General features: G+C 45.2%; 1 protein-coding gene across 3 annotated transcripts; it reads right to left on the reverse strand.

The window, feature by feature from the left end:
* Positions 1-6171: 6171 nt before the first annotated feature.
* On the reverse strand, positions 6172-40619 carry TICAM2 (TIR domain containing adaptor molecule 2). Of its 3 annotated transcripts, none has more exons than XM_077290628.1 (3): positions 40465-40593; positions 38501-38650; positions 6172-8815 (listed from the first exon to the last, which is right to left on the reverse strand). In XM_077290628.1, the coding sequence occupies exon 3, from the start codon at positions 8787-8789 to the stop codon at positions 8154-8156; it is 636 nt and encodes a 211-aa protein (XP_077146743.1). In that variant the 5' UTR covers positions 8790-8815; positions 38501-38650; positions 40465-40593; the 3' UTR covers positions 6172-8153. The 3 variants fall into 3 exon arrangements, with proteins under 3 accessions (XP_077146743.1, XP_077146735.1, XP_077146725.1); XM_077290620.1 differs by lacking the exon at positions 38501-38650 and adding an exon at positions 8939-9065 and having other exon boundaries at positions 40465-40580; XM_077290610.1 differs by lacking the exon at positions 38501-38650 and having other exon boundaries at positions 6539-8815; positions 40465-40619.
* Between the last annotated feature and the right edge of the window lie 31470 nt (positions 40620-72089).

Raw genomic sequence — 72089 nt, forward strand, 5'->3', positions numbered from 1 at the left:
TGCCGGGAGGCTGGGGGAGCAAACAGAGAGGCCGGACAACACCGGATTTTTCGCCGGATCTTGGTCCCAGGCTGTCGGCGTGCGTTCCAGATGACGCATGCGCAATACAGCTGGGGACCTGTAATCACCATGGACGCCAGCAGCTGAGATCGGAAGGAGGACGAATCAGATGTCATGAAGCCGGGTAAGACTGACTACTTAAATGACGGACAACTGACAGCACACTTGACTCAGATAAAATGGAAGGTGCTAGTCGTCCAGACGTCCAATCCTTAGAGCCGCCCACGGACCATGTGAGTAATACGTGGTATGGGAAACATTACAGTGCCTTAGATCCGTAGCTACAGGGGTCTTCCTTACGTTTACAGGACAAGGACACCTCTGAAAGGCCGACTGTTAAGAAAAGGTCCACCAGATGTCCGTTATGCACCGTCAAGCTTCCCGATGGCTATAAAAAGAAGTTATGCGAAAAATGTATCGCTAAACTTCTAAAGGATGAACAGGCTTCGTTATTGGATAATATTAAAACCATGATTCGAGACGAAGTCCAAGCTACGGTGTCTACAATGGTGCCACCCCAGTCTCCACGACCCAAAAGGCCCAGATGGGATATGGACCTAAGTTCCGAGGAAGGAGAGGTCTCGGAGTATTCCGATCCAGGCTCAGAGGAACAGGGTCCATCCGCGGTATCACCAGAAGAACGGAAGAGATACCGATTTTCATCTGAAAATACGGACATACTGCTCAAAGCAGTTAGAAGCACCATGAAGATAGAGGACTCGTCTGAACCACTATCGGTTCAAGACGAGATGTTTGGGGGCCTAAGAACTCGCAGAAATAGAGTTTTTCCGGTCAATAACCACATTACAGCAATGATAATGGAAGAGTGGGAAGACGTGGGAAAAAAACTAGTAGTCCCGAGAGACTTCAAGTACCGTCTTCCCTTCGATCCAGAAGAAACTAAAATCTGGGAATCAGTTCCAAAAATTGATATTCCTGTGGCTAAGGTCACAAGGAAAACGGCTATCTCCTTTGAGGACTCATCAGGATTAAAGGATCCGATGGATAAGAGGTCGGAAGATCTTCTCAAAAAAGCCTGGGAGTCATCGGCCGCCATTATGAAAACGAATATAGCGGCTACCTCTGTAGCAAGATCCATGAGTCTTTGGGTAGACGAGTTGGAGAGTCATATTACAGACAGAACCCCAAGTGAAGAGATCCTAAAATCTCTTTCAGTGCTGAAAATGGCGACTGATTTTATGGCGGACGCTTCCGCGGAATCGGTACGTTTTGCTGCCAGGAACAATGCACTGTCAAACGCAGCAAGAAGAGCCTTATGGCTGAGATCATGGTCGGGAGATACCCAATCCAAAAACAAGCTGTGTTCGATTCCATTTTCAGGATCTCACGTGTTCGGTCCAGTCCTTGACGAGCTACTCGAGAAGGCGTCCGATAAGAAAAAAGGCTTCCCTGAAGAGAAGCCAAAGAAGACACAATTTTTTCGTAGAACTCGCTCTCACCCAAGACAGGACTACAGAGGAAAAGGGAAGTCCGGCAGATGGAGCTACCCTAAAGGGGGCAGAGGAAGAGGTTCCTTTCGAGACCAGTCATCAGGACCCAGCAAACAATGATGCCAACAATATAGGAGGAAGACTACAATACTTCCTGGAGGGATGGCAGAACATTACTCAGAATCAGTGGATTCTGCAGACAGTGGCACAGGGGTACAAGATAGAGTTTACTCATCTACCCCCCAAGAGATTCTGTTTGACACAGACGGAGTCATCAGCAGTACATCAAAGACTGCTAACGGACATACAGGAACTCTTAGAGTTACACGTCATAATACCGGTACCCCATCATCAGCACTTCCAGGGGCATTACTCCAGTCTGTTCTCCATAAGGAAACCGAGCGGAGAATACCGCACAATAATAAACCTAAAACCATTAAACAAATGGGTGGCGTACAAACGCTTCAAGATGGAATCTCTCAAGTCAATCGTACCGTTAATAAAAAATAATTCGGTAATGTGCACGCTAGACCTCAAACATGCGTACTATCACGTTCCCATCCACCCATCACATCAAAAATTCCTCAGATTTGCAATAAGAAGTCGCAAGGGGATTCTGCATTTCCAGTTTCAATGTCTACCTTTCGGTCTCTCCTCTGCCCCAAGAATATTCACAAAGCTCATGACAGAGATCATGGCCCACTTGAGGGAAAAAGAAATTCTCATTACACCCTACCTGGACGATCTGTTGCTGGTAGCAAATTCATCCCAACAGATGGAAGAATCCTTAAGAGTTACCATGTCACTCCTGAAACATCTGGGGTGGGTAATAAATTTAAAAAAGTCGAGTCTCGAACCAGAGACACAAAAAATATTCCTGGGTGTACTTCTAAATTCCGAGCTGGAATACTCCTTCCTACCAGACCAAAAACAACGGTCAATCAAAAAAGAATTTCAGACAATAAAAAAACGGAAATACATTTCCATCAGGAAAGCCATGAGGATCCTAGGACTGATGACCTCGTGCATTCCCAGCGTACAGTGGAGTCAGTTTCGCTCCAGGATGCTCCAAAAGGAAATTCTTTCGGTATGGAATGGAAAGGAAGACTCCTTAGACAACAGGATGCGGTTATCCAGCGAAGTAAAACAGTCCCTCTCATGGTGGATCGATATAAAAAACCTCAAAAGAGGAAAACCATGGAATATATCTCCATGCGTCAACATAACGACCGATGCAAGCTCAAAGGGCTGGGGAGCCCACATAGAAGGACGATACCTTCAGGGGATATGGCCACCATCGATACGCAACAGTTCCTCCAATTACAGGGAACTCAGAGCGGTCTGGGAAACACTAAAGAGGTGCCAACACGAAGTGCAGGGACACCATATCCAAGTCTTCTCAGACAACTCGACCACGGTAGGACCGAGGCACCGTCCACTTCAAGCGCTAGCAGAGACAATATTCTCCTGGGCAGAGGATACTGTGAAGTCCATCACAGCATTTCATCTAAGAGGCTCACAAAACCAAATAGCGGATTTTCTCAGCAGAGAGAAATTGCAACCGACAGAGTGGTCTCTAAACGGAGAAGTCTTTGCTCAGCTAATCCAACAATGGGGCACTCCGCAGGTAGATTTATTTGCCACAAAGGACAATACAAAAACAAAAGAATTTTTCTCATTAAATCCAGGAGACAATCCAACTGGCATAGATGCCTTGGCTCAACATTGGGACATGGAACTTGCATACGCGTTTCCTCCCCTAGCTCTAATTTCCAGAGTTCTGAGGAAAATTCAGGAAAGTCCAGCGGTAGTGATCCTAATAGTGCCATATTGGCCCAAGAGGAGCTGGTTTCCTCTGCTGAAGTGGATGGCGATAGAAGACCCAGTGCTACTACCGCTGAGGCGGGATCTTCTGATGCAGGGACCGCTGGTCCATCAAAATCTAAAGATGCTACAACTCTCAGCATGGATCTTGAGAGGGAAATCTTGAGATCAAAAGGACTGTCGGACTCGGTTATCTCAACCATGAAGAAAAGCAGAAAGCCGGTAACCTCGGCTATATACCAAAAAATTTGGAAGAAATTTTGTACTCAAACCAATACTCCAATATCCGTTCTACGAGAACCAGATATCTCTCAAATCTTAAATTTCCTCCAAACAGGTTTTGATATGGGCTTGAGGCCTAGTACGCTAAAAGTACAAATCTCAGCGTTAAGTGCCTTTTATGATTATCCATTAGCAAACCATCCCTGGATAATGAGATACATCAAAGCTACGCAACGTATCAGACCAACAATAAGAAGTTCAGTACCCTCATGGAACCTCACATTGGTACTTAATGAATTACGGAAGGCTCCTTACGAGCCGCTTGATCAGTCAGACCTAAAATCCGTAACATTCAAGACTGTCTTTCTGGTCGCAATAACGACAGCAAGGCGAATAGGCGAAATTCAAGCCTTGTCCATAACAGATCCATATTTAAAGATACAGGAAGACTGCATCATTCTAAGGTTGGATCCTTCGTTTCTTCCAAAAGTTGTGACGGACTTTCACAGAAGCCAGGAAATAATTTTGCTTACGTTCTGTCAGAACTTTAACAACGAAAAAGAACGTTCTCTCCATTCCCTGGATGTTAAGAGAACAGTTTTGCAGTATTTGAAACTTACAGACGGCTGGAGAATTGATCCAAATCTCTTTATACAGATGTCGGGGAAAAATAGAGGCAAAAAAGCCTCAAAAGCGACTCTAGCTAGATGGATTAAATCTACGATTTGCGCTGCGTATACTTCAGCCGGTGAATCCCCTCCAGAACACCTAAAAGCCCACTCTCTGAGAGCAATATCTGCTTCATGGGCAGAGAGTGCGGGTGCATCCATGGACCAAATTTGCCGGGCGGCAACTTGGTCTAGTTCAAATACCTTTTGTAGACATTACAAACTAGACGTTCTGTCAAAACAACAGACCGGCTTTGGGAGGAAGGTCCTCCAAGCTGTAATCCCGCCCTAAGTAGGAGTTATTTGGTATTTCTCCTTGTGGTGCTGTCATAAGGGACGACCTGGAAACTAGGAGTTAGACATACCGGTAATGGTATTTCCAGGAGTCCATTATGACAGCACCCATTATTTACCCTCCCTTGAACTCCTGTCTGATGTGTGATATTATTATTATTATTATTCTTTTTTATAGCGCCATTTATTCCATGGCGCTTTACATGTGAAATACGGGGCAAATATAGACAAATACATTAAACATGAGCAAAAACAAGGCACACGGGTACATAAGGAGGGAGGACCCTGCCCGCGAGGGCTCACAGTCTGCAGGGGATGGGTGATGATACACTAGGAGAGGGCAGAGCTGGTTGTGCGGCGGTTCAGTAGGTTCAGGATCAATGCAGGCTGTAGGCTTGTCGGAAGAGGTGAGTCTTCAGGTTCTTTTTGAAAGTTTCAATGGTAGGCGAGAGTCTGATGTGCTGGGGTAGAGAGTTCCAGAGTATGGGGGAAGCACGGGAGAAGTCTTGGATGCGGTTGTGGGAAGAAGAGATGAGAGGGGAGTAGAGAAGGAGGTCTTGAGAGGATCGGAGGTTGCGTGTTGGTAGGTACCGGGAGATCATGTCACAGATGTATGGAGGAGATAGGTTGTGGATGGCTTTGTAGGTCATTGTGAGGGTTTTGAACTGGAGTCTCTGGGCGATAGGAAGCCAGTGAAGGGCTTGGCATAGGGGAGAGGCTGGGGAATAGCGGGGAGACAGGTAGATTAGTCGAGCAGCAGAGTGTAGGATGGATTGGAGTGGTGCCAGAGTGCTAGAGGGGAGTCCAGAGAGTAGGAGGTTGCAGTAGTCGAGGTGGGAGATGATAAGGGCATGCACTAGTGTTTTTGTGGTTTCACGGTCAAGGAATGCGCGGATCCGGGAAATGTTTTTGAGTTTGAGGCGGCAGGAGGAGGCAAGGGCTTGGATATGTGGCTTGAAAGAGAGGGCAGAGTCGAGGATCACCCCGAGGCACCAGGCGTGTGGGACTGGGGAATGTGAGCAGCCATTGACATTGATGGATAGGTCTGGTGGAGGGGTAGAGTGAGATGGGGGAAAGATGATGAATTCTGTTTTGTCCATGTTCAGTTGTAGAAAGCGAGCAGAAAAGAAGGCTGAAATAGCAGACAGACAGTGCAGGATTTTGGTAAGTAAGGAGGTGAGGTCAAGTCCGGATAGGTAGATCTGCGTGTCATCAGCATAAAGATGGTACTGCATACCGTGGGATTCTATGAGCTGTCCCAGACCGAAGGTGTAGATGGAGAAGAGTAGGGGTCCTAGAACAGAGCCTTGAGGAACACCGACTGACAAGGGGCGAGGTGAGGAGGTGGTGCGGTGGAGGGAGACACTGAATGTCCGATCTGTCAGATATGATGAGATCCAGGAAAGGGCCAAGTCTGTGATGCCAAGAGATGAGAGGATTTGTAGCAGAAGGGAGTGGTCCACAGTGTCAAAGGCAGAAGACAGGTCCAGGAGAAGGAGGACAGAGTAGTGTCGCTTGTTCCTGGCAGTTAGTAGGTCATTGGTGACTTTAGTTAGGGCAGTTTCAGTTGAGTGATGGGAACGGAAGCCAGATTGTAATCGATCAAAGAGGGAGCAGGAGGAGAGGTGAGAGGACAGTTCAAGATGGATGTGTTGCTCCAGCAATTTGGAGGCATAAGGAAGAAGAGATATCGGGCGATAGCTAGACACAGAGGATGGGTCGAGGGAGGGCTTTTTGAGGATGGGTGTGATCTTGGCATGTTTGAAGGATGAGGGGAAGACACCTGTTGTGAGTGAGAGGTTGAAGAGGTGCGTTAGGGTTGGGATGAAGACCGTGGAAAGGTTAGGGATGAGGTGGGATGGGAGCGGGTCGAGCGTGATATAAACATGTATAGAGAGGAAGTTCAATAAAATTGCGTTGTATCCATCCTGGTGTGGTACTTTGTAAAATCACTGAAGGGTGGAGGTGGGGAGGGGCTATTTAACCTCTTCTGTGTTCCTGTCCCTATCAAGGATATGAAGAGCAACCTCCTTGTGGTGCTGTCATAATGGACTCCTGGAAATACCGTTACCGGTATGTCTAACTCCTAGTTTATCTGTTAGGACAACCCCGTATTACAAGACTGCTTTAAGTGGCAAGTCTCTAAACAAAAGTTTGGTTTAGTTTCAAAGGGTTGTCCAACTTTTGTTCACTATTTTCTTTTTTACTTAAATGCATGTATTGTGGGCATAAAATATTTTTTTGCAGTTGGGTTTCGTTAAAAAGTGTTTTAGCTTTTCTTCTTTCTTATTTGTGTGGCACTGTCTATTGCTGCAGAATTAAAGTAGAATGTGCAGGAAACAAAGAACCTTGAAATGCTAAACAGTGCAACATTTGTAATGAATCCCAAATGCAAAAATGATTTTTAACTCCAAATGCAACAATCTAAATGAAACAAAAATGTCCTCAAAGGTGGACAATCCCTTTTAATTCCTGATTTTGCTTTTCATATATGACAAAATTATTAATTACTTTTTCCACATGAGGGAAGGAGCACCTCTTCTACGGGGTTAACCACCTATTGAATTTTAGATGTTCATAGAAACAGAGGATGTGCAGTTGTCCAATCCCGGAAATAGTTGTTGTTTTTTTTAAATAGGTGATCTGTCTTCTATCGGATCCATTAACTTATCAATGGATTTGTCAAGTTTCCATTTTTTACTGGATATAATAGTGCACAAAGCCACAAAAACCTGACAAAAGTATGAACAGAACCTGATTACATCTTGTTGATCCAAATACTCAGTTTCTTGACACTGAGGTTCATTCAGATGTAATTTTTTCATGTTCCAGTTCTATCCGTGTTTTTCACAGATAGAATGCGTACCTATAGGCTGTGTTTCCATGGTCAGTAAACGCTGGTTGGATGCAGCGGCCAGATGTTACAGCATAGTGGAGAGGATTTCATGAAATCCAATCTCCACTATGCGTGCAGGGATGCCTCCTGTTTCCCAGCGTAACCGGACATGCGGCACGTCTTTTCAGACTGCAGCATGTCAATTTATCTTGTGGAAACTCTCCATCTCCCCAAGATAAAGTCACCCATACAATGTATTGGATGCGGTGATTCCGCACGGTTCAATGAACACATGCGGAATCATCTGGGCGTACAAAAGCTGGCTTTGGATAGAGCGGAGATGTGCTACGTCCAAAGCGCTGCCAATACTGACCGTGGAAACATACCCTTAGAGTCCATCGCGCTGTCCACATGTTTTATATTTTTGCTGACTAAGTGGTCCGCACAAAATCATTGAGAATGGTCTGATTTGGATCTGGGCCTCTTATCTATCTCACTGGTGCAAGTCTATGTGGCCAGTGAAAAAAATTGGACTGCATTTGGATGCCATATGTTGCGCTATCCATTTTTCTTGCTCTGTTTGTTATGAAATTTCCATCGGTTTTTTATTTAATAAAAATTGATGAACCAAATTCTGATGGTAAAAACTGACACTGACCAAACTCTGATGACACTTTAAAAATATGTCCACTGATGAACCAATGCAAGACAATCACTTGGGTCTCCAGGAGCACTTAGACTAACTTGTAGAAGACCGTTGTAATATTCCCATCATATTGAACCATTGAGTCCCACTGATTATAGGCTTGGATGTTCCATGTCTTCCTTCTCAGCCTTCCATATGTCATACTGTTTCTTGTACAGGCAATCCCGGAAGGTTTTCTCTACTTGCTTTGGGAATTCAGGGTTCCCTTCTTCTAATGCATTAATGAGTTTCAGTGCAAATGGTGTCTTCTCTCTTGGAAGGTAATTGTCTCTCGGCCTCACAGGAATCACAGAGTTATATTTATGGTGCATGTGAATAGAATTGATTAACGTTGCATGAGACTGAAATTCACACCAGGTTTCTCTCAGAAAGTTTACAGTTAGTAATAAAATAGTCCAAGCGGATCCGTTCACTGCATTGTCAAGGTTTGTGAGGATTTGTTGTCCTGCAGGCATTTCTGCAAAGATGATTCCCGGTCTGATGTTATATTTGTCTTGTAGGATGTTCTTTAGTCTCATTGCCTCTAATTCATCAGTCTCTGCATGTAAGATGACAAACTTGTAAAATGTATCCCCATCTCTCGCGTTGGTGGAAGCTGACTTCTCCTTTGGACGGCTCTTACTATGTGAATGTGAGGGATGATATTCTTCTGGGATGATTTGCTTTTCCTCATTCTCAGTATCTGATCTCTGATTGCTGCAGTTACTTTTTCCTGCTGTGGCATTCATTTTTGGTGTCAATATCTAGTGGAATTCTGAATGAAAAACAGAATAATTTACATTATTGGCAAATGGGTTTAGTGTTAGATAGCGACAACTTTTTATATAATGGTGCTGATTTTGAAAATGTACAGTACAGACCAAAAGTTTGGACACACCTTCTCATTTAAAGATTTCATTGTGAAGTGAAAACCATTCCCGGAGACTACCTCTTGAAGCTCATCAAGAGAATGCCAAGAGTGTGCAAAGCAGTCATCAAAGCAAAAGGTGGCTACTTTGAAGAACCTAGAATATATATATTAGAGTCCCTCTTGTTTTTTCTGGACTTCCTTATTCTCTCCTGGCCAGGCATTTCCTTCACCATGGGACATGACCAACAACGGGTCAACTTCCTAGACACCTTGGTCATTAAAGATTCCGATGGCACCCTTACCACGGATCTCTATATCAAACAGACTGACCGTAATAGTCTTCTTCACTTCCAGAGTTTACATCCTCCTGCCACAAAAAAAATCTATCCCCAAGTCACAATTTCATCGAGTACAGCGCATTGTATCTGACCCTGCCACTCGGGACCTACGCCTAGTGGAAATGACAGACACATTTCTTACAAGGGGTTATCCTTCCACCCTGTTGAATGAGGCTAGGGTGCCCTCTAATACAGCCCAACGCAATAACTCCAAGTGTATACCGTTTGTACATACATTCCATCCTTTCGCGTACATCATCCACAAGGCTATCCGTAAAAATTGGTCTCTTTTGTCTACTGCTCATCCGGACGTCCCGGAGTTCGGACAACCCTTCCTCCCATGTTTCAAGCGACCACGCAATATTAAAGACAACCTTGTAAAGGCCGACATTGGCCCTAAACTTCCCCGTGAGAAACAGAGTTTTCTACACAGACCCAAAGTAGTTACCTTCCCGTGCTTACACTGTGCCCAGTGGTAACAATGTTCTCAAAGGGGAGAAATTTATACATCCCCTATCGGGCAAAGAGTTCAAAGTACAAGGTTTCTTTACTTGCGACTCGTCTTTTGTCGTCTATCTTATCAAGTGCCCATGTGGCCTGCTGTACGTGGGGGAGACGTCTCAACCCATTAGAGACAGATTTTCCAAACATAAAAGTACCATCAGATGTAAGAATCTTCTTCTCCCTATCCCGCATCACTTTATCACCAAGGGACATAATATCTCCCAGCTGAGATACCAAATTATTGAACACGTGCCACCCCCATGCAGGGGTGGTAACAGGATTCTTACTTTAAAAAAACGTGAGGCCTTCTGGATTCACACTCTTGACACCATGAGTCCAAGGGGCCTGAATAGGGAATACGAAATATCAGCATTTATTTAACGTGCTCTCTCCTTTGTTGTCATTTTGGTTATTTGTCATATTGATTAGGTAGGTGCTCTCTTTATATGCTTAATGCTTGTTGTGTTTGCATACTAATATATTGTTCTGTTCTCTACTAGAGCCGCTTATATTAATATGATTGGAAGTCACCAGCACGAATTTCCTCCTGCACGTCTACAGCATTGGGCACAGCTACTCCTCTCAACACCTGGATATTAGTTTGCACCTAGTTTCACCTCAGCAGACTATGGGCACTTCTTTTGCTATACATGGTTCACATTTCTCCATAGAAGTGTATGCTCTGCCCACCCTCTTGCCCACAGCTGCTCCCTGCAACACCCCTCTCACTTTGTCCCCACCATACATCTCATGTCACCTGTTCCCCTAGCTACTTTCATATTCCTGTCTATTCGCGGTTGCCAGCCTCCAGCCAGGTTTTATTTTAGTTCGCTCCCCATCTACAACATTGCTGTATCCATTTTTTTTTCCCTCTCAGTAGCGATATGTCACTCCCGGCCAGGGCTCCTCACTCATTGGTTGCCGGCTAAGGTGTCCCGCCCCTTCCCTTCTTAAACTCCATTCGGAGTCTACATCCCCAGACTAGCGGTGGACTCCGCGTCTGGCGGCATGCACGCCTACACCTTGCTCTCCTAAAGGTAACTTAACCCCTCCTCGCACGGTTAACGCTTTTACCTCCATTTCACCAACTTACTACCATTATTTTAATATCCTACAGCACTTCTCTCTGCATACCTCGGCTTTGGTGTAAGTAGCATATCCATCTATATTTCTCCCTCAGTAGTCCTTTGTTTAACTCTCTGGTTACCCCATTACTTTCCACAGCCCCCAGCATAGAATTTGTGTGGCCCACTGACTTCCGGCCCCATTCATCACATGTAATCCGTATACGGTATGTTCTCTAGATACCTTGTAACACACAGACACGTATCTAACGTTTGCCCTGCACTTCCTCTATTCCTTACACCTATATTTGATTGTGCTCGGATTTTGGCTTATAATCTCTGCCAGATTCACTTCCGCTGAGTATCATGTATGATTACATTGTATTTGACCGATTGTTTCTCCTTTTTGCACATACTTTGGTTATTTTGTTTCTTTGTATTTATTTGCACTTTTTACATTTTGTAGTAACTGAAGAAGGTTCATGTTGAACCGAAAGTAGTATACTGCAAAATAAATTCTTCTGTTCCAGCATCCTAAGTTGACTGATCCCTCACTGACCTGCCCCCTAGTTTACATACTGAATATTATATGTACATACTCAGAAAAAAAAGCGAAACCTTCTGCAAGCAGGCACCAGCAATGGCACCTGCGCTGCAGCATAATCGCATGCATGCTGTGCATATAATTAATGTAGTTGAGGTTATCCTGATATTTAAAAAAAATCCATTTGAAAATAGCGCTCGCCGCGCCTGTGCAGTAGCAGCTGTCGGTGTATATAGAGGTGATCCGATAGCTGCTATTCCGCAGGCGCCGGCAGTGCCATCTTGGAGAACTTTTTTTTTTATTCTCCAGCAAGATGGCGCTGCCGGCGCCTGCGGAATAGCAGCTCAACTCAACCACATTAATTATATACACAGTACACATGCGATTATGCTGCAGTGCAGGTGCCATGGCTGGTGCCTGCCTGCAGAAGTGATTTTTTTTTCAGTGTGTACATATAATATTCATTATGTAAACTAGGGGGCAGGTCAGTGAGGGATCAGTGACCTGTCAGAAGCCATACTAGTGAATACCTAATCAGAGCACCTGGTAGCTTAGCTACCGGGGGAAGAGGGTTCGGTGGCCCCGATGCTCAGAGGGGGCGCCGAGACAGTTACATTTTGCGCTAGAGCAGGGAGAATAGATCTCCCTGCTCTGCCGCTATGGGGCCCCTGAGCAGGCGGGGGGGCCCGGTGCAAGCAGTGGGCCCCCACCCGTCATCACAAGGTCAGCCGTTTTGGCATTTAGCCGATACAGCTGACCGCATTGATGAAGGAAGGAGCGCTACACTCCTCCCATCCGCCCTCTGTCAGCATCTGACATCACCAACGCCGACACTGACAGCAGGCGTGATGATGTCACTACCCGGCGCTCGCGGTCCGGAGATAAGTGGGAGCTTACAGCACCGCGGGAAGAGAGGTGAGTATTTGCTATTTTTGTTTAATGGGGGCTGCCTTATACTACAGGGTCTGCCTATGTGGTGCTGCCTTACACTACAGAGTCTGCCTATGGGGGTTCTGCATTATACTAGAGTGTCTGCCTATGGGGGTGCTGCTTTATACTACAGGGTCTGCCTATGGGGGTGCTGCTTTATACTACAGGGTCTGCATATGGGGTGCTGCCTTATACTACAGGGTCTGCCTATGGGGATGCTGCCTTATACTACAGGGTCTGCCTATGGGGGTGCTGCCTTACACTACAGTCTGCCTATGGGGGTTCTGCATTATACTACAGGGTCTGCCTATGGCAGTGCTGCTTTATACTACAGGGTCTGCCTATGGGGTGCTGCCTTATACTACAGGGTCTGCCTATGGGGTGCTGCCTTATTACTACAGGGTCTGCCTATGGGGTGCTGCCTTATACTACAAGGTCTGCCTATGGGATGCTGCCTTATACTGCAGGGTCTGCCTATGGGGGTGCTGCCTTATACAACAGGGTCTACCTATGGGGGTGCTGCCTTATACTACAGGGTTGCCTAAGCTTACGAGCAGGGACCTCACCCCTATTGTCACTGTTTAAATTGTCTTAACTTGTATTGAATTTATTGTTTGTACATGTCCCCGCTTAATTGTAAAGTGCTGCGGAATATGTTGGCGCTATATAAATAAAAATTATTATTATTATCATTGCCTATGGGGTGCTGCCTTATACTACATGGTCTGCCTATGGGGTGCTGCCTTGTGCTATAGAGTCTGCCTATTGGTGCTGCCTTGTGCTATAGAGTCTGCCTATGGGTGCTGCCTTGTGCTATAGAGTCTGCCTATGGGGGTGCATTATACAATATAGAGTCTGCCTATGGGGAGTGCATTATACTATATTTAGGACGATATAGTGCATTATACTATATGGAGGCTATCTAGGGGGCCATCATACAGTGTGGGGATTACATTGAAGGGGCCATCATACAGTGTTGGAGCCATCAAATAGTTTGGGGGCTACTAAGGGGTCATTATACTGTGTGGGTGGTACTATACAGTGAGGAGGCATTATACTGTGTTATAAGAGAGCATCATACTGTGTATAGAGGGGAGACTCGGGACATTATTAAATGTAAAGTGAGCACTTATTGTTATAGGGGAACTCAGGTTACTGTGACTGTCAAAGGGGCACACAGGGCATTATTACTTTCTAGGCGGCAAAATGTGGTCACTGTTTTCTAGGGCACTTGCGCCAAGCATTACTATATTATAGAGGGTTGCTTTAGAATTTAGAAGGCACAGAGAACCACACAGTAGGTGCAGTCATAGGGTCACATATGGCAGCCGCGGCTCAGTATTGGGGTATCAGAGGCAGTAATAGGGACACATACGGCTGCAGCGGCTCAGTATTGAGATATCAGCAGGATGAGCAGTTTGTGCAGGCTGGGAATAGATGGTGATGGGCTGGAATATGAGATGCGAAATGTGTCTTTGTTGTTTTTTCTGCAGCCGAGTTGTGGCTGGAAGAAGTTGTTATGTCGGTCTGGGCCAGATGGAAAAAATGGGAAAAGTGAACGATTCCATCAGAAAGAACATCAGCGGTAAGACATTATCTGTAACTGTGCTGTGATCTCTTATATGTTCTGTAGGGCTGGTATCTACCACTGACCATATTGCGGTAATATCTATGTTGGTCTTTATATAGAGATTATCTTCAGTAATAGCGCGGTCATCTGCTGAGGTTCTCCTCCACTATTAGGGTGTGTCACCCAGTTGTAATCTAGATTACCTGGTTAGGGGCCCACTCAGAAGCTTCACCCCCCTGAACCAAAACTGTAGCTACGCCTCTGAGAGCACCACATGAAGACCCCCCCACAGGCCGCCCCGGGGCACGAGCATATCATTATCTGAAAACTAAAAATAAAGATAAAACAACCACAAGACGGATTTCATCAACCAAAGTATCATTTTAATCAGTATAACGGCACCGACGTGACCCTGTCTGTTGGTTACTGTGCTCAATCCTGCTGACAGGTTCCCTTTAACATGGTTTCCAGTTTCAGAAAACTCCTGCCTCTAGGTGCAGTTTGTGCCTATGTTACTCTACCCAGTAACTGTTTCCACTGTCTCATATGGTCTGCTGGGCTGTTGTTGCGTCATCTGTGCTGCAGACAATCACTGAAGTAAGGCCCTTTTCACACATCAGGTTTTTGCTATCAGTCGCAATCCGTCGAATTTTGAAAAAACGGATCCCCTAGTCAGATCCGTTGAAAAAACGGATCCGTCACATCAGTTTTTTTACAATCTGTGACAGATCCGTCGAGCCAACGGATTGCGACTGATGGCAAAAAACTGATGTGTGAAAGGGGCCTAAGCTTTTCTTATTTTATTTGCAGGAACTGCGACATTTAAAATGGGGTTGTCAAAGTAGTGGACAACCGCTTTAAGATACCAATGATCAAGAACTTTGGGCTCTTAAGACTTGATAGATTTCCCCCAAAACAGAAATAGAGATTTACATGGCAGAATCAAAGCAAGGGGGTTAAATATAGTGAGCATTTTTTCTTTTCTTATTTTAGAACATTGCAGATAAAAAATAATAAATAAAAGGGGTTTGCAGGATCAGAAAAATGAATGTTTTTTTTTTTCAGAAACTTTACTATTATCTGTCCATGAGCTATTAATGTTACTTAAAGGGAACCTGCCGCCATTTTTTTACGTTGTTACCTACAGCCACCGCCCTTCAGTCTCATGTGATGGCATTTTATTATGCTGGGCATACAGGTCCTTCTCAAAAAATTAGCATATAGTGTTAAATTTCATTATTTACCATAATGTAATGATTACAATTAAACTTTCATATACTATAGATTCATTATCCACCAACTGAAATTTGTCAGGTCTTTTATTGTTTTAATACTGATGATTTTGGCATACAACTCCTGATAGCCCAAAAAACCTGTCTCAATAAATTAGCATATTTCACCCGACCAATCAAATAAAAGTGTTTTTTAATACCAAACAAAAAAACCATCAAATAATAATGTTCAGTTATGCACTCAATACTTGGTCGGGAATCCTTTGGCAGAAATGACTGCTTCAATGCGGCGTGGCATGGAGGCAATCAGCCTGTGACACTGCTGAGATGTAATGGAGGCCCAGGATGCTTCAATAGCGGCCTTAAGCTCATCCAGAGTGTTGGGTCTTGCGTCTCTCAACTTTCTCTTCACAATATCCCACAGATTCTCTATGGGGTTCAGGTCAGGAGAGTTGGCAGGCCAATTGAGCACAGTAATACCATGGTCAGTAAACCATTTACCAGTGGTTTTGGCACTGTGAGCAGGTGCCAGGTCGTGCTGAAAAATGAAATCTTCATCTCCATAAAGCATTTCAGCCGATGGAAGCATGAAGTGCTCCAAAATCTCCTGATAGCTAGCTGCATTGACCCTGCCCTTGATGAAACACAGTGGACCAACACCAGCAGCTGACATGGCACCCCACACCATCACTGACTGTGGGTACTTGACACTGGACTTCAGGCATTTTGGCATTTCCTTCTCCCCAGTCTTCCTCCAGACTCTGGCACCTTGATTTCCGAATGACATGCAAAATTTGCTTTCATCAGAAAAAAGTACTTGGGACCACTTAGCAACAGTCCAGTGCTGCTTCTCTGTAGCCCAGGTCAGGCGCTTCTGCCGCTGTTTATGGTTCAAAAGTGGCTTTACCTGGGGAATGTGGCACCTGTAGCCCATTTCCTGCACACGCCTGTGCACGGTGGCTCTGGATGTTTCCACACCAGACTCAGTCCACTGCTTCCTCAGGTTCCGGTCACCTCTTCTCGTTGTACAGCGTTTTCTGCCACATTGTTTCCTTCCAACAGACTTACCATTGAGGTGCCTTGATACAGCACTCTGGGAACAGCCTATTTGTTGAGAAATTTCTTTCTGGGTCTTACCCTCTTGCTTGAGGGTGTCAATGATGGCCTTCTTGACATCTGTCAGGTCGCTAGTCTTACCCATGATGGGGGTTTTGAGTAATGAACCAGGCAGGGAGTTTTTAAAAGCCTCAGGTATCTTTTGCATGTGTTTAGAGTTAATTAGTTGATTCAGAAGATTAGGGTAATAGGTCATTTAGAGAACCTTTTCTTGATATGCTAATTTATTGAGACAGGTTTTTTGGGTTATCAGGAGTTGTATGCCAAAATCATCAGTATTAAAACAATAAAAGACCTGACAAATTTCAGTTGGTGGATAATGAATCTATAATATATGAAAGTTTAATTGTAATCATTACATTATGGTAAATAATGAAATTTAACACTATATGCTAATTTTTTGAGAAGGACCTGTATGTATACAATTCGCCCTGCAAGACAAAAAAAAAAGACTTTTTATTATACTAACCTATGGGGCGGTCCGGACATATCATCCTCATGAAGCACTGAAGGAGGACGGTGTTGCAAGAAGAGAGGAGGCACCGGACCAAGAGCAGTGTCACCCATTGGACTGGAATGATGTCATATGGGGCTGAAGAGTGGTGATTTTATCGTAAGAAACTGGTGACATGTTCCCTTTAAGGGATTTTTTCAGTTTCAACAAGCCCTTGTCCCCTGGCATAGTTTGTTTAAAAAAAATTGTGTTAACCGACCTCCCTGGATCCAGCGCTGGTTCTCCACCAATTCTCTAAACGTATGTCTGCTGCACTGACGTCACATTGCCAGTGCTGCAGCCAATAGGTGAGCTCAGCGACTCAGCCGGAGTAGACAGCACCAGCCGCTGAGGCTTCTTTCACACTTCAGTTTTTTGGCGTCAGTCACTTCCGACATAATGACGGATCGACGGATCCGTCGCAATAGTTGAAAAAACGGATGTAACGGATCCGTTTTTTTGACGGATCCGTTACTCGGGGGTTGTATATACTTTTTGGAGCATGCGCAATTGAAAAAAATAGAAAAAACGGATTGGGGCGACGGCGTCGCCCATAGGGGGCCATTCTATGAAATGACGGACGCGACGGATCCGTCGCGATCCGCCATTTCAACGCAGACAAAAAACGTTGCAATGACCGTCAATGTCTAGATGACGTCCGCCAAATTTTGACGGATCCGTCGCATGACGGATGGAACAGACGACCATCCGTCACAATCCGTCGCTAATGCAAGTCTATGGGGAAAAAAACGGATCCGTCGAAAAAAAAAACGGATCCGTTTTTTGAGGAAAATGGCGGATTTAGACTGACGCCAAACAACTGAAGTGTGAAAGAGGCCTTACTGGTCTCTCGTCAGTTCTCCGCCTGTATCTATTACTACTTCAGCCAATAACACGTCACTGCAGAGACCCGCGGCTACAGCTTGTGATTGGCTGCAAACGTCTCACTTCCCAGCAGCAGATGGGGCTACAGAAGCATTGGAACCAGATCAAGATGGAATCAGTGAGGTCAGGATGGATATTTTTGTTATTTTAGAACATTCTGACATGTTGTAAATTTTAATTTCTGCTGGGTGGATAACCCTTTTAAAACACAATTCGTCCAACAATGTCTTTTCTTTGATCTCTAATGTAACGTTTTAAAGATACAACCAATTTTTGTTTCCCCACATTCAGAAAGCTATAACTATGCTACTTGTACATATACACCATAAAAGTAGCTTTTGGTTGCTTCATGGACAGAGTAGCTGGGAAAAAAATATCAGAGTACTTCACAGGAAAGAAATTTCAATTTGGATTTGTGAAATGAATATATTAAAATCATTGAATGATGATGTTGCTTGCCTAATTTACCTACCTGACCTGACTTCATTGAAGATGATGCACCACGTGCATTCGCAGATTAAGAACCAGGCACATAATTTTAAAACAAAACGATAAGTGTAAAAATTAATTCCCAGAAACCTTTTTTAAATGTATTCTCAAAATATACTAATATTGCTAAATGTTGTGAATTAGTTTCTATTTTAGAATTTTCCATACTGTTATTCATAAGTCACAGAGTGACTGCAGACTTATATATTTGGGATGGACAATCCCTTCATCACTATCCATGGATCTATCTGGATTAAGCAGCAGGATTTTCTGTTTTGAAATGTGATATCAACCTTAACTATGAATATAACAAATTCCGGTGTGGTGTGTCTAGGATGGTGAAAGTATGCCCAGAAATATGGCAGTCATATTATTTCAATAGGAGGTTAAGAAAATATTATATAAATTAGAATTTTGTCATACTTCCATCTCTCCGTGCAGACAATTAGCCATCCTCTTCTCATCTGACCAGGAGGCAGGGCCGGACTGGGACTAAAATTCAGCCCTGGCATTTGAAGTTACACAGGCCCACTTGTCACATGGTGACTGTATAATATCTTTGTACACTTGTAGGCAGGGCCGGTTTTAGGCAAAGTGGGGCCCTAGGCAAAGTTTAAAATGGGTCCGCAAATGCTAACATATTGCACATCACACAGAAGCCTTTCTGTTGTATTTACGTGCGCTGAGTTCAGGCCGCTAAACGAGTTTGATCGACAATACTGAAGTTGTTCAACGCTTGTTTCCCGGCCTCTTTCCACCAGCTGAGGAATAATGATGAGACAGAACGATCACTAATAGATCACCATACAGTATCATGTTTTCAGCAGCACATCTACAGTTTACACTGGCAATGTGCTGCTGACAACAAGGCTTTTTGTTCCAGCAAAAACAATCCGAATATGCAGCATTTTACTTGTTTAGTAAAATACACCCCATAGTCCTCCATATATTATAATGTGCTCCATAGTCCTCCATATAGTATAATACACTCCCTATAGTCCTCCATATATTAAAATACACTGCTCAGTCCTCCACATAGTATAATACACTCCTCATAGTCCTCCATATAGCATAATACAATCCTCATAGTCCTCCATATAGCATAATACAATCCTCATAGTGCTCCATATAGTATAATGCACCGCCACAGTCATCCATGTAGTACAATTCACTTCCCATAGTATAATGCACCCCATAGTTCTTCATATAGTATAACGTATTCCCCATAGTCCTCGATACAGTATAATGCAGCCCACATATAGTATAATGCAGCCACCCCAGAGTATAATGCAGCCACCCCACAGAGTATAATGCAGCCACCCCAGAGTATGTAACCCCCATAGAATATAATACAGCCCACCTCCCCATAATATATAATGTAGCCCCCCATAGAATATAATGCAGCCCCCCATAGTATATAACGCAGCCTCCCCCATAGAATATAATATACCCCCACAATAGTATATAACACAGCCACATAGTACATAACATGGCCTCCCCCATAGAATATAATATACTCCCCATAGTATATAGCAAAGCCCGCATATTATATAGCACAAACCGCATAGTATACAGCACAGCCTGCATACTATAGCACAGCTCGCGTAGTAGATAACACAGCCCACACAGCAGTATTCAGCACAGACCACACAGTAGTATACAGCACAGACCACACAGTAGTATACAGCACAGCCCACGTAGAAGTATACAGCACAGTCCACACAGTAGTATACAGCACAGCCCACAGAGTAATATATACAGCACAGCCCACAAAGTAATATATACAGCACAGCCCACAAAGTAATATATACAGCACAGCCCACAGAGAACTATATACAGCACAGCCCACAGAGAACTATATACAGGACAGCCCACAGAGAACTATATACAGCACAGCCCACAGAGAACTATATAAAGCACAGCCCAGAGTACTATATACAGCACAGCCCAGAGTACTATATAAAGCACAGCCCAGAGAGTACTATATACAGCACAGCCCAGAGAGTACTATATACAGCACAGCCCAGAGAGTACTATATACAGCACAGCCCACAGAGTACTATATACAGCACAGCCCACAGAGTACTATACACAGCACAGCCCACAGAGTACTATATACAGCACAGCCCACAGAGTACTATATACAGCACAGCCCACAGAGTACTATATACAGCACAGCCCACAGAGAACTATATACAGCACACAGTATTATACAGCACAGAGCACAGCCCAGAGAACTATATACAGCCCACAGTAGTATACAGCACAGAGCACAGCCCACAGAGAACTATATACAGCACAGAGCACAGCCCACAGAGAACTATATACAGCCCACAGTAGCATACAGCACAGAGCACAGCCCACAGATAACTATATACAGCCCACAGTAGTATACAGCACAGAGCACAGCCCACAGAGAACTATATACAGCACAGAGCACAGCCCACAGAGAACTATATACAGCCCACAGTAGCATACAGCACAGAGCACAGCCCACAGATAACTATATACAGCCCACAGTAGTATACAGCACAGAGCACAGCCCACAGATAACTATATACAGCACAGAGCACAGCCCACAGAGAACTATATACAGCCCACAGTAGCATACAGCACAGAGCACAGCCCACAGATAACTATATACAGCCCACAGTAGTATACAGCACAGAGCACAGCCCACAGAGAGCTATATACAGCCCACAGTAGTATACAGCACAGAGCACAGCCCACAGAGAACTATATACAGCCCACAGCAGTATACAGCACAGAGCACAGCCCACAGAGAACTATATACAGCCCACAGCAATATACAGCACAGAGCACAGCCCACAGAGAACTATATATAGCACAGAGCACACAGTAGTATACAGCACAGAGCACAGCCCACAGAGAGCTATATACAGCCCACAGCAGTATACAGCACAGAGCACAGCCCACAGAGAACTATATACAGCCCACAGCAGTATACAGCACAGAGCACAGCCCACAGAGAACTATATATAGCACAGAGCACACAGTAGTATACAGCACAGAGCACAGCCCACAGAGAGCTATATACAGCCCACAGCAGTATACAGCACAGAGCACAGCCCACAGAGAACTATATATAGCACAGAGCACACAGTAGTATACAGCACAGAGCACAGCCCACAGAGAGCTATATACAGCCCACAGCAGTATACAGCACAGAGCACAGCCCACAGAGAACTATATACAGCCCACAGTAGTATACAGCACAGAGCACAGCCCACAGAGAGCTATACACAGCCCACAGTAGTATACAGCACAGAGCACAGCCCACAGAGAACTATATACAGCCCACAGCATTATACAGCACAGAGCACAGCCCACAGAGAACTATATACAGCCCACAGCAGTATACAGCACAGAGCACGGCCCACAGAGAACTATATATAGCACAGAGCACACAGTAGTATACAGCACAGAGCACAGCCCACAGAGAGCTATATACAGCCCACAGCAGTATACAGCACAGAGCACAGCCCACAGAGAACTATATACAGCCCACAGTAGTATACAGCACAGAGCACAGCCCACAGAGAGCTATATACAGCCCACAGTAGTATACAGCACAGAGCACAGCCCACAGAGAACTATATACAGCCCACAGCAGTATACAGCACAGAGCACAGCCCACAGAGAACTATATACAGCCCACAGCAGTATACAGCACAGCCCACAGAGAACTATATATAGCACAGAGCACACAGTAGTATACAGCACAGAGCACAGCCCACAGAGAGCTATATACAGCCCACAGCAGTATACAGCACAGAGCACAGCCCACAGAGAACTATATACAGCCCACAGTAGTATACAGCACAGAGCACAGCCCACAGAGAACTATATACAGCCCACAGCAGTATACAGCACAGAGCACAGCCCACAGAGAACTATATACAGCCCACATCTCTTCTCTTCCTCCCCTCACCTCCTCCGAGAATGGCCCCACAGTCCAGAAAAAAAAAAACCCTCCTCACCTCTCCTCGTGCCCAGCGTTGCTTCCTGGTTCCTGCTCCTGTCTCAGCAGCTGCAGTCTGCCCGGGACACAGCAGGTGCGCGATGATATGACGTCATCGCGCACCCGCAGTGTCAGAGGCAGAGCGGGGAATGATGGGAGAGGAGCGTCTGTAGACGCTCTCTCCTCCATCATTGCATTCAACTGTACCGGCGTCTATACGCCGGTATAGTTGAATGCGACGGCGGGGGCGGCGGATTGAGCGGCCCACCACTGGCACCGGCCCTTCTGGCATTTGCCAGAAGTGCCCTATGGCCAGTCCGGCCCTGCCAGGAGGAGTGGTGAGGCATGTGAATGAGACTCTTTATAATATTTCATTCAGAAAAACTCACTGTCAGTCCCTTGGAGAAGCAATGTCTATTGTAGTCCTGTTAAAACTTTCAGTGGCATCTCCTCTGAAAAGAAACACTCATTGATCTAATCATAATAGGTTTTGTCACAATTCCTCCCCTCAGTGTGCCTTGGATGCAGTGAGTGACAGCTGAGTCGTTCAGTCTAGTGCAGGGGTGTACTTAGCTGTTGGCATTTTGATAGACCACTCAGCCATCCAAACTAAGATTGGAGGGTCCTGAGCTTCCTTCAGGTGTTCCCTGTTCTAAGTGATTACCCAGCTACTTAGCTAAGCTGTCAGTCTCAGCCAATCGTAGAATTTGCTCAGTGTTGTTTGTGTGCCTTATATTCCTGTGTTCTGTTTGTTAATCTGTTGGTTCCTGACATTTGACTTCATTTTGGCCATCCATTGTCCTAACCTGTTTGCCCTGACCTGCTATCTTCCTGATATTCTGGCCTTGGACCGCGACATGACTATGCCTTTGTCTTTCCCCCTTTAGTTTTCAATGTGCTCTCTTGGTATCTGAACCCTGAAACGTTTGAGTACCCTGCCTCACGCCTTGTCCATGGGTAGTGACTAGTGTCACAGGTTTCTTTATCCCTTTTTATTACATGCTATTTGCTTTTATGCATGTCTTATTTTTTGTAACATTGAAAGCATTGTACTCATTTTGTATATAAGTCTAAAATGTAATAAGTTTGTTCTTCAAGCTTGAAACGTAGTGTAAGGCAGTGGGAGGGATCACATGCAAGGGTCGGTATGTGTCCCCCAGGATGCGGCCGGAGTCCTATTAAACCCGCTGGAGTGCCTTGTGTTCACAGCAGGGAAGAATGAATGGATTAGGTCCAAGCAGTGACTCAGTCAGATTATTAGGAAAACCAGTTAGGGGCTTTTATTTTTAGAGGGATTTGCTGGTTTGGTAGTGGGGCAAATCCCTCTCTCCACTCCGGCTTTTGGAAGTGGCTCTATGGCCACGATTCAATTTAAATCTGGCAGATTGGCCTTGGGTGTGTCAGATTGGAGTTTGCAAGCTGCAGAGCAGAAGGCTCTGTGCAACTCAGGTCTGTGTGGAGCTAACACAGGGCCAGGGACTTCAAGGTGGCTGACGCACCCAAGAGACACGGCTGTGTCATTGTCCACGGCAATTTGTTGTGAACATAGACTGTGTATATGGAAACCCTGCTGTGAACCGGAGGCTCACACCTGTATGTGAGCCTGAAAATAAAGACACTGTTTACATTGAATTTTCTGTGGTCCCTGCCTGTCGCACTGCACCAACCCCACTGCACTACAGTACGCACAACCCCAAAGTAGGAAAGTAAAACCTGGTTGTGTTTGCCACAGTGCAATTAACCCCTTTCTGCCAGCTGACGGAATAGTACGTCAGCTGGCAGATCCCCTGCTTTAAGGTGGGCTCCGGCGGCGAGCCCACCTTAAAGCCGCGACATGTCAGCTGTTTTGTACAGCTGACATGTGCGCGCAATGAGCGCGAGCGGAATCGCGATCCGCCTGCGCCCATTAGCTAGTTAAATGCCGCCGTCAAGCGCTGACAGCGGCATTTAACTAGCGCTCCCGGCCTCGCGGCCGGAGGTACTCGCACTGCTGACCCCCGTCACATGATCGGGGGTCAGCAGTGCATCGCCATAACAACCAGAGGTCTCCTCGAGACCTCTATGGTTGTTGATGGCCGATTGCTTTGAGCGCCACCCAGTGGTCGGCGCTAAAATTACACCTGCCTTTCTGCTACATAGAGGTGATCTGTATGTCACCTCTATGTAGCAGAGCCGATCGAGTTGTGCATGCTTCTAGCCTCCTATGGAGGCTATTGAAGCATGCCAAAATTAAAAAAAAAAAGTGGTTAAAAATATAAAAAAAATAAAAAATATATAAAAGTTCAAATCACCCCCCTTTCGCCCCAATCAAAATAAAACTATAAAAAAAATCAAACCTACACATATTTGGTATCACCGCGTTCAGAATCGCCCGATCTATCAATAAAAACAAAGGATTAACCTGACCGCTAAATGGCGTAGCGAGAAAAAAATAAAAACGCCAAAATTATGTTTTTTTGGTCGCCGCGACATTGCATTAAAATGCAATAACGGGCGATCAAAAGAATGTATCTACACCAAAATGGTATAATTAAAAACGCCAGCTTGGCACGCAAAAAATAAGCCCTCACCCGACCCCAGATCATGAAAATTGGAGACGCTACGGGTATCGGAAAATCGCGCAATTTTTTATTTTTTTTTTATTTTTATTTTTTTTAGCAAACTTTGGAATTTTTTCTCACCACTTAGATAAAAAAATAACCTAGACATGTTAGGTGTCTAAGATCTCGTAATGACCTGGAGAATCATAATGGCAGGTCAGTTTTAGCATTTGGTGAACCTAGCAAAAAAGCCAAACAAAAAACAAGTGTGAGATTGCACTTTTTTTGCAATTTCATCACACTTGGAATTTTTTTCCCGTTTTCTGTTACACGGCATGGTAAAACCAATGGTATCGTTCAAAAGTACATCTCGTCCCGCAAAAAATAAGCCCTCACATGGCCATATTGACGGAAAAATAAAAAAGTTATGGCTCTAGGAAGGAGGGGAGCGAAAAATGAAAACGAAAAAACGGAAAAAGCTCCGGGGGTGAAGGGGTTAAGTACCTATCAGGTGCTTGGGAAAGTTAGGTTTACATGTGTACTAGTGTGTCACCCAGGGAAGGCATCTCACTAGCTTATCAAAATGGTGAGTGGTAGCAGAACGATGTGAGATGTGTATGCGTGAACTGGCTGTGGAGTGCGCTTAGTTCAATGTCAACCTATTGCAATAGTTGAGTGGATGAGTGAGTGTGAGAAGCGGAGTCCCCCTTTTCAGTCACATCTGAGTCATGCGTGGCGCGGGTTGGTGTTGTTCGTGACACAAGCCTATTTAGAGTAATAAAGATTGCGATTCATCACACAAGTCTTGATGAGGATGCACAAATACCCTGTCCAGATCAAGGTCGCCATTGTGGTGAAGTTAGCCAAACTGGTGTGAAAACACCAAAAGTAAAAAAAAATTGCATTGCACAAAAAAAATTGTGACTTTTCAAAGTGTTTTACGACATTTTTCTGGTGTAATTGCTTTGATAAATCTGAGCTTATCTACTTAGCAAAGCATTGATGTGTTTGGATTTATCATTTTTCATTTACCTTTACTTACTGGGTGAAAAAAATACATTCAAGCCATAGATGCAGTAAACAAGTGATTTGATTTCATTGTAAAGATATGATTGTGATGAGGCATGCTGCAGATGTGAACAGGAGTCGCTAACATATTTGACTTAGGCAGTGGCGTAGCTAGAGCTTTCGCCGCCCGGGGCTGTTCCCGAGTTTGGCGCCCCCCCCCCCCGGCCCCATACCACACAAAGGTTACCAAAAATAGTATACGACAGAAGGCGCAGAGCCCCACGTATATGGCAGACGGCACACAGCCCCGCGTATACAGCAGAAGGCGCAGAGCCCCGCGTATACAGCAGAAGGCGCAGAGCCCCGCGTATACGGCAGAAGGCGCAGAGCCCCGCGTATACGGCAGAAGGCGCAGAGCCCCGCGTATACGGCAGAAGGCGCAGAGCCCCGCGTATACGGCAGAAGGCGCAGAGCCCCGCGTATACGGCAGAAGGCGCAGAGCCCCGCGTATACGGCAGAAGGCGCAGAGCCCCGCGTATACGGCAGAAGGCGCAGAGCCCCGCGTATACGGCAGAAGGCGCAGAGCCCCGCGTATACGGCAGAAGGCGCAGAGCCCCGCGTATACGGCAGAAGGCGCAGAGCCCCGCGTATACGGCAGAAGGCGCAGAGCCCCGCGTATACGGCAGAAGGCGCAGAGCCCCGCGTATACGGCAGAAGGCGCAGAGCCCCGCGTATACGGCAGAAGGCGCAGAGCCCCGCGTATACGGCAGAAGGCGCAGAGCCCAGTATATACGGAAGAAGGTGCAGAGCCCAGTATATACGGAAGAAGGTGCAGAGCCCAGTATATACGGAAGAAGGTGCAGAGCCCAGTGTATACGGAAGAAGGTGCAGAGCCCAGTGTATACGGAAGAAGGTGCAGAGCCCAGTATATACGGAAGAAGGTGCAGAGCCCAGTGTATACGGAAGAAGGTGCAGAGCCCAGTGTATACGGAAGAAGGTGCAGAGCCCAGTGTATACGGAAGAAGGTGCAGAGCCCAGTGTATACGGAAGAAGGTGCAGAGCCCAGTGTATACGGAAGAAGGTGCAGAGCCCAGTGTATACGGAAGAAGGTGCAGAGCCCAGTGTATACGGAAGAAGGTGCAGAGCCCAGTGTATACGGAAGAAGGTGCAGAGCCCAGTGTATACGGAAGAAGGTGCAGAGCCCAGTATATACGGAAGAAGGTGCAGAGCCCAGTATATACGGAAGAAGGTGCAGAGCCCAGTATATACGGAAGAAGGTGCAGAGCTGGCCCCCGCGTTTACGACTGACGGCACAGAGCGAGGTTCCCCTATAACAAACACCTAGCCGATCTTCTTACCTGAACATTCTCATGTACACTCATACATCGGTACATACTGCGCACTACATAACCCTCGTACACAGGGCCGGACTGGGACTAAAATTCAGCCCTGGCATTTGAAGTTACACAGGCCCACTTGTCACATGGTGACTGTATAATATCTTTGTACACTTGTAGGCAGGGCCGGTTTTAGGCAAAGTGGGGCCCTAGGCAAAGTTTAAAATGGGTCCGCAAATGCTAACATATTGCACATCACACAGAAGCCTTTCTGTTGTATTTACGTGCGCTGAGTTCAGGCCGCTAAACGAGTTTGATCGACAATACTGAAGTTGTTCAACGCTTGTTTCCCGGCCTCTTTCCACCAGCTGAGGAATAATGATGAGACAGAACGATCACTAATAGATCACCATACAGTATCATGTTTTCAGCAGCACATCTACAGTTTACACTGGCAATGTGCTGCTGACAACAAGGCTTTTTGTTCCAGCAAAAACAATCCGAATATGCAGCATTTTACTTGTTTAGTAAAATACACCCCATAGTCCTCCATATATTATAATGTGCTCCATAGTCCTCCATATAGTATAATACACTCCCTATAGTCCTCCATATATTAAAATACACTGCTCAGTCCTCCACATAGTATAATACACTCCTCATAGTCCTCCATATAGCATAATACAATCCTCATAGTCCTCCATATAGCATAATACAATCCTCATAGTGCTCCATATAGTATAATGCACCGCCACAGTCATCCATGTAGTACAATTCACTTCCCATAGTATAACGCACCCCATAGTTCTTCATATAGTATAACGTATTCCCCATAGTCCTCGATACAGTATAATGCAGCCCACATATAGTATAATGCAGCCACCCCAGAGTATAATGCAGCCACCCCAGAGTATAATGCAGCCACCCCAGAGTATAATGCAGCCACCCCACAGAGTATAATGCAGCCACCCCAGAGTATGTAACCCCCATAGAATATAATACAGCCCACCTCCCCATAATATATAATGTAGCCCCCCATAGAATATAATGCAGCCCCCCATAGTATATAACGCAGCCTCCCCCATAGAATATAATATACCCCCACAATAGTATATAACACAGCCACATAGTACATAACATGGCCTCCCCCATAGAATATAATATACTCCCCATAGTATATAGCAAAGCCCGCATATTATATAGCACAAACCGCATAGTATACAGCACAGCCTGCATACTATAGCACAGCTCGCGTAGTAGATAACACAGCCCACACAGCAGTATTCAGCACAGACCACACAGTAGTATACAGCACAGACCACACAGTAGTATACAGCACAGCCCACGTAGAAGTATACAGCACAGTCCACACAGTAGTATACAGCACAGCCCACAGAGTAATATATACAGCACAGCCCACAAAGTAATATATACAGCACAGCCCACAAAGTAATATATACAGCACAGCCCACAGAGAACTATATACAGCACAGCCCACAGAGAACTATATACAGGACAGCCCACAGAGAACTATATACAGCACAGCCCACAGAGAACTATATAAAGCACAGCCCAGAGTACTATATACAGCACAGCCCAGAGTACTATATAAAGCACAGCCCAGAGAGTACTATATACAGCACAGCCCAGAGAGTACTATATACAGCACAGCCCAGAGAGTACTATATACAGCACAGCCCACAGAGTACTATATACAGCACAGCCCACAGAGTACTATACACAGCACAGCCCACAGAGTACTATATACAGCACAGCCCACAGAGTACTATATACAGCACAGCCCACAGAGTACTATATACAGCACAGCCCACAGAGAACTATATACAGCACACAGTATTATACAGCACAGAGCACAGCCCAGAGAACTATATACAGCCCACAGTAGTATACAGCACAGAGCACAGCCCACAGAGAACTATATACAGCACAGAGCACAGCCCACAGAGAACTATATACAGCCCACAGTAGCATACAGCACAGAGCACAGCCCACAGATAACTATATACAGCCCACAGTAGTATACAGCACAGAGCACAGCCCACAGAGAACTATATACAGCACAGAGCACAGCCCACAGAGAACTACATACAGCCCACAGTAGCATACAGCACAGAGCACAGCCCACAGATAACTATATACAGCCCACAGTAGTATACAGCACAGAGCACAGCCCACAGATAACTATATACAGCACAGAGCACAGCCCACAGAGAACTATATACAGCCCACAGTAGCATACAGCACAGAGCACAGCCCACAGATAACTATATACAGCCCACAGTAGTATACAGCACAGAGCACAGCCCACAGAGAGCTATATACAGCCCACAGTAGTATACAGCACAGAGCACAGCCCACAGAGAACTATATACAGCCCACAGCAGTATACAGCACAGAGCACAGCCCACAGAGAACTATATACAGCCCACAGCAATATACAGCACAGAGCACAGCCCACAGAGAACTATATATAGCACAGAGCACACAGTAGTATACAGCACAGAGCACAGAGAGCTATATACAGCCCACAGCAGTATACAGCACAGAGCACAGCCCACAGAGAACTATATACAGCCCACAGCAGTATACAGCACAGAGCACAGCCCACAGAGAACTATATATAGCACAGAGCACACAGTAGTATACAGCACAGCCCACAGAGAGCTATATACAGCCCACAGCAGTATACAGCACAGAGCACAGCCCACAGAGAACTATATATAGCACAGAGCACACAGTAGTATACAGCACAGAGCACAGCCCACAGAGAGCTATATACAGCCCACAGCAGTATACAGCACAGAGCACAGCCCACAGAGAACTATATACAGCCCACAGTAGTATACAGCACAGAGCACAGCCCACAGAGAGCTATACACAGCCCACAGTAGTATACAGCACAGAGCACAGCCCACAGAGAACTATATACAGCCCACAGCAGTATACAGCACAGAGCACAGCCCACAGAGAACTATATACAGCCCACAGCAGTATACAGCACAGAGCACGGCCCACAGAGAACTATATATAGCACAGAGCACACAGTAGTATACAGCACAGAGCACAGCCCACAGAGAGCTATATACAGCCCACAGCAGTATACAGCACAGAGCACAGCCCACAGAGAACTATATACAGCCCACAGTAGTATACAGCACAGAGCACAGCCCACAGAGAGCTATATACAGCCCACAGTAGTATACAGCACAGAGCACAGCCCACAGAGAACTATATACAGCCCACAGCAGTATACAGCACAGAGCACAGCCCACAGAGAACTATATACAGCCCACAGCAGTATACAGCACAGCCCAGATAACTATATATAGCACAGAGCACACAGTAGTATACAGCACAGAGCACAGCCCACAGAGAGCTATATACAGCCCACAGCAGTATACAGCACAGAGCACAGCCCACAGAGAACTATATACAGCCCACAGTAGTATACAGCACAGAGCACAGCCCACAGAGAACTATATACAGCCCACAGCAGTATACAGCACAGAGCACAGCCCACAGAGAACTATATACAGCCCACAGTAGTATACAGCACAGAGCACAGCCCACAGAGAGCTATATACAGCCCACAGCAGTATACAGCACAGAGCACAGCCACAGAGTACTATATACAGCCCACAGCAGTATACAGCACAGAGCACAGCCCACAGAGAACTATATACAGCCCACATCTCTTCTCTTCCTCCCCTCACCTCCTCCGAGAATGGCCCCACAGTCCAAAAAAAAAAAAAACTCTCCTCACCTCTCCTCGTGCCCAGCGTTGCTTCCTGGTTCCTGCTCCTGTCTCAGCAGCTGCAGTCTGCCCGGGACACAGCAGGTGCGCGATGATATGACATCATCGCGCACCCGCAGTGTCAGAGGCAGAGCGGGGAATGATGGGAGAGGAGCGTCTGTAGACGCTCTCTCCTCCATCATTGCATTCAACTGTACCGGCGTCTATACGCCGGTATAGTTGAATGCGACGGCGGGGGCGGCGGATTGAGCGGCCCACCACTGGCACCGGCCCTTCTGGCATTTGCCAGAAGTGCCCTATGGCCAGTCCGGCCCTGCTCGTACAGCAGTTAGTACACAGCACAGCCGTCAGCCTACAGTGTGACGAGTCCTCCCACACACGTGACTGATCACAGGTATCTACGACGTCGGGGTCAGGAAAGGTCCTTTGGCTCAGTCCATCCTGACCGAAGGGGGGGGGGGGGTGTTACAGTGTCCTGGGCTATGGAGATGTGTGCACGCACTGTGTTAAGCATGCACGCCACCCCCACAAGTCTCTCCACTCTTTAGAGGCACCACACTCTGCTCCTTTTCATCTGCAGCGTCTCAGTGATGCAGAAACAAGCACTAGTGATGGAGTCGGAGCGTCACAGCTTTGGACTACAATACGCCCCCCGCATTGTGCCGCCCGGGGCGGACTGCCCCCCCCCGCCCCCCCCTTCCTACGCCACTGGACTTAGGGCTGAATCAGTGACGTCAGGCTAAGCTCCATGCTAGCTGTTGGTAATAGATACTACTCTGCAAGTAGCAACGTAAGCATTCCTTGTGGGAAAGTCTAGATCTCGATACTGGGGTCAAGAGTGAAGAACTGACTTTAAATTGTGCTGCGAATATGGTGAGCACAAATTTTTAAGCAGGACAAGGATTTGGCAAGAACAAATAGATTTTGTTGCTTGATCCCAAAGTGATGAGTGTTGGGGTGTCCCCTTAAAAAAACAAATCAGATCCACTGGCCCTTTAAGATGAAGAAATTTGTGCAGGCTTTTGACCTGCAGAGTAGCACAATGTAGCAGAATAGCAGTGACCTGATGAAAAACAGGCACTTAAGTGGTATGGTATTTTTAGACAGAATCTGGTGTTTTGGGACAGCAGGGCTCCTGTTAGAGATGTTATCCCAGGATGTTCAGGTGCTAACCGTGTGTCTTCGGTGTGCTCGAATAATATGTTCAAGTCCCTGCTGCTGCATGTCTCGCGGCTGTTTGACAGCCGCAACACATGCAAGGATTGTCTAAAGGTACCTTCACACTAAACGATATCGCTAGCGATCTGTGACGTTGCAGCGTCCTGGATAGCGATATCGTTGTGTTTGAATGGCAACAGCGATCAGGATCCTGCTGTGATATCGCTGGTCGTTGCTGAAAGTTCAGAACTTTATTTGGTCGTCAGATCGGCGTGTATCGTCGTGTTTGACAGCCAAAGCAACGATGCCAGCGATGTTTTACAGTGGTAACCAGGGTAAATATTGGGTTACTAAGCGCAGGGCCGCGCTTAGTAACCCGATGTTTACCCTGGTTACCATTGTAAAAGTAAAAAAAACAAACAGTACATACTCACATTCCGGTGTCTGTCACACGTCCCTTGCCGTCTGCTTCCTGCACTGACTGTGAGTGCCGGCCGTAAAGTAAAAGCAGAGCACAGCGGTGACGTCACCGCTGTGCTGTACTTTACGGCCGGCAATCACAGTCAGTGCAGGAAGCAGACGGCAAGGGACGTGTGACAGACACCGGAATGTGAGTATGTACTGTTTGTTTTTTTTACTTTTACAATGGTAACCAGGGTAAACATCGGGTTACTAAGCGCGGCCCTGCGCTTAGTAACCCGATGTTTACCCGGGGACCTCGGCATCGTTGGTCGCTGGAGAGCCGTCTGTGTGACAGCTCCCCAGCGACCACACAACGACTTACCAACGATCACGGCCAGGTCGTATCGCTGGTCGTGATCGTTGGTAAATCGTTTAGTGTGAAGGTACCTTAAGGCCTCTTTCACATTTCCGTCTGTACGGGCCCGTTGCAATGCGTCGGGCCGACGTACCGACAGATGTTGTGAAATTACTGCACGACGTGGGCAGCGGATGCAGTTTTTCAACGCATCCGCTGCCCATTCTGCAGTCCGGGAAGGAGGGGGCGGAGTTTGCCGCGCATGTGCGGTCGAAAATGGCGGACGTGACGCACAAAAAACTTTACATTGAACGTTTTTTTGTGTGTCGCGTCCACCAAAGCACGACGGATCCGTCGCACGACGGACGCGACGTGTGGCCATCCGTCGCTAATACAAGTCTATGGGCAAAAAACGCATCCTGCAAGCACATTTGCAGGATTCGTTTTTTGCCCAAACCGACGAATTGCGACGGACAAAAGACGGAAGTGTGAAAGAGGCCTAACAGCGTGAGACATGCACCTGCAGGGACTCAAACATATTTTTCCAGCATGCCGAAGACACTTAGCACCCTAGCATGCTCAGATGACACCTTATCTGAGCATGTTCGCTCATCACTACCAAGGACCCTATCTCTAAAGTAGCCCTCTGTCAAAACTTTATCCTACCGCATGTTCAGTGGACTGGTTAGTCCATGGGAAGCCTGCCTTTAAAAATCAGAAACTGCAGTGACAATGCCAGTTTTGCATTATTAGTAAAGTTTCTGTGCTTAGAAAAGTAGAAGGACCTATGAAAAGGGTGCAAGAAGATATCATGATAACATGACAGGACCTTCACCCTATGGAAGTCTGGAGGAACTGAAAAGGAAAAGCAGACTTCTGATGTCATGGGGTTACCGCGACAGTGTGGAGCCAGAAAACAGCAGCATCTGATTGCTCCTACTCTGGCACTGAGAAGAAGCACTTCTCCTTCATTTTAAATGTTTATTTCTTCTGGCAGAACAGGGGTTAATCGGCCATGTTGGAAATCCCTGTGCTCACAGCTGTGCTCGGTTAGCCACTCCTTTTCCCTTATAATCTGGGCTCTGATACTAATCCTTGTCAGAGCTAGCTTTATTACTGCATGGCTACCAGACGGAGAGGAGTTTGCATGAGAAGGAGAGTTGAAGGAGTTATTAGTGACTTTTGCTTGGTTTGTTTATGTGGTAATTCCTTCTCCTTCTCTGTTTTGGTTTAATCCCCTGCCTTTACACCCCTTTGGATTCCTCTGTTATATGTGAGTGAATATTTTGGATGCCTGGAGTTTTCTGTTAACCCTTGTTTGTGTTGCCTTGTTTGTCGGGTTGATGTACTACGGTGCACAGTGGGGGAAGAGAACAGACGGATGGCTAACTCAGGAAATAAGGCAAGGCAGAGGCCCTGACATCCTTACCTTCAGAAGTAGCCCAGGGAGCAGGGCAAGCTAGGTCGCCCCCTAGTGTTAGAGGAATGGAAGGAGCCCCTGGTCTCGGGTCGCCAAACAGCTGTGTTGTGACAGATGAGCCCTCTATTCTGTCCCTGTAAATGTAGTAGACTGTGTGTATAAAATAAAGATTTTGTGTATATAGCATAGACTAATTATATATAGCATAAATTGTGTAATACAGTGTAGACTGTGTGTGTATATATTATAGACTGTATGTATAGTACAGGCTGTGCTGCCATTTTTCCTTGCGTACAGTATAGACTGTGCATTTAGCATGGATTTTGTGTATATTTTATGGATTGCCTTTATATAGTAAAGATTGTTTGTGTTTATATGATAGACTGTAAATAACAGATTGTATATAGCAGGGGTATCAAACTCGTCTGGGTATACGGGCCGCACATAGAAAAACTTTTAATTTGATGAGACACATTCATTGCAGGATGAGATCACATTTTTAGTGATACCATTTTTTTTTATCTATACACCTTTTCAGCATTTTTTAAAAACATTCTTGGCATGTTATTAAATTGTTTTAAATGGCATTAATTGCATGGGTTATTATACAATTGTATAGCTTGAGTTAATATGGATGGATAACAAATGTGCAAAAAGGTAAAGATCCATCTTTTGTCCATAAAATCCAAGCAACTTATTTGTTCTTTAAGATGCACCTGTCAGCAGGATTTTGCTCAGTAAACTACAGACACTGTCATATTGCTGCTGTTAAACTGATTAAAATGATACCTGGGTGAAGAAATCTGTCTTATGGTTCTTGTGTAATCAGTGGTAGAAGTTTTCAGGTAATGAGATTCTTGTGCTTCTTTGCGGGACTGTAGGCAGAGTCTTATCTTCCAGAGAAACCAAGAAGAGACCTGCCCACAGGCCAACCTGACAGTGTCTGTAGCTTACTTAGCAAAATCCTGATGACAGGTTCCCTTTAAAAACGTATAAGGCAATACTGCATACAACTACGACTAGGTGTGAGGGGTATAAATCAGAGGTCTTTCGTACTCTAACCACGCTCTTAGACTCAGTCGTATAACAAATGTGCACTTTTTTTCTTTACTTTAGATTGTATATAAAACAGCATTTTTAGTGGCAAAATATTTTTCATACTTTATTTTCAATTTTTTTTTTTTACAATTTCTCTTCCTTTTTTTGTCCCCCAATTGGCCTCATATAATAATATTGTCTTTCAATTCGCACCATATAGTAATTCTGGCCATCAACTTGTAGTAATGTCCTCCTTCCTGGTCCATATATTTGAGTAATGTCCCTCATCCTGGTCCGTATCCTGTGGTAATGTCCTCCATCATGGCCCCCGTATTGCAGTAGTGTCCCCATACTGGTTCACATATTGCAGTACTGTCCCTCATCCTGGTCCCTATCCTGTAGTAATGTCCTCCATCCTGGTCCCTATATTGCAGTAAAGTCCCTCATCCTGCTCCCCATATTGCAGTAATGTCCCCATCCTGGTCAACATATTGGAGTAATGTCTCCCATCCTGGTTCCCATACTGTAGTTTTGTCCCTATCCTATAGTAATATCCTCCATCCTGGACAATATATTGCAGTAATGTCCCCCATCCTGGTCCCTATATTGCAGTAATGTCCCCCATCCTGGTTCCTATCCTGTAGTAATGTCCCCCATCCTGGTCCATATATTGCAGTAGTGTCCCCCATCCTGGTCCCTACATTGCAATAATGTCCCCCATCCTGGTTCCTATCCTGTAGTAATGTCCCCCATCCTGGTCCAGATATTGCAGTCATGTCCACATCCTGCTCCCTATATTGCAGTAATGTCCCCCATCCTGGTTCCTATCCTGTAGTAATGTCCCCCATCCTGGTCCATATATTGCAGTAGTGTCCCCCATCCTGGTCCCTATATTGCAGTAATGTCCCCCATCCTGGTCCAGATATTGCAGTAATGTCCACATCCTGGTCTCGATATTGCAGTAATGTCCCCTATCCTGTAATAATGTCCCCCATCCTGGTCCATATATTGCAGTAATGTCCCCCATCCTGGTTCATATATTGCAGCAATGTCTTTCATCCTGGTCCCTATCCTGTAGTAATGTCCCCCATCCTGGTCCCAATATTGCAGTAATGTCCTCCATCCTCGTTCCTATCCTGTAGTAATGTCCCCCATCCTGGTCCATATATTGCAGTAATGTCCCCCATCCTGGTTCCTATCCTGTAGTAATGTCCTCCATCATGGTCCCAATATTGCAGTAATGTCCCCCATCCTGGTTCCTATCCTGTAGTAATGTCCTCCATCATGGTCCCTATATTGCAGTAATGTCCCCCATCCTGGTCCATATATTGCAGTAATGTCCCCCATCCTGGTCCATATATTGCAGTAATGTCCTCCATCCTTGTCCCTATAGTGCAGTAATGTCCTTCATCCTGGCCCATATATTGCAGTAATGTCCCCCATCCTGGCCCATATATTGTAGTAATGTCCTCCATCCTGGTCCATATATTGCAGTAATGTCCCCCATCCTGGTCCATATATTGCAGTAATGTCCCCCATCCTGGTCCCGATATTGCAGTAATGTCCTCCATCCTGGTCCCAATATTGCAGTAATGTCCCCCATCCTGGTCCCTATATTGCAGTAATGTCCCCCGTCCAGGTCCCGATATTGCAGTAATGTCCTCCATCCTGGTCCCGATATTGCAGTAATGTCCCCCATCCTTGTTCCTATCCTGTAGTAATCTCCCCCATCCTGGTCCCTATATTGCAGTAATGTCCCCCATCCTGGTTCCTATCCTGTAGTAATGTCCCCCATCCTGGTTCATATATTGTAGTAATGTCCCCCATCCTGGTCCCGATATTGCAGTAATGTCCCCCATCTTGGTCCCAATATTGCAGTAATGTTCCCCATCCAGGTCCTGATATTGCAGTAATGTCCTCCATCCTGGTCCCTGTATTGCAGTAATGTCCCCCATCCTGATCCTGATATTGCAGTAATGTCCCCTCATCCTGGTTCCTATCTTGTAGTAATGTCCCCCATCCTGGTCCTGATATTGCAGTAATATCCTCCATCCTGGTCCCGATATTGCAGTAATATCCCCCATCCTGGTTCCTATCCTGTAGTAATGTCCCCCATCCTGGTCCAAATATTGCAGTAATGTCCCCCATCCTGGCCCATATATTGCAGTAATGTCCCCCATCCTGGTCCTGATATTGCAGTAATGTCCCCCATCCTGGTCCATATATTGCAGTAATGTCCCCCATCCTGGTCCATATATTGCAGTAATGTCCCCCATCCTGGTCCTGATATTGCAGTAATCTCCTCCATCCTGGTCCCCATGTAGCAGCCATAATCCCCTTTGTGCCACTCTTCACATTGCACATTAAAAAAATCCTTCTCTCCTGTACACCGCTCCCTTCTTCCACAGGCGGTACAGTGCCGTGACGTCAGTGACCTCATACGCTGCCGGCACATCGACGGACGCACATTCAGTTGCAGAGAAGGGCTGGGTTCGGCAGCCCCCTGGACCGAACCACATCATTACGGGAGCTCAAGTGCCTACGGGCCGCATGAGAACAGCCTTTGGGGTGCGTGCTGCCTGTGTGTTTAAGACCCCTGGTATACATCCAGGGCCGGACTGGCCATCTGGCAATTCTGGCAAACACCAGAAGGGCCTGTCTGGTCATGGGCCACCTTGTGTGCTACGTTGTTAACAGCATTGGTGTTCTCAAGACACCCATACTGTTAAGAGTTGTGATGGAGCACAAAGTTGCTGACTCCGTCACTTACCCCAGCAGGCCACGGGTAGCATTAGAAATATTGGTCTTGTAGAAAATCTTCCTTTCCTCCATCCAGGGTAATATTTGTGATATATCCCATCTGGTTCATGGGGACCTGTGTGATTTCAAATGCCAGCGCTGAATTTCAGCCCCAGTTCGTACCTGTATACAGCATAGAATGTGTTTATATCACACATAACCTATCCTATATACTATCTATGTTAGCAAAACGCTTGTTTGCTGGGTGATTGGATTGCTTATGCTTGCATACATATTCTTGATATCTGCAGCTTATTACCCTGGTAAATAAGTGATATGTAGCTGAAAATATGATGCTGTATATGGGGACAGAATGAGCGTGCTAGCCGTCACTCTCTCCACATCATTGTTCTTCAGCCTGTGTACACAGTCAAGAAAATGAGCAGTGAGCGACTTGTGTGTTACCAATGAGTGAACGTTTAGCTGTCTGAAATCAGCTGTGTAAATGCACCAGAAATTTGTGATGGTTTTACCCACACTGTCAAAAACCAGGCATGTTAAAGGAAGCCTGACATGTAGGGTTAATGTGCAGGTTGATAGCATTAGGAAGGTGCCCAGCCACTGTACGCACAAGTGCTGCTGCCGGGAGAAAATGAACTTTATTCCTCACTTGAGCCACCACCTTTCAGTGATACAGGCATTCCGGTCTCTGAGGAGTACTGTGAGCGGTTCCTGGAGGCACTCCCCAGTGTTTTCACTGATGTACATCTGCTTACAGGTGACTGTATCTCCAGCCTATATGATGGAAAATCGGCGATTCCTGGGAAGAATAAAGATCATTTTCTCCCATGAGAAGCGCTTTCAGTACTATGTTCAACCACTTTCTTAACGCTATTAACCCTATATCTACAGGTAAAAAGAATTGTCTGACCTGACAGGTTCTCTTTAGTAGAATGTACTTTCTACATCTTTTCTATCTATATAATCGTCTAAGGGTCACTTCCGTCTGTTTGTCTGTCATGGAAATCCCGCGTTGCTGATTGGTCGCAGTCGGCCCCGACCAATCAGCGACGGGCACAGTCCGACCGCGAATTTGCCCTTCCCTACTTCCCTCCAGTCAGTGCCCCCATTGCGGTTTTGCAGTCCGTTAACGTTGCTATTAACCCTGTGTGACCAACTTTTTACTATTGATGCTGCCTATGCAGCATCAATAGTAAAAAGATCTAACGTTAAAAATAATAAAAAAATCATTATATTCTCAACTTCCGGCAGCTTTCCCGCTCCTCGCGACGCTCCGGTCCCAAGAATGCATTTCGGCAATGACCGGATATGACGTAGCGGTCTCGCGAGATGATGACGTAGCGGTCTCGCAAGACCGCTACATCATCACGTGTTATTGCAGCAATGCATTCTTGGGACCAGAGCATCGCGAGGAGCATCGCTAAACGCCTGGGCTGGATCCGGGGGCCGCCGGAAGGTGAGTATATAACAATTTTTTATTTTAATTCTTTTTTTTATCAGGGATATGGTGCCCAAATTGCTATATACTGCGTGGGCTGTGTTAGACACTACGTGGGCTGTTATATACTGCATGAGCTGTGTTATATACTGCTTCTCTGTGCTTATACTACATGAGCTGCGCTATATACTATGTGGCTGTGCAATATACTACGTGGCTGGGCAATATACTACGTGGCTGTGTTATATACTACGTGGGCTGTGTTATTTACTGCGTAGGCTGTGGTATATACTACTATACATATTCTAGAATACCCGATGCGTTAGAATCGGGCCACCATCTAGTTTCCTTATATTATCCCAAAGATTAATCACTTTATATTTTTTTTTAGAAACAAATGAATAGTAATACTTCTTTCTAATGCATGTCACATATAAAGAAATGTCCTCCGACCTTCAAGCAAACTGATTTCCTGATAGTGACTACACTGGTTACGTAATGGCCTATAAATGTAAAGAATATTTCCAATCCTCATGCATAATCTGTACTTTATATTCTAATTAGTATGTTCCATTGACTCACGCTGCATGATCAGCTGCACCCTCTTGTAAACCTTACCTTTATGTAATTTTAAGATTGCATAATGTGCCAGGAAAACAGAGTTGATGTTTTGGCAATTATAGAGTACATTCCCACAGTATCTACTTATCTGTTATACAATAATCGCAATTATATTACGTGTTCTACATTATTCACAATGTCCTATATAATTGTCAGTGCAAATGGTGGAGAGCCAATCACAGGTGACATACATTTTTATATTAAGCAATACTGTAGAAGTTTTGTACCTTATGCTAAAATAAAACAATCAACAAATACATAAACCTTTGTAGATTTAGAATGTCATGGCCCTATATTATACATAGCGTCCCTGGTGATACAAAGGCTAGAAACAAATTGTCAAATAATACAATATATATATATGTGTGTGTGTGTGTATATATATTATATATATATATATATATATATATATATATATATATATATATATATATATATATATATATATCTCAGGACAAAACTAATTCTGCGAGTCCTTTCTGTCATCTGTTATGTAATCCTACCTCCATGAAAACTGCATATATTTATATCTCTGCTTCTCATTCTTCACTCACCTGTACTTATACTGCGGGCTGACAAAAGGTAATTTAGTTTGCTGGTAGACAGAGTGGTCTGTCTACTCCTACACACCACACATTCTTAAGGAGCAGGAAGAATAGACTGCCCACATGTAAGGAAGTAGATGTCGAGAGATGTCATGTGACCACAAAGAGGAAATTCCATTGTTACAATGTAAAGTTAGCAATATTATCAGAAGGTTCTAAATACTTTCTGTTGTTGTAGCTCCTTTTCTGATTCCAGAAGCATCTGTTTGACTCGGCTTTGCCACACATTATTGTCTCACTACAGTTATCCCACACTTATATGTGGGATATACAGTTGTGCTCAAGTTTACATACACCGGCAGAATTTTTGCTTTCTTGGCCTTTTTTCATAGAATATGTATGATAACACCAAAACTTTTTCTCCACTCATGGTTAGTTTTTGGATGAAGCCATTAATTGGCAAACTACTGTGTTTTTAACCCCTTAACCCCAGAGCTTTTTCTGGTTTTGCATTTTCGTTTTGTCGCTCTCCTTCTTCCCAGAGCTATAACTTTTTAAATTATTTTTTCAATATGGCCTTGCAAGGGCTTGTTGTTTGCAGGACGAGTTGTACTTTTGAACGACACCATTGGTTTTACTATACTGTGTACTTGAAAATGGGAAAAAAAATTCCAAGTGCGGTGAAATTGCAAAAAAAGTGCAATCCCACACTTGTTTTTTGTTTGGCTTTTTTACTAGGTTCACTAAATGCTAAAACTGACCTGCCATTATGATTCTCCAAGTCATTACGAGTTCATAGACACTAAACATGTCTAAGTTCTTTTTTTATCTAAGTGGTGACAAATAAATTTCAAACTTTGTAAAAAAAAAAATTGCTCCTTTTTCCGATACCCTGCCAAAAGGAGAAAAATTCAGAGCAATGATTTATAAAACAAAACTTTAATTGCCATAAATAGTACAAAAATATATATCAAAACATTACATTATTTAATGACTAGAGCACAGGATGAATGTCCCAGGAATGCTGGAAAAGCGCCCATCCCCCCACTCCCCCAGATGTAAATACCCTTGTAATGGTATGCATAAGGAAAAGCACCTACACTATCCAACCAAGGTCACCCCAAAACAGTGGGATTCTATAATAATACCATTAAGTATGGTGGTGGAAAAAAGGTGCTAGCACTTACCACTACACAGAGGTAGGAGGGGGCGGTCAGGCGATGGTCCCCAACGCACGTTTCGTGGCCACCAGTGCCACTTCCTCAGGGGGATAACCATATACTGCCTAACAGGACCTTAAAATAGCCCTTGGCCCCGGTCACATGGTACACAGCAGCCAATCACAGTGGCACCATCGGCACATGCGCACTGTGTCCGGCAGGTCCCGGCAGTGAAACTCAGCGTCAGACCAGGTGCGCACGCCCAGGGCAAAAAAATGCCCGGAGCGCACACACCGAGCCCTGAGACGCCGGTCCACACAGGGACAGGACGAATCACAGCGCGATGCGCACGGCCACTGATGGGGGAAGATACTAAGATGCACAATATAGATATAAAAGCTACTCCCTCCACATCCACTACTCATAGCTACTACCAATACAGGACAATTGAGGACCCATCAAAAATACAGCTCATAATAAAAACCGGTAAATAAATAAATATACAAAGTGGAACTAAGCCGTTTTCTATACATCGGCTTCACATTATAGTGGGAAAGGTGCATCGCTTCAGTATAACAGTCTCCATAGTAAGAATGTCCCATTTTCTCTGAAGCAGATGTCTTGATGAGTCCACTTTCCCCTGATTTGGATGGTATCCACGCTGGTTACTTGAACGGAGCCAAGGACATATTCAAAAGGCAAACCTTAAGGCCTCGGATCAACTATTATCACTAATAATGTAAATAAACCAAAGGTTAAAATCACAAACATAAAAACAAATGCTAAAACCAAAAAATCCCGAACCATACAGGGGATAAGGACGCCCAGGGCTGGAAGGGTCATATATTTAAATACAAAAGGAAGCAGAGGATGACACCTTGGCACACACAAATAAGGAATAAACAATAAAGAGTACAAACGGTAGCAGGGATTCCCAGCCGGTCTCCCATGTTGGTCCTTGCCTCAAGCTGCTTAGCATTTGCGATCTGACGAGGGCAGGCACATTCAGCTTAGTGTGGCCATTAAGTACTCATAAATAGGGAGCAAAGCTTAAAGCCTCATTCAGACCCGCTGGTGACATAGTACCAAGTCTAACTATCCACCTAGTTTCTTTTTGTGCTAGAAGTTTGTTATTGTCCCCACCCCGAATACCCAAGTGCAAGGCATCAATACCCCTCACCTTTAATAGATTTGCATTGCACTTATGGTGCCGCAAAAAATGTCGTGGAATGGGTTTAAGGTCCGACGTGTCGGTCACTGTCTTGGCCGCACCAATGTCCCAGACATGCTCACGGACAGCATTTTCTGGCAGATCCAACCATGAGGAAGACGCCAGGTCCAGCACTTCTCAGTCTGAACAGGTTCCAATGTCTGAGTCGGGCAATAAGAGGATGACTACCAGGCAACACACCAGGAATAAGGGATCTGGGGGAGCTACAGCCCGGGGTGGCTGCCAGGGTGGACTCCAGGTATTGAACTTATCATCACATGCACTTACTGAGTCTCAGTTGGATGTTCTGAGTAGGGGTCTGACTTTCTCTCCAACGAATTCATTTGACTATTTTACAGCCCTAAAGGACCTGCATCTCTTTTCCCGCAAATTGATTTTGAGAAAACTGCATGGAAGGGATCCTACATCAGAATCCATGAGTGCAGTTGAAGCACAAGCACTTCGTGATTTGGAGGACCTATTGGAGGAACAGGAGTGTACGAATGTAAGTAGTTTTCCGTCTTCTATCCTGCCCAGGTCCACAAGGTTCCCCCCCTTGTCCTTAAGCCCGGCAATTGAAGTATTCACTAGATTGGTTAGTGAGGATTTCAAAAAATTGTCTACTAGGCGAACTTACGATAATTTAACCGCTAAACAACATCAGGCTATCGGGCAGCTTCAATCATTGCGGGATGTTGTATTTAAGCCTGCGGACAAGGGGGGGAACATTGTGGTCTGGCCAAGTGATAAATATGAGCGAGAGGCATTCCGCCAGCTCCGGAACTCTGACACCTACATTAGGTTGTCCTCCAATCCGATGGTGATATATCTGCGGGAGTTAGAGCAGGTTCTATTTGGAGCTTTCGAGGGGGGTATTATCCCCAAAAAGGTCTTCGATGGTTTGATGGTCAGATCCCCCAGAACTCCTACCTTTTATTTGTTGCCCAAAGTCCACAAGGATGCCCTCAACCCCCCGGGACGTCCGATTGTGTCTGGGATTGGGGGTTTATGTGACCGTGTGTGTCAATTTATTGATTTCTATCTGAAGCCCCTAGTCCAGACATTACCTTCTTATATCCGTGACACCACGGATGTCCTAGCACGGGTTGACGGCATCCTTGTGGACAAAGCAACCCTTCTCGTCACTGCTGACGTTGAAGGGCTGTATACTTGCATAGAACACTCTTGTGGGTTGGAGGCGGTTCGCTTCTTCCTCGGGACCTCCGATCTGGACGGCCCTTTACGTGGATTGATACTTGAGCTGCTGGACTTTGTTCTCACACACAATTTTTTCGTCTTTAAAGACGTTTTTTATTTACAGAAGCGCGGCACAGCCAAGGGTGCGGCCTGTGCGCCTTCGTATGCTAATCTCTTCCTTGGTCATTGGGAGAGATTCCTTTTTGGCGACGAGGGCCCACCGGCCGCCTCCCATGTGCTGTGCTGGTATCGCTTCATTGATGACATTCTTTTTTTGTGGGATGGGACTGTCCAGCAGCTCCAGGACTTTATGGGTGCTGTGAATAACAACACTCTTAATATCAAACTTACGCATGTTTACAGTGAGGTTGCGGTCGACTTTCTGGACGTCCGTCTTGAGATCGACAACCATCGTCGTATCCAGGCGGATGTCTTCAGGAAGTCGACCTCTGTTAACGCACTGTTGCATGCCTCATCGGCACATGATCCGTCCACGGTTAGGGCCGTCCCGATCGGACAATTCCTGAGGATGCGGCGAATCTGCTCCTCTGAGTCAAAATTTGAGGCACAAGCCTCTGATCTCAGGGACCGATTTTTGGCTCGGGGGTATAGCCGGCGATCCATAAAACATGGTTATGATCGCGCCAGAAAGACCCCACGTGAGACTCTACTGCATCCACGTGACCGGCAGATTGGCAGGGATGGGGCTGGCACCATTCGCTTTATTTCTACGTACAATCATGAGTGGAATGGGATGCGCTCCATCCTTGCTAAGCACTGGTCAGTTCTTGGGGCTGAGCCCTCCCTGGCGGCCTCCCTTGGCCCATACCCTCAGATGACCTCTAGGAGATGCAAAAATTTGAATGACCTGCTGGTGCGTAGCCACTATGTCCCCAGTCCGAGTAACCCATTTGGTTCGAGGGGCCCCACTTTGGGGTGTTTCCCGTGCGGGCACTGTCTTGCCTGCACCAATGTCCTGCGATGCTCCAGTTTCACTTCTACTGATGGAACGAGAGAATTTGACATCAGGGAACGGATCTCATGCAGCACAACTAATGTAATCTACTATGCGACATGCCCGTGTCCTATGATTTACATAGGCCTTACCACACGGGAGCTGAGAGTGCGTGTCCGTGAGCATGTCCGGGACATTGGTGCGGCCAAGACAGTGACCGACACGTCGGACCTTAAACCCATTCCACGACATTTTTTGCGGCACCATAAGTGCAATGCAAATCTATTAAAGGTGAGGGGTATTGATGCCTTGCACTTGGGTATTCGGGGTGGGGACAATAAAAAACTTCTAGCACAAAAAGAAACTAGGTGGATAGTTAGACTTGGTACTATGTCACCAGCGGGTCTGAATGAGGCTTTAAGCTTTGCTCCCTATTTATGAGTACTTAATGGCCACACTAAGCTGAATGTGCCTGCCCTCGTCAGATCGCAAATGCTAAGCAGCTTGAGGCTAGGCAAGGACCAACATGGGAGACTGGCTGGGAATCCCTGGTACTGTTTGTACTCCTTACTGTTTATTCCTTATTTGTGTGTGCCAAGGTGTCATCCTCTGCTTCCTTTTGTATTTAAATATATGACCCTTCCAGCCCTGGGCGTCCTTATCCCCTGTATGGTTCGGGATTTTTTGGTTTTAGCATTTGTTTTTATGTTTGTGTTTGTGATTTTAACCTTTGGTTTATTTACATTATTAGTGATAATTGATCCGAGGCCTTAAGGTTTGCCTTTTGAATATGTCCTTGGCTCCGTTCAAGTAACCAGCGTGGATACCATCCAAATCAGGGGAAAGTGGACTCATCAAGACATCTGCTTCAGAGAAAATGGGACATTCTTACTATGGAGACTGTTATACTGAAGCGATGCACCTTTCCCACTATAATGTGAAGCCGATGTATAGAAAACGGCTTAGTTCCACTTTGTATATTTATTTATTTACCGGTTTTTATTATGAGCTGTATTTTTGATGGGTCCTCAATTGTCCTGTATTGGTAGTAGCTATGAGTAGTGGATGTGGAGGGAGTAGCTTTTATATCTATATTGTGCATCTTAGTATCTTCCCCCATCAGTGGCCGTGCGCATCGCGCTGTGATTCGTCCTGTCCCTGTGTGGACCGGCGTCTCAGGGCTCGGTGTGTGCGCTCCGGGCATTTTTTTGCCCTGGGCGTGCGCACCTGGTCTGACGCTGAGTTTCACTGCCGGGACCTGCCGGACACAGTGCGCATGTGCCGATGGTGCCACTGTGATTGGCTGCTGTGTACCATGTGACCGGGGCCAAGGGCTATTTTAAGGTCCTGTTAGGCAGTATATGGTTATCCCCCTGAGGAAGTGGCACTGGTGGCCACGAAACGTGCGTTGGGGACCATCGCCCGACCGCCCCCTCCTACCTCTGTGTAGTGGTAAGTGCTAGCACCTTTTTTCCACCACCATACTTAATGGTATTATTATAGAATCCCACTGTTTTGGGGTGACCTTGGTTGGATAGTGTAGGTGCTTTTCCTTATGCATACCATTACAAGGGTATTTACATCTGGGGGAGTGGGGGGATGGGCGCTTTTCCAGCATTCCTGGGACATTCATCCTGTGCTCTAGTCATTAAATAATGTAATGTTTTGATATATATTTTTGTACTATTTATGGCAATTAAAGTTTTGTTTTATAAATCATTGCTCTGAATTTTTCTCCTTTTGGCATGGTTTGTTTTGAGCTGATTTGGTGAGGTCGGGGTCTTTTGGCATATTTACTGCCAGACCTCGTGCGCTCACAAAATGTATTTGGGAGTTTTGTATTCATTTTTCCGATACCCGTAGCGTCCCCATTTTTCATGATCTGGGGTTGGGTGAGGGCTTTTTTTTGCGCCCTGATCTGATGTTTTTAATCATACCATTTTAGTGCAGATACGATCTTTTGATCGCCCGTTATTGCATTTTAATGCAATGTCGCTGCGACCAAAAAAACGTAATTCTGGTGTTTTGACTTTTTACTCACTACGCCATTTAGAGATCAGGTTAATCCTTTTTCTTTATTGATAGATCGGGTGATTGTGAACACGGCGATACCAAATATGTGTATGTTTGATTTTATTTTTATTGTTTCATTTTGAATAGGGCGAAAGGGGGGGTGATTTGAACATATATATATATATATATATATATATATATATATATATATATATATATATATTTTTTAAATACCTTTTTTACTATTGGGATGCTTCAATAGTTTTCATAGGAGACTAGAAGACTAGAGAATTAAGAATGCCACAACTCGATCGGCTCTGCTACATAGAGGCGATGTTCAGATCGCTTCTACAGGTCCTTCTCAAAAAATTAGCATATAGTGTTAAATTTCATTATTTACCATAGTGTAATGATTACAATTAAACTTTCATATATTATAGATTCATTATCCACCAACTGAAATTTGTCAGGTCTTTTATTGTTTTAATACTGATGATTTTGGCATACAACTCCTGATAACCCAAAAAACCTGTCTCAATAAATTAGCATATCAAGAAAAGGTTCTCTAAACGACCTATTACCCTAATCTTATGAATCAACTAATTAACTCTAAACACATGCAAAAGATACCTGAGGCTTTTAAAAACTCCCTGCCTGGTTCATTACTCAAAACCCCCATCATGGGTAAGACTAGCGACCTGACAGATGTCAAGAAGGCCATCATTGACACCCTCAAGCAAGAGGGTAAGACCCAGAAAGAAATTTCTCAACAAATAGGCTGTTCCCAGAGTGCTGTATCAAGGCACCTCAATGGTAACTCTGTTGGAAGGAAACAATGTGGCAGAAAACGCTGTACAACGAGAAGAGGTGACCGGACCCTGAGGAAGATTGTGGAGAAGGACCGATTCCAGACCTTGGGGAACCTGAGGAAGCAGTGGACTGAGTCTGGTGTGGAAACATCCAGAGCCACCGTGCACAGGCGTGTGCAGGAAATGGGCTACAGGTGCCGCATTCCCCAGGTAAAGCCACTTTTGAACCATAAACAGCGGCAGAAGCGCCTGACCTGGGCTACAGAGAAGCAGCACTGGACTGTTGCTAAGTGGTCCCAAGTACTTTTTTCTGATGAAAGCAAATTTTGCATGTCATTCGGAAATCAAGGTGCCAGAGTCTGGAGGAAGACTGGGGAGAAGGAAATGCCAAAATGCCTGAAGTCCAGTGTCAAGTACCCACAGTCAGTGATGGTGTGGGGTGCCATGTCAGCTGCTGGTGTTGGTCCACTGTGTTTCATCAAGGGCAGGGTCAATGCAGCTAGCTATCAGGAGATTTTGGAGCACTTCATGCTTCCATCGGCTGAAATGCTTTATGGAGATGAAGATTTCATTTTTCAGCACGACCTGGCACCTGCTCACAGTGCCAAAACCACTGGTAAATGGTTTACTGACCATGGTATTACTGTGCTCAATTGGCCTGCCAACTCTCCTGACCTGAACCCTATAGAGAATCTGTGGGATATTGTGAAGAGAAAGTTGAGAGACGCAAGACCCAACACTCTGGATGAGCTTAAGGCCGCTATTGAAGCATCCTGGACCTCCATAACATCTCAGCAGTGTCACAGGCTGATTGCCTCCATGCCACGCCGCATTGAAGCAGTCATTTCTGCCAAAGGATTCCCGACCAAGTATTGAGTGCATAACTGAACATTATTATTTGATGGTTTTTTTGTTTGTTATTAAAAAACACTTTTATTTGATTGGCCGGGTGAAATATGCTAATTTATTGAGACAGGTTTTTTGGGTTATCAGGAGTTGTATGCCAAAATCATCAGTATTAAAACAATAAAAGACCTGACAAATTTCAGTTGGTGGATAATGAATCTATAATATATGAAAGTTTAATTGTAATCATTACATTATAGTAAATAATGAAATTTAACACTATATGCTAATTTTTTGAGAAGGACCTGTATATAGCAGATTTACTCACGTGCTATAAGCGCCGACCACTGGGTGGTGCTCACAGCAAGGTGGCACTGACAACCATAGAGGTCTCCAGGAGACCTCAGGTTGTCATGCCAACGCACCGGTGACCTGGTGTGCGTATTTCCGGCGCGATTGCGGGAAGCATGATTTTAATGCCACTGTCAGATTTTGACAGCGGCATTTAACTGGTTAATAGCCGTGGGTGGATCACAATTCCACCTGCGGCTATTGCAGGCACATGTCAGCTGTTCAAAACAGCTGACATATCCCTGGAATGATGTGGGCTCACCGCCGGAGCCCACATCAAAGGGAGGGAGTCCGACATCAGCGTACTATTACGCCCAATGTCGGAAAGGGGTTAAATCATAATGACAACCCCAAACATCCAAATGACCCTGATCAAAAGTTCACGTACCCCATTTCTTAATACCGTGTATTGCCCCTCTAACATCAATGACAGCTTGAAGTCTTTTGTGGTAGTTGTGGATGAGGTTCTTTATTTTCTCAAATGGTAAAGCTGCCCACACTTCTTGGCAAAAAGCCTCCAATTCCTGTAAATTCCTGGGCTGCCTAGCATGAACTGCGCGCTTGAGATCTCCCCAGAGTGGCTCAATGATATTGAGGTCAGGAGACTGAGATGGCCACTCCAGAACCTTAACTTTGTTCAGCTGTAGCCAATAACAGTTCGACTTGGCCTTGTGTTTTGGGTCGTTGTCTGTCATGGTTCTCAATGGCAAGAGACCGTAGTAAAGCATACAAAAGGACTAGCTCTTGGAAGATGGGAACTCGAGCTGACTGTGAGCTAAACTTACCGCACAACTAACAGTGGCCGGTGTCATGTTCTCAATGGCAAGAGAACATAGCATCAGCATATATAGGAACTAGCTCTTGGAAGATGGGAACTGAGCTGACCATGAACTAAACCTAACGCACAACTAGCAGTGGCCGGGTAGCATGCCTACGTTGATTCTAGATGCCCAGCACCAGCCGGAGGACTAAATAATGCTAGCAGAGGAAAATATTAGTCCTAGCTCACCTCTAGAGAAATACCCCGAAAGGAGACAGAGGCCCCCCACATGTATTGGCGGTGAATTAAGATGAAATAACAAACGTAGTATGAAAATAGGTTCAGCAAATTTGAGGTCCACTTACTACATAGCAGAAGACAGAAAGGACACTTTCATGGTCAGCTGAAAACCCTATCAAAACACCATCCAGAAATTACTTTAAAACTCTGGCATTAACTCATAACACCAGAGTGGCAATTCCTGTTCACAAGAGCTTTCCAGACACAGTAATGAAACTACAGCTGTGAACTGGAACAAAAATGCAAAAACAAACATGGACAAGAGTCCAACTTATCTAGTAGTTGTCTAGGAGCAGGAACAAGCACAGAGAGGCTTCTGATAACATTGTTGACCGGCAAGCAACTAACAGAGCAGCAAGGTTATATAGCGACTCCCACATCTTGATGGGAACAGGTGAACAGAGAAGATGAAGACACCAGTTCAATTCCACCAGTAGCCACCGGGGGAGCCCAGAATCCAAATTCACAACAGTACCCCCCCCTCAAGGAGGGGGCACCGAACCCTCACCAGAACCACCAGGGCGATCAGGATGGGCCCTATGAAAGGCACGAACCAAATCAGAGGCATGAACATCAGATGCATTCACCCAAGAATTATCCTCCTGGCCGTATCCCTTCCACTTGACCAGATACTGGAGTCTCCGTCTGGAAACACGAGAGTCCAAGATTTTCTCCACAACGTACTCCAACTCACCCTCAACCAACACCGGAGCAGGAGGCTCAACGGAAGGCACAACCGGTACCTCATACCTGCGCAACAATGACCGATGAAAAACGTTATGAATAGAAAAGGATGCAGGGAGGTCCAAACGGAAGGAAACAGGGTTAAGAATCTCCAATATCTTATACGGGCCGATGAACCGAGGCTTAAACTTAGGAGAAGAGACCCTCATAGGGACAAAACGAGAAGACAACCACACCAAATCCCCAACACAAAGCCGAGGACCAACACGACGGTGGCGGTTGGCAAAAAGCTGAGTCTTCTCCTGGGACAACCTCAAATTGTCCACCACCTGCCCCCAGATCTGATGCAATCTCTCCACCACAGCATCCACTCCAGGACAATCCGAAGATTCCACCTGACCAGAGGAAAATCGAGGATGAAACCCCGAATTACAGAAAAACGGGGACACCAAAGTGGCAGAGCTGGCCCGATTATTGAGAGCGAACTCTGCCAATGGCAAAAAAGCAACCCAATCATCCTGGTCAGCAGACACAAAACACCTCAGATATGTCTCCAGGGTCTGATTAGTCCGCTCGGTCTGGCCATTCGTCTGAGGATGGAAAGCGGACGAAAAAGATAAATCTATGCCCATCCTAGCACAGAATGCCCGCCAAAATCTAGACACGAATTGGGTCCCTCTGTCAGAAATGATATTCTCAGGAATACCATGCAAACGAACAACATTTTGAAAAAACAGAGGAACCAACTCGGAAGAAGAAGGCAACTTGGGCAGAGGAACCAAATGGACCATCTTAGAGAAACGGTCACACACCACCCAGATGACAGACATCTTCTGAGAAACAGGCAGATCTGAAATAAAATCCATCGAGATGTGCGTCCAAGGCCTCTTAGGAATAGGCAAGGGCAACAATAATCCACTAGCCCGAGAACAACAAGGCTTGGCCCGAGCACAAACGTCACAAGACTGCACAAAGCCTCGCACATCTCGTGACAGGGAAGGCCACCAGAAGGACCTTGCCACCAAATCCCTGGTACCAAAAATGCCAGGATGACCTGCCAACGCAGAAGAATGAACCTCAGAGATGACTCTACTGGTCCAATCATCAGGAACAAACAGTTTATCAGGTGGGCAACGATCCGGTCTATCCGCCTGAAACTCCTGCAAGGCCCGCCGCAGGTCTGGAGAAACGGCTGACAATACCACTCCATCCTTAAGGATACCTGTGGGCTCAGAGTTACCAGGCGAGTCAGGCTCAAAACTCCTAGAAAGGGCATCCGCCTTAACATTCTTAGAACCCGGTAGGTATGACACCACAAAATTAAACCGAGAGAAAAATAATGACCAGCGCGCCTGTCTAGGATTCAGGCGCCTGGCGGTCTCAAGATAAATCAAATTTTTGTGGTCAGTCAATACCACCACCTGATGTCTGGCCCCCTCAAGCCAATGGCGCCACTCCTCAAAAGCCCACTTCATGGCCAAAAGCTCCCGATTCCCAACATCATAATTCCGCTCAGCGGGCGAAAATTTACGGGAAAAGAAGGCACAAGGCCTCATCACGGAGCAGTCAGAACTTTTCTGCGACAACACTGCCCCAGCTCCGATCTCAGAAGCGTCGACCTCAACCTGAAAAGGTAGAGCAACATCAGGCTGACGCAACACAGGGGCAGAGGAAAAACGGCGCTTAAGCTCCCGAAAGGCCTCCACAGCATCAGGGGACCAATCAGCAACATCAGCACCCTTCTTAGTCAAATCGGTCAATGGCTTAGCAATATCCGAAAAACCAGCAATAAATCGACGATAAAAGTTAGCAAAGCCCAAAAATTTCTGAAGACTCTTAAGAGAAGAGGGCTGCGTCCAATCACAAATAGCTTGAACCTTGACAGGATCCATTTCAATGGAAGAGGGAGAAAAAATATATCCCAAAAAGGAAATCCTCTGTACCCCAAAAACACACTTAGAACCCTTCACACACAAAGAATTAGACCGCAAAACCTGGAAAACCCTCCTGACTTGCTGGACATGAGAGTCCCAGTCATCCGAAAAAATCAGAATATCATCCAGATACACAATCATAAATTTATCCAAATAATCGCGAAAAATATCATGCATAAAGGACTGGAAAACTGACGGAGCATTTGAAAGACCAAAAGGCATCACTAAATACTCAAAGTGGCCCTCGGGCGTATTAAATGCGGTTTTCCACTCATCCCCCTGCCTGATTCGCACCAAATTATACGCCCCACGAAGGTCAATCTTAGAGAACCACTTGGCCCCCTTTATGCGAGCAAACAAATCAGTCAGCAACGGCAATGGGTATTGATATTTAACAGTGATTTTGTTCAAAAGCCGATAATCGATACATGGTCTCAAAGAGCCGTCTTTTTTTGACACAAAGAAAAAACCGGCTCCTAAGGGAGATGACGATGGACGAATATGTCCCTTTTCCAAGGACTCCTTTATATATTCTCGCATAGCAGCATGTTCAGGCACAGACAGATTAAACAAACGACCCTTTGGGTATTTACTACCCGGGATTAAATCTATGGCACAATCGCACTCTCGGTGCGGAGGTAACGAACCAAGCTTGGATTCTTCAAAGACGTCACGATAGTCAGACAGGAACTCAGGAATTTCAGAGGGAATAGATGATGAAATGGAAACCACAGGTACATCCCCATGAGCCCCCTTACATCCCCAGCTCAACACAGACATAGCTCTCCAGTCGAGGACTGGGTTGTGAGATTGCAGCCAAGGCAATCCTAGCACCAAATCATCATGTAGATTATACAGCACCAGAAAGCGAATAATCTCCTGGTGATCCGGATTAATACGCATAGTTACTTGTGTCCAGTATTGTGGTTTATTATTAGCCAATGGGGTGGAGTCAATCCCCTTCAGAGGAATAGGAGTCTCCAAAGGCTCTAAATCATACCCACAGCGTTTGGCAAAGGACCAATCCATAAGACTCAAAGCGGCGCCAGAGTCGACATAGGCGTCCGTGGTAATAGATGACAAAGAGCAAATCAGGGTCACAGATAGAATAAACTTAGACGGTAAGGTGCAAATGGAAACAGATTTATCAAGCTTTTTAGTGCGCTTAGAGCATGCTGATATAACATGAGTAGAATCACCACAATAGAAACACAACCCATTTTTCCGTCTAAAATTCTGCCGCTCGCTTCGGGACAGAATTCTATCACACTGCATACTCTCTGGCGACTTCTCAGTGGACACCGCCAGATGGTGCACTGGTTTGCGCTCCCGCAAACGCCTATCGATCTGAATAGCCATTGTCATGGACTCATTCAGACCCGCAGGCACAGGGAACCCCACCATAACATCCTTAATGGCATCAGAGAGACCCTCTCTGAAAGTCGCCGCCAGGGCGCACTCATTCCGCTGAGTAAGCACAGACCATTTACGGAATCTTTGGCAGTAAATTTCCGCTTCATCTTGCCCCTGAGATAGGGACATCAAAGTTTTTTCTGCCTGAAGCTCCAAATGAGGTTCGTCATAAAGCAACCCCAAGGCCAGAAAAAACGCATCCACATTGAGCAACGCAGGATCCCCTGGTGTCAATGAAAAAGCCCAGTCTTGAGGGTCGCCCCGGAGCAAGGAAATCACAATCCTGACCTGCTGTGCAGGGTCTCCGGCAGAGCGAAATTTCAGGGACAAAAATAATTTGCAATTATTTCGAAAATTCTGAAACCCAGATCTATTCCCCGAGAAAAATTCCGGCAAAGGAATTCTCGGCTCAGATACAGGTGCATGACAAACAAAGTCTTGCAAATTTTGTACCTTCGTGGCGAGATTATTCAAACCTGCAGTTACACTCTGAAGATCCATTACAAACAGGTGGACACAGAGCCATTCAAAGATTAGAAGGAGAAAAAAAAAAAAAAAAAAATCTCAGCAGACTTCTTATTTCTCTCCTTTCTCAGCCAAGGATTTTAACCCTTTAGTGGGCCGGTCAAACTGTCATGTTCTCAATGGCAAGAGAACATAGCATCAGCATATATAGGAACTAGCTCTTGGAAGATGGGAACTGAGCTGACCATGAACTAAACCTAACGCACAACTAGCAGTGGCCGGGTAGCATGCCTACGTTGATTCTAGATGCCCAGCACCAGCCGGAGGACTAAATAATGCTAGCAGAGGAAAATATTAGTCCTAGCTCACCTCTAGAGAAATACCCCGAAAGGAGACAGAGGCCCCCCACATGTATTGGCGGTGAATTAAGATGAAATAACAAACGTAGTATGAAAATAGGTTTAGCAAATTTGAGGTCCACTTACTACATAGCAGAAGACAGAAAGGACACTTTCATGGTCAGCTGAAAACCCTATCAAAACACCATCCAGAAATTACTTTAAAACTCTGGCATTAACTCATAACACCAGAGTGGCAATTCCTGTTCACAAGAGCTTTCCAGACACAGTAACGAAACTACAGCTGTGAACTGGAACAAAAATGCAAAAACAAACATGGACAAGAGTCCAACTTATCTAGTAGTTGTCTAGGAGCAGGAACAAGCACAGAGAGGCTTCTGATAACATTGTTGACCGGCAAGCAACTAACAGAGCAGCAAGGTTATATAGCGACTCCCACATCTTGATGGGAACAGGTGAACAGAGAAGATGAAGACACCAGTTCAATTCCACCAGTAGCCACCGGGGGAGCCCAGAATCCAAATTCACAACAGGCCGGGTAGCGTGCCTACGTTTTATCCCTAGACGCCCAGCGCCAGCCGGAGGACTGACTGACCCTAGCAGAGGAAAATACAGACCTGGCTTACCTCTAGAGAAATTTTCCCCAAAAGGCAGACAGTAGCCCCCACATATATTGTCGGTGATTTTAGAGGAAAATGACATACGAAATATGAAGATAGGTTTAGCAAATTGAGGTCCGCTTACTAGATAGTAGGAAGACAGAAAAGGGAACTTCACAGTCAGCTGAAAACCCTTTCAAAACACCATCCTGAAATTACTTTAAGACTCTAATATCAACTCATGACACCAGAGTGGCAATTTCAGCTCACAAGAGCTTCCAGCCTCAGAAATATTCAAAAACAGAGAACTGGAACAAAAATGCAAAACAATCTTAGGACTACAAGTCCAACTTAGCTGATAGTAGTCTAGGAGCAGGAACATGCAACAGAAAGGCTTCTGGTAACATTGTTGGCCGACATAGAAATGACTGAGGAGCAAGGCTAAATAGAAACTCCCACATCCTGATGGAAACAGGTGAACAGAGGAGATGAAGCACACAAGTTCAGTACCACCAGTAACCACCGGGGGAGCCCAGAAACCAAATTCACAACAGTACCCCCCCCTCAAGGAGGGGGCACCGAACCCTCACCAGAACCACCAGGGCGATCAGGATGAGCCCTATGAAAGGCACGGACCAAATCGGAGGCATGAACATCAGAGGCTGTCACCCAAGAATTATCCTCCTGACCGTAGCCCTTCCACTTGACCAAATACTGAAGTCTCCGTCTGGAAACACGGGAGTCCAAGATCTTCTCGACAACGTACTCCAACTCACCCTCAACCAACACCGGAGCAGGAGGCTCAACGGAAGGCACAACCGGTACCTCATACCTGCGCAACAATGACCGATGGAAGACATTATGAATAGAAAAAGATGCAGGGAGGTCCAAACGAAAGGACACAGGGTTAAGAATCTCCAATATCTTGTACGGGCCGATGAACCGAGGCTTAAACTTAGGAGAAGAAACCTTCATAGGGACAAAACGAGAAGACAACCACACCAAGTCCCCAACACAAAGACGAGGACCAGCACGACGACGGCGGTTGGCAAACTGCTGAGTCTTCTCCTGGGACAACTTCAAATTGTCCACCACATGCCCCCAAATCTGATGCAACCTCTCCACCACAGCATCCACTCCAGGACAATCCGAAGACTCCACCTGACCGGAAGAGAAACGAGGATGAAACCCCGAATTACAGAAGAAAGGAGAAACCAAGGTGGCAGAACTAGCCAGGTTATTGAGGGCAAACTCCGCCAAGGGCAAAAAGGCAACCCAATCATCCTGATCCGCAGACACAAAACACCTCAAATAAGTCTCCAAGGTCTGATTAGTTCGCTCGGTCTGGCCATTAGTCTGAGGATGGAAAGCAGACGAAAAAGACAAATCAATGCCCATCCTAGCACAGAACGCTCGCCAAAATCTAGACACGAATTGGGTTCCCCTGTCAGAAACGATATTCTCCGGAATACCATGCAAGCGAACCACATTTTGAAAAAACAGAGGAACCAGCTCGGATGAGGAAGGCAATTTAGGCAAGGGGACCAAATGGACCATCTTAGAGAAACGGTCACACACCACCCAGATGACAGACATCTTCTGAGAAACAGGGAGATCAGAAATAAAATCCATGGAGATGTGAGTCCAAGGCCTCTTCGGAATAGGCAAAGATAACAACAATCCACTAGCCCGAGAACAACAAGGCTTGGCCCGAGCACAAACATCACAAGACTGCACAAAACCTCGCACATCTCGCGACAGGGAAGGCCACCAGAAGGACCTAGCCACCAAATCCCTGGTACCAAAGATTCCAGGATGACCAGCTAACGCAGAAGAATGGACCTCCGAGATGACTCTACTGGTCCAATCATCCGGAACAAACAGTCTGCCAGGCGGGCAACGATCAGGTCTATCCGCCTGAAACTCCTGCAAGACCCGTCGCAAGTCTGGGGAAACAGCAGATAATATCACTCCATCCTTAAGGATACCTGTAGGTTCAGAATTACCAGGGGAATCAGGCTCAAAACTCCTAGAAAGGGCATCCGCCTTCACATTTTTAGAACCCGGTAGGTAAGAAACCACAAAATTAAACCGAGAGAAAAATAACGACCAGCGCGCCTGTCTAGGATTCAGGCGCCTGGCAGACTCAAGATAAATCAAATTCTTGTGGTCGGTCAATACCACCACCTGATGTCTAGCCCCCTCAAGCCAATGACGCCACTCCTCAAAAGCCCACTTCATAGCCAAGAGCTCCCGATTACCAATATCATAATTTCGCTCAGCGGGCGAAAATTTACGAGAAAAGAACGCGCAAGGTCTCATCACGGAGCAGTCGGAACTTTTCTGCGACAAAACCGCCCCAGCTCCGATTTCGGAAGCGTCGACCTCAACCTGAAAAGGAAGAGTAACATCAGGCTGACGCAATACAGGGGCGGAAGAAAAGCGGCGCTTAAGCTCCCGAAAGGCCTCCACAGCAGCAGGGGACCAATCAGCAACATCAGCACCCTTCTTAGTCAAATCAGTCAACGGCTTAGCAACATCAGAAAAACCAGTTATAAATCGACGATAAAAATTAGCAAAGCCCAAAAACTTCTGAAGGCTCTTAAGAGAAGAGGGTTGCGTCCAATCACAAATAGCCTGAACCTTGACAGGGTCCATCTCAATGGAAGAGGGGGAAAAAATGTACCCCAAAAAAGAAATCTTTTGAACCCCAAAAACACACTTAGAACCCTTTACACACAAGGAATTAGAGCGCAAAACCTGAAAAACCCTCCTGACCTGTTGGACATGAGTCCCAGTCATCCGAAAAAATCAAAATATCATCCAGATACACAATCATAAATTTATCCAAATATTCACGGAAAATGTCATGCATAAAAGACTGAAAGACTGAAGGGGCATTTGAAAGACCAAAAGGCATTACTAAATACTCAAAATGGCCCTCAGGCGTATTAAATGCGGTTTTCCACTCATCCCCCTGCTTAATTCGCACTAAATTATACGCCCCACGAAGATCAATCTTAGAGAACCACTTGGCCCCCTTTATTCGAGCAAACAAATCAGTAAGCAGTGGCAAAGGATACTGATATTTAACCGTGATTTTATTCAAAAGCCGATAATCAATACACGGCCTCAAAGAGCCATCTTTTTTAGATACAAAGAAAAAACCGGCTCCTAAGGGAGATGACGAAGGACGAATATGTCCCTTTTCCAAGGACTCCTTAATATATTCCCGCATAGCAGCATGTTCAGGCACAGATAGATTAAATAAACGACCCTTTGGAAACTTACTGCCCGGAATCAGATCTATAGTACAATCGCAATCTCTGTGCGGAGGTAGTGAACCAAGTTTAGGCTCCTCAAAAACGTCACGATAATCAGATAAAAATTCCGGAATCTCAGAGGGAATAGATGACGAAATGGAAACCAAAGCTACGTCCCCATGAGTCCCCTGACATCCCCAGCTTAACACAGACATTGCTTTCCAGTCGAGGACTGGGTTATGAGATTGCAGCCATGGCAATCCAAGCACCAACACATCATGTAGATTATACAACACAAGGAAGCGAATTATCTCCTGGTGATCCGGATTAATACGCATAGTTACTTGTGTCCAGTATTGTGGTTTATTACTAGCCAATGGCGTGGAGTCAATACCCTTCAGAGGTATAGGAACTTCCAGAGGCTCTAAATTAAACCCACAGCGTTTGGCAAAGGACCAATCCATAAGACTCAAAGCGGCGCCAGAGTCGACATAGGCGTCCGCGGTAATAGACGATAAAGAGCAAATCAGGGTCACAGATAGAATAAACTTAGACTGTAAAGTGCCAATTGAAACAGACTTATCAACCTTCTTAGTACGTTTAGAGCATGCTGATATAACATGAGTTGAATCACCACAATAGAAGCATAACCCATTTTTTCGCCTAAAATTCTGTCGTTCGCTTCTGGACAGAATTCTATCACATTGCATAATCTCTGGCGCCTTCTCAGTAGACACCGCCAAATGGTGCACAGGTTTGCGCTCCCGCAAACGCCGATCAATCTGAATAGCCATTGTCATGGACTCATTCAGACCTGTAGGCACAGGGAACCCCACCATAACATCTTTAATGGCATCAGAGAGACCCTCTCTGAAATTCGCCGCCAGGGCGCACTCATTCCACTGAGTAAGCACAGACCACTTACGAAATTTTTGGCAGTATATTTCAACCTCATCTTGCCCTTGAGACAGGGCCATCAAGGCTTTTTCAGCCTGAATCTCTAAATGAGGTTCCTCATAAAGCAACCCCAAAGCCAGGAAAAACACATCCACATTGAGCAACGCAGGATCCCCTGGTGCCAAAGCAAATGCCCAATCCTGAGGGTCGCCCCGGAGCAAGGAAATTACAATCCTGACCTGCTGTGCAGGATCTCCAGCGGAGCGAGATCTCAGAGACAAAAATAATTTACAATTATGTTTGAAATTCTGGAAGCGAGATCTATCCCCGGAGAAAAATTCAGGTAAAGGAATTCTAGGTTCAGATATAGGAGCATGAATTACAAAATCCTGTAAACTTTGAACCTTCATAGCGAGATTATCCAAACCAATAGCTAAACTCTGAGGATCCATTTTAATCAGGTGAAATCAGAACCATTCAAGGATTAGAAGGAGAGAGAGACGAAGGCTGAAGTAAGCAGAGATGCAAGTGAATCAACTAATGAGCAAACTCAGAAAAAAAAAAAAAAAAAAAATTCTCTGCAGACTTCTTTTCTCTCCTTTCTTCTGCCAATTATTTTAACTCTTGGCCGGCCAAACTGTCATGGTTCTCAATGGCAAGAGACCGTAGTAAAGCATACAAAAGGACTAGCTCTTGGAAGATGGGAACTCGAGCTGACTGTGAGCTAAACTTACCGCACAACTAACAGTGGCCGGGTAGCGTGCCTACGTTTTATCCCTAGACGCCCAGCGCCAGCCGGAGGACTGACTGACCCTAGCAGAGGAAAATACAGACCTGGCTTACCTCTAGAGAAATTTTCCCCAAAAGGCAGACAGTAGCCCCCACATATATTGTCGGTGATTTTAGAGGAAAATGACATACGAAATATGAAGATAGGTTTAGCAAATTGAGGTCCGCTTACTAGATAGTAGGAAGACAGAAAAGGGAACTTCACAGTCAGCTGAAAACCCTTTCAAAACACCATCCTGAAATTACTTTAAGACTCTAATATCAACTCATGACACCAGAGTGGCAATTTCAGCTCACAAGAGCTTCCAGCCTCAGAAATATTCAAAAACAGAGAACTGGAACAAAAATGCAAAACAATCTTAGGACTACAAGTCCAACTTAGCTGATAGTAGTCTAGGAGCAGGAACATGCAACAGAAAGGCTTCTGGTAACATTGTTGGCCGGCATAGAAATGACTGAGGAGCAAGGCTAAATAGAAACTCCCACATCCTGATGGAAACAGGTGAACAGAGGAGATGAAGCACACAAGTTCAGTACCACCAGTAACCACCGGGGGAGCCCAGAAACCAAATTCACAACAGTTGTCATGTTGGAACATTCAAGTACTTCCATGCGCAGCTCCTGGGTCGATGAGTGCACATTTGCCTGCAATATTTGCTGATAACGTGCTGCATTCATCTTTCCTTCAACTTTGACCAAGTTTCCTTTTGCCTTTGTATCTCGCACATCCCCAAAACATCAGCGATCAACCTCCATGCTTTACAGTAGGAATGGTGTTCCTTCTATCATAGGCCTTGTTGACCTCTCTCCAAATGTAACGTTTATGGTTGTGCCAAAAAGTTCAGTTTTGGTCTCATCACTTCAAATTACCTTGTTCCAGAAGTTTTGACGCTTGTCTCTGTGCTGTTTTGCGTATTGTAGGCAAGATACTTTGGCATTTACACAGTAATGACTTTCTTCTGGCAACTTAAACATGCAGCCCATTTTCCTTCAAGTGCCTCCTTATGGTGCATCTTGAAACAGCCACACCGCTAGTTTTCTTTGCATCCCGAACAATTTTCCTGGCAGTTGTGGACGACATTTTTGTTGGTCTACCTGACGGTGGTTTTGTTTTTACAGAACCCCTGATTTTCCATTTGTGAATCACAGTTTGAATGCTGTTGACTGGCATTAACAATTCCTTGGATATCTTTCTGTATCCCTTTTCTATTTTATACAGTTCAACTACCTTTTCCCATAGATCCGTTGACAATTCTTTTACTTTCCCCATGACTCAAAATCCAGAAAGGTCAGTGGCTGGATGAAAGATGCAAGTCTATCTGGATCCCAAAAACTCACTCAGCTTTGGTGCACACACACTGATTACAAGAAAACAGGTTGTAGATGAGGATGTTACCTTTAGTAGCCATTCAAACCCATTTGTGTCAACTTCTGTGCATGTTATCAGGCCAAAATCACCAGGGTATGTGAACTTTTGATCAGGGTCATTTGGATGTTTTGAGTTATGATTTAAAAAGAGAAAACACAGTAGTTTGACAATAAATGGCTTCACCCAACTACTAACCATGAGTGGAGAAAAGGTTTTGGTGTTATCATTCATATTCTCTGAAAAAAGGCCAAGAAAGGAAAAATTCCGCCAGGGTATGTAAACTATTGAGCACAACTGTGCAATAGCTATTATTCCCAGAACTGTCCCTGTATGCATGGCACCTTTTCTCTGTCCTTGTATGCATGGCTCCTTATCTCCTATCCTCATATGTATGGCTCTCCATTCCTGTCCTTGTATGCATGGCTCCCCGTCCCTGTTCTTGTATGCATGGCTCCCCATCCCTGTGTGCATGGCTCCTTATCTCCATCCTTGTATGCATGGCTCCTTATCCCCTATCCTTGTATGCATGGCTCCCCATCCCTGTCCTTGTATGCATGGTTCCTATAAAAAAAAAACACATCCTACTTACCTTCCCTGGGCGCCCTCGCTGCATCTCGTTCCGGTGCCAGCAGCTCTTCCGGACGAGCGATCACGTGTCCCCGCTCATTAAGGTAATAACTATTCACTCCACACCTATGGGAGTGGAGAGAGGTGAATATTCATTACCTTAATGACCGGGGACACGTGATCGCTCGGCCGGAAGAGCTGCTAGCACAGTGCAATATGCAGCGTGGGCGTGCAGAGAAAGTAAGTAGGATGTGTGCTGGAAGCCGATGGCTGCAGCTGTAACTGTGCTTGCTATAAGAGAAATGAATATTCACTGCCACTGCAGTGAATATTCATTTCTCTTTTGCAGCGTGCACAGGCTTTAGCTGCAGCCACCGGCTCCTGCCTTCTGTGACCTGCTGCTCCCCCTCCCCCGCCGTCTTTCTGGGACAATGACTAGTGTATAAGCCGAGGGGGGTGTTTTCAGCACAAAAAATGTGCTGAAAAACTCAGCTTATACATGAGTATATATGGTAGTTTAAGACTTCTCAATTCAAAATAAAGGAAAAATAGACAATTACAATACAGTCATGGCTGAAAGTGTTGAAACCCTTGAAATTGTTCCAGAAAATGCAGTATTTCTCCCCAAAAATAATAGTTGCAAATTACACGTTTTCCTATACACGTTTATTTCCTTTGTGTGTATTAGAGCAACAAAAAATAAACAGTGGGAAAAAAAGCAAATTAGACATAATTTCATACAAAATCCCCAAAATGGGCCAGACAAAATTGTTGGCACCCTCAACTTAAAGTTTGGTTGCGCACCCCTTGGAATAAATAACTGCAATCAATCACTTCCTATAACCATCACCAAGCTTCTTACACCTTACAACTGGAATTTTTGACCACTCTTCTTTTGCAAACTGCTCCAGGTCTCTCATATTTGAAGGGTGCCATCTCCTAACAGCTATTTTAAGATCTCTCCACAGGTGTTCAATGGGATTTAGATCCGGACTCATTACTGACCACTTCAAAACTCCTCAGCACTTTGTTTCCATTCATTTCTGGGTGCTTCTTGAAATATGTTTGGGGTCTTTGTCCTCCTGGAAGACCCATGACCTAGATCACAAACCCTTCTTTCTGACACTGGGCTCTACATTGCGACCCAAAATTCAGATTTTATGATGCCTTGTACACAGTCAAGACACCCAGTGCCAGAATCCGCAAAACAACCCCAAAACATCTTTGAGTCTCCACCATATTTGACTGTAGGTATTGTGTTCTTTTCTTTGTAGGCCTCATTCTGTTTTCTGTAAAAAATAGAATTATGTGCTTTTTACCAAAAATCTCTATCTTGGTCTCATCTGTCCACAAAACTCTTTCCCAAAAGGATTTTGGCATACTCACTCACTCATTTTGGCAAACTGCAGTCTAGCTCTTTGTCTCTTATCAGCAGTGAGGTCCTCCTGTTTCTTCTGACATAGCGTTTCATATCATTAAACGTTGACAGATAGTTTGCACTGAGACGAATGCACCCTGAGCTTGCAGGACAGCTTGCATTACTTTGGAACTTGATTGGGACTGCTTATCCACCATCCACCTGTGTTGCAACCTTACATAAGTTTTTCTCTACCATCCACGTCCAGGAATATTAGCAGCAGTGCCATGGGTTGTAAACTACTTGATTATGTTGTGCACTGTGGACAGAGGAATATCAGGATCGCTGGAGATGAATCTTTTTCCAATGATCTTTATTGGTTTTTTTTTAATTTTATAAAGGTAAAAGGAAAAAAAAAGGGGATGGAAAACAGGGTAAAGGGGAAAGAGCCCCAATATAGTACGGGGAAAGGGAAAGTATGACAGGCATATATAAACATTATTATAGGTTTACATATACATGTATCAGTAGAAAAAAAGCTGACCGCACCACCGCTTATAATTATAGCCGAGCCCGCTCACCTGCATTTGGAGTATAGCCGCCGGATCCCGGGTGCTTGCGCCTGGTAAGATAGCCAATAAATCCAACACTGAAGATAAAGAAAGAGAAAAGGCAGCACTCACCGATCTTCCGAGACAGTTTCTTTGCTTACATAAAAGTCTTCACAGCCGGGGGTACATTAGCACAGAGTGCGGCGAGCCTGACGACGGCCGTTTCACGCCTGCCTGGCGCTTCTACGGGTCAGTGAGTGAGCCATCCCCGAGCCGGGGGAAGTAGGCATCCAGAGGCATAACCCTCCTCTGTCCAGATCCCCCCGCCCCGCCGGAACGCCCCCCCACACACATACACGGTCAAAACCAAATTTAAAACCCCCATATACACCAAACGCTATAACAAATCTACCATTATACCAAGATAACCTCGTTTTGACTGCTAGCTTTGCTCTCAATACAACTCCTCCTTCTACTGGCTGATACTACAACAAGCGGGCAGCACTCGTTGGTTGGAAACTCCTCCTATCTAGTACTCCATCGGAGGGGAGACAAAAAAATCTCCCCACTCAAACTTGGTCTAACAACTTATTGGGATAAACGTAACACCGGTTATGCAAGTGTCTTATAGAAAAATGGACATATCTACCCGATCGTTGAAACCCAACGGACCCATGGTTCCTGTCCGCATAATCTCTCTTGCCTCCCTTCTCAGCAACATGTTATGCAGGTCGCCTCCCTTCCCAGGTAAAGTCACTTTCTCAATCCCTGCAAATTTCATCACTTTGGGGTCTCCTCCGTGGGTGTCATGAATATGACTAATCAGTCTGGGTACTCCCTTGCCTGTGGCAACTGATTTGTAGTGTTCGCTGAACCGTGTATAGAGGCAACGTATAGTTTTCCCTATATAAAAACGCCCGCACGGACAATATACTACATACACTACATACTTTGTTTTGCAGGAAATGAATTCTTTCACCATATGCTTAATTGCACCTAAAGCCAGAATCTGCCCTGTAATATGATGACTACAATATGTGCAATGCCCGTATCGGTGGTTTCCCCTAGGGGTACTCTGTTCTAACCAATTATTTTTATCTGCCGATACTCGATTGCGGACCAAGAGGTCCCTCAGTCTCGTGCTGCGCTTATTTGATATCAGCGGTCCTCGGGTTACTATTTCCCCTAAATCTCTGTCCTTCTCTAGGAGATGCCAATTTCTCCTAATAGCCGCCCGTATTTGTTGGTCCATGGGGCTATATTGGAAACAAAAATTAAAACGCTTTCCGTTAGTTACGTCTGCTACCCTTCCTCTAGTCTCTGTGAGAGTTCTTCTCATTGCCTTCTGCATTAATGTTTGTGGGTACCCCCTTCTTTTTAATCTGTGACACAGTTCGGCTGATTCAAATCCTTCCTGCGTATTATTCACACGACGTACTCGTAGTAATTGGCTGTACGGTAATGACTGTTTTGTATGGGGGGGTGATGGCTATTGTAGTGGAGCACTGAATTAGATGCTGATGGCTTTCGATATAGTGACGTGCACAGGCCCTCCTCTTGGACTTCTACAGTTACATCTAGGAAATTTAAACGTGATCCCCCAAAAACCGATGTAAACGCCATATTTAGCGTATTATTATTAGGATGATCAACGAACTCGACAAAACTGTCTTCTGACCCGTCCCACACAAAAAACATATCGTTGACATAACGACAAAACAATTTGATATGTTTCAAAAATTTGTTGCTGGTAGCATATACATACTGTTCTTCAAACAGGCCTACTGATGCCAGTGCAAACCCTAGTTGCCACTGAAATCTTTTAACTTGTCTCAAAAACGCATCAGTGTCCTTTGTGTATGATGGGATACTAGTTAACATAGGTCGTAGTAGCCAATCGATATACCGTGACAATGGTTCAGTCACCAATCCAATCCCGGACACTATAGGTAGTCCGGGTGGGTCGGTTACTGACTTGAGTATCTTAGGGACATGATACCAGTGTGGTTTAACGGGGATCTCCGGCAGCAATTTCTCGGCCTTACCCTGTGTGATGACATTCCTCTCAACTGATTGTTTTAAGAATGTTCGCAATTCTCCATTAAATTTCTGTGTGGGATCTCTCAACAGCTTTCTATACATGTTTGAATCTGCTAGTTGTCTACTGGCCTCTTTAATGTACATCATTTTGGGTATCAGTACTGTTTTCCCACCTTTATCAGCCTGTCTCACTATTGTGTCTGACCAATGAGTTATTTCATTCAGCGCCTTTTTCTCCAATGCTGTCAAGTTGGATGGAGCCTTGTGATAGACTAGTGCCTCAACATCTTTTATTACCTGGGTCTCAAAGAGGTCAATGACATTACCCGGTGACACCGGGGGCATGTACCTAGAAGGCACACCTCCCGTAAAAGGCTCTACAGGTTCTATGCCTTCATCATTCATATTCAAACCCTCATTGGTTAAGCTTAATAAAAGTATAGCATCGTTTTTGTTGTCAGCCAGTGCTGGTAACGCCCCTCCCGCCAAAAATACGAGTGGGCCTATCATGACGGGTGTTTCCCCCTCCTTTACCACAGGTACACTCTGGTTTGATGCAAACGCTTTGTGTAAGTGCATTTTTCTCACTCCTTTAACCCCTTTCTGCCAGCTGACGGAATAGTACGTCAGCTGGCAGATCCCCTGCTTTGAGGTGGGCTCCGGCAGTGAGCCCACCTTAAAGCCGCGACATGTCAGCTGTTTTGTACAGCTGACATGTGCGCACAATGAGCGCGAGCGGAATCGCGATCCGCCCGCGCCCATTAACTAGTTAAATGCCGCCGTCAAGTGCTGACAGCGGCATTTAACTAGCGCTCCCGGCCGCGCGGCCGGAAGTGCTCTCACCGCTGACCCCCGTCACATGATCGGGGGTCAACGGTGCATTGCCATAACAACCAGAGTTCTCCTTGAGACCTCTATGGTTGTTGATGGCCGATTGCTTTGAGCGCCACCCTGTGGTCGGCGCTCAAAGTACACCTGGATTTCTGCTACATAGAGGTGATCTGTACTTCACCTCTATGTAGCAGAGCCGATCGAGTTGTGCATGCTTCTAGCCTCCTATGGAGGCTATTGAAGCATGCCAAAAATTTTTTAAAAAAGTGTTTATAAATATGAAAAAAAATATATAAAATTAAAATCACCCCCCTTTCGCTCCAATCAAAATAAAACAATTAAAAAAAAATCAAACATACACATATTTGGCATCGCCGCATTCAGAATCGCCCGATCTATCAATAAAAACAAAGGATTAACCTGACCGCTAAATGGCGTAGCAAGAAAAAAAATCAAAACACCAAAATTACGTTTTTTTGGTCGCCGCGACATTGCATTAAAATGCAATAACGGGCGATCAAAAGAACGTATCTACACCAAAATGGTATCATTAAAAACGCCAGCTTGGCACGCAAAAAATAAGCCCTCACCTGACCCCAGATCACGAAAATTGGAGACGCTACGGGTATCAGAAAATGGCACAATTTTTTTTTTTTTTAGCAAATTTTGGAATTTTTTTTCACCACTTAGATAAAAAATAACCTAGACATGTTAGGTGTCTATGAACTCATAATGACCTGGAGATTTATAATGGCAGGTTAGTTTTAGCATTTGGTGAACCTAGCAAAAAAGCCAAACAAAAAACAAGTGTGAGATTGCACTTTTTTTGCAATTTCATCACACTTGGAATTTTTTCCCGTTTTCTGTTACACGGCATGGTAAAACCAATGGTATCGTTCAAAAGTACATCTCGTCCCGCAAAAAATAAGCCCTCACATGGCCATATGGACGGAAAAATAAAAAAGTTATGGCTCTGGGAAGGAGGGGAGCGAAAAACGAAAACTAAAAAACGGAAAAAGCTCCGGGGGTGAAGAGGTTAAAGAGGTCAATTTTGAAGTCTATCAAGTCGAACTCATCAGGGATGCAACATGACAGTCCTTTATTCAACAGGGACAGATGCCCCGGGCCCAACTGGTGATCAGTCAAATTGAGCACATGTTGTTCAGATCCTGTATTTAACGTTTCTGTCTCCAGGATACGCTCTTTTTCTTGCGGCGTTGACTGCAACCGTTTTCTCCTTCCTCCGCGCCGCGTTCTTCTCCTAAAGGGAACCCCGATTTGACATTGCTCACAACAGATGTCTCTTCTAATGAGCACTCAGAAGCAGCCGTTCCTTCACTGAGACTCGAATCAGACTCTGTAGTCAAATAGTCTTTTCTGCGATACTGTTTCCGTTTTTTGTTTCTATTATTAGTCCGGATCGGTCTATCAAATCCTTTCATATCTCCTTTTTGTTGTTTATTCCAAGTGAATATACGTCCCATCTCAAAATCATTTTTGTCTGTAATAAATTTGTCCCGTTTTCGCTGCTTTATATCTGCCTGTATCGGAATCATTTTAGTGTCCAATTTCTTATTTAGTTGTATCCAATGGTTTTTTGTCAGCCTGCTTTTTAATTCATCTTGCGTTTTCCGCATCTCGATATTTACTTGTTCGTAACTTTGTATGTTGGATTTCAAGACCAGCTGCAATAGATCCTGTGAACATTTGAGCATAATATTTTCCCACTCGGTTTGAAAAGTGGGATCATTGGTAAAATGTGCAACCTCTTTCCAGACCCTCAGTCCTCGAGGGACTAGTCCAGTGTCCACATAGGACTTGAGGGAGTTGTTAGTCCAGAACAACCTTATCTCCCTCTCAGTTAAGGTCGATAATTTAAACTCCAGCGATTTGATGCTAAGTGTTTGTATCTCGTTAGCTTGCTCGCACTCTTTAAAATAATTAGTGACATCCACCCGGCCGGCTTGTAAACCTGCTCTTACGGCTGTTATTTCCATTTCCATCCTGCCAGTAATTAATAACTGCAATTGGAGGAATAGCTGCAAGGGTGTTTGGCTCAAGGCTAAAAGACAGTGTGCTATGGTCACATACAAGGGGAAAAGTCAATCTCAGTAGAAAAAAAGCTGACCGCACCACCGCTTATGATTATAGCCGAGCCCGCTCACCTGCATTTGGAGTATAGCCGCCGGAAGGGGGTACCCACAAACATTAATGCAAAAGGCAATGAGAAGAACTCTCACAGAGACTAGAGGAAGGGTAGCAGACGTAACTAACGGAAAGCGTTTTAATTTTTGTTTCAAATATAGCCCCATGGACCAACAAATACGGGCGGCTCTTAGGAGAAATTGGCATCTCCTAGAGATGGACAGAGATTTAGGGGAAATAGTAACCCGAGGACCGCTGATATCAAATAAGCGCAGCACGAGACTGAGGGACCTCTTGGTCCGCAATCGAGTATCGGCAGATAAAAATAATTCGTTAGAACAGAGTACCCCTAAGGGAAACCACCGCTACGGGCATTGCGCATATTGTAGTCATCATATTACAGGGCAGATTCTGACTTTAGGTGCAATTAAGCATATGGTGAAAGAATTCATTTCCTGCAAAACAAAATATGTAGTGTATGTAGTATATTGTCAGTGCGGGCGTTTTTATATAGGGAAAACTATACGTTGCCTCTATGCACGGTTCAGCGAACACTACAAATCAGTTGCCACAGGCAAGGGAGTACCCAGACTGATTAGTCATATTCATGACACCCACGGAGGAGACCCCAAAGTGATGAAATTTGCAGGCATTGAGAAAGTGACTTTACCTGGGAAGGGAGGCGACCTGCATAACATGTTGCTGAGAAGGGAGGCAAGATGGATTATGCAGACAGGAGCCATGGGGTCCGTTGGGTTTCAACGATCGGGTAGATATGTCCATTTTTCTATAAGACACTTGCATAACCGGTGTTACGTTTATCCCAATAAGTTGTTAGTCCAAGTTTGAGTGGGGAGATTTTTTTGTCTCCCCTCCGACGGAGTACTAGATAGGAGGAGTTTCCAACCAACGAGTGCCGCCCGCTTGTTGTAGTATCAGCCAGTAGAAGGAGGAGTTGTATTGAGAGCAAAGCTAGCAGTCAAAACGAGGTTATCTTGGTATAATGGTAGATTTGTTATAGCGTTTGGTGTATATGGGGGTTTTAAATTTGGTTTTAAGTGTTTTGACCGTGTATGTGTGCGGGGGGATCTGGACAGAGGAGGGGTTATGCCTCCGGATGCCTACTTCCCCCGGCTCGGGGATCGCTCACTCACTGACCCATAGAAGCGCCAGGCAGGCACGAAACGGCCGTCGTCAGGCTCGCCGCACTCTGTGCTAATGTACCCCCGGCCGTGAAGACTTTTATGTAAGCAAATAAAGAAACTGTCTCGGAAGATCGGTGAGTGCTGCCTTTTCTTTTTCTTCAGCATTGGATTTATTGGCTATACATGTATCAATTAACGCTTAATGTCAGAACCTGAAAGGAAACTCAAAGAGTATATGTGTACAATTGTGCATGACACCAGTACTAGTAGGAAAGTCAATCAACTTGTACAGAACACTTATACTTTTGCAGGTAAAGCCTAAAATCCTGTAAAGAAAATAAATAAGGTATACATTGTATTATGCAATATACCGTAAAATTGTACATGCCGCGTTGCATAAATAGCGCCAAGAAGAGATATATACATTAATATATAGAGGCCTAACCAGTCTGGGCTTGCCCTAAGGTGGCCCTAAACTAACTGGGGGGAAAAGTTTGGTTTATTCTAGGGCTACAAAATGGAAATAAACAGATTTAAGTATGCTTCCCTCAATCGGGGGTTCAAGTCTGGATTCAGTGTGGAGGAGGGTCCAGGGGCGACCACAGGAGATTGTATTCCAGCAGATTCTAAGAAGTCGATTCCTTCATCCGGAGAAGATATAGGGATAAGATTCGATGCAAATTTCACCCGGAGAGTCGAAGACTGAGTCCAAACATAAAGGATCCCAGCAAGTTGAAGCTCGAGTGTGATGTGGGAGAATACAGTGCCTTGCGAAAGTATTCAGCCCCCTGGAACTGTTCAACCTTTTCCCACATATCATGCATCAAAAATAAAGATACCAAATGTAAATTTTTGGTGAAGAATCAACAACAAGTGGAACACAATTGTGAAGTTGAACGAAATTTATTGGTTATTTAAAATTTTTGTGGAGATTTGAAAAACTGAAAAGTGGGGCGTGCAATATTATTTGGCTCCTTTACTTTCAGTGCAGCAAACTCACTCCAGAAGTTCATTGTGGATCTCTGAATGATCCAATGTTGTCCTAAATGTCTAATGATGATAAATATAATCCACCTATGTGTAACCAAGTCTCCGTATAAATGCACCTGCTCTGTGATAGTCTTAGGGTTCTGTTTGAAGCACAGAGAGCATCATGAAGACAAGGAACACAACAGGCAGGTCCGTGATACTGTTGTGGAGAAGTTTAAAGCCGGATTTGGATACAAAATGATTTCCAAAACTTTAAACATCCCAAGGAGCACTGTGCAAGCGATCATATTGAAATGGGAGGAGTATCATACCACTGCAAATCTAACAAGACCTGGCCGTCCCTCTAAACTTTCTTCTCAAACAAGGAGAAGACTGATCAGAGATGCAGCCAAGAGGCCCATGATCACTCTGGATGAACTGCAGAGATCTACAGCTGAGGTGGGACAGTTTGTCCACAGGACAACAATCAGTCGTACACTGCACGAATCTGGCCTTTATGGAAGAGTGGCAAGAAGAAAGCCATTTCTCAAAGATATCCATAAAAAGTGTTGTTTAAAGTTTGCAACAAGCCACCTGGGAGACACACCAAACATGTGGAAGAAGGCGCTCTGGTCAGATGAAACCAAAATCGAACT

This window comes from Ranitomeya variabilis, chromosome 1 (genome assembly GCF_051348905.1).
Source record: "Ranitomeya variabilis isolate aRanVar5 chromosome 1, aRanVar5.hap1, whole genome shotgun sequence".
Taxonomy (NCBI): Eukaryota; Metazoa; Chordata; class Amphibia; order Anura; family Dendrobatidae; genus Ranitomeya; species Ranitomeya variabilis.

Excerpts from the sequence above, each read along its gene's own strand:
- TICAM2 (XM_077290628.1), bottom strand. The coding sequence starts at position 8,789 with ATGAATGCCACAGCAGGAAAAAGTAACTGCAGCAATCAGAGATCAGAT.